Here is a 72,089-nt window from a genome sequence, read left to right as displayed (position 1 = left end):
AACCCTCCTCTTCAAAAGTCTCGCTGCTCGGCTCCGCTGGTCTCCCCCTCTTCCGAGAAGCCTCGGCAGCCGTCACCACGACGGCTTCAGGCGAGTTCGCAGGACCGGGAGAAGCCTGAGCACCGGTACGCGCTCCCGAGGAAATTACCTCCTGAGAAACAGCCTGAGATTCCACGGTCGGATTCGAAACAGGAGTAGCCGGAGACGACGACCCCTCCTCCCGGACCAACGCTGCCTTCAACCTCGCCAAAGAAGTCAACCCACCGGCCATCTCAACTGAAAAGAAGCCAGAGAAAAATCAAGCTAAAAAAAAAAAAAGAAAGAAGAAGAAGAAGAAGAAGAAGGAGGAGGAGGACAAAGCACACACCAATATACGTCCGACAAGCCTCGGGATCCCCCATAACATCTCGAGGATTCAACGGATGCTCGCCGAACAAATGCCACAAAACGCTGGCAATGTCCTTATCCTCCCGAGATAAATCCTCATAAGTAACCTTAGTCAGAACCGACGGGCCAGCACCAAAGTTCCAATACGTCAGAAACCGGCGCTCGCCCTCCAGCGTCAGCCAAAACGGACGATGCCCCTGAATGGGACGCACCTTAAAATACTCCATCTTAAAACCATGAAAAGAATCCTCAAACAACCCAAAAATCCGACGATGAGGTTGAGCACGGAAAGACATATATCCTTTCTTATGCTTCCCCTCCTTAGTCAGAAGAGTGCACAAAAAAAGGAAAAGGAAAACAGGAACAGAAGCCGGAAGATCGAGATACCGGCACACCAGTTCAAATGACCGCACGGCAGCCCAACTGTTCGGGTGAAGCTGAGATGGCGCTACTGAACACCGACTCAGCAGATCTTGAACAAACGGCGAAAAAGGGAACCGCACGCCGAGCCGAGTGAACATAGACTCGTAAACCCACATCCAGTCCGGCACGGTGGGCGAATGAAGGTTCAGGTAACAGACGCGCTCGTCGGCATCAGGAAGGACGAGCTCATACCGCCCCTCCTCATCACCACCACCACAGATCGCTCCCCGATCACGGAGCCGCTGAAGATCGCCCTCCGTCATCCGCGACGGAACACCCCACACATCGCTGGTTACCCAACCGTAGCGATTGGGAACGCCCCTGAAGGGGGCTACTGGGGCTCCCACACCCTCATTTCTCCGCCGTTGCATACCTAAAACAGGGAGGAGCACCACCATCAGCCTACTAGCTCTACACAGAAGCAAGACAGAAACCTAACACCACTACCAAACCAACGCGGTGGCTCACCACCACTATTAAGCAAACACGGCGGTGCTCAGCCCCTCCAAAACTCAAAAAACTACCCCCCAAAGACACCAAACACAGTAACAAACAGTAAAAGAGTAAACAGGCAGAACAACGCATGGCAAAGACAGAACAAGTATTTACAAAGTAAAAAGAAGGAAAGCAAAGCATGCCAACCTGGTAATGCAGAAGGAAGCTTGAGGAAAGCTAGGAAAACAGAAGAAGCAAAGCAGCACCAAAAAAGCAAAAACCACAGAGAGAAAAGGAGCTTCTTTTCAGACGAAGAGTTTTTCTTTCAGAAGAGAAAATGGAGAAGAAAATAAAAACGAACGAGGGAACTGAAACAAAAGCAAAAACGGTTTCAAAAGGGAGCAAAAGGACACAAATAACCCTAGGCACAATAAAGACTCGTAGGGGTAAAGGAGGGAAACGTCCCCTCGCATTAAATGACCCCCTCGAAAAAAGAAGTTAGTAGAACCTTGAAAAACGCAATGGGCGCAGCGAAACCGGAAGAGTCACGTCAAAACCAATACGGTCAGACGAACCTTTCAGCAAAACTGGAGCCGAGACACCGATATCCCTCCGAAGAACCAAACGAACACCCGAGAAGAACTAAGGACCTAGCCCACGGTCAAGCATCATACCTTCCAGCGACAGACCGACCTCGCTCGCCCTTCCGCTGCGGGGGCAACTGTTACGGATCCGGCCCACCGTCCCGGATCCAAACCCGAACCCGGTTCCCCGGGTTCAACCCATTCCACCCTTTTAAAAGGCCCCGAACCGGCCCTCTAAGAGCTCCTAACCAACTTTCGAATTCAAACGTCTCCTTTATCTTATCCCAACAAGATAAGATAACTAATATCACCTATAAATAGAAGGACCTACGTCCCTCCAGGTATTCACTCATTCCTCACACTTTCTACCTGTTAGATCCATTCTGACTTGAGCGTCGGAGTGTCTTTGCAGGTGCCTCCCCCCCGCTCTACTCGAATAGTCCGACGTCCGCCTCGACTCGCAGGTTCCCGATCCTCCTCTCAACTCGTACTAGAGTCATCTTGTACAGTTTATTTATCATAATTAAATTTAATCATTCATTTAATTTAAAGTATAAACCCAATTATTTTAAGTTATATATATATCATATGGAGAAAGAGAAAATTAGAACTTATTTAATTTGTATTTTTATTTTATTTCATTTTAATACTTCTCAAAATCTTTTATTTTTATCACATCTTCCTCTCCATAAGTGATCAACAAATTAATTTTTTTTAAATTAATATGTATTTTGAGAGTAAATGTTAATATTATTAAATATTTTTATAAAAAAACACAAGAAGTTAACATTTTATTGTATTTATTAAAAAAAAAGTATGAGGAGTCAATGTATGTTTTATACAATGTATACAATAGGATTAAATTGAAATTAGAATTAAACTAGAGGTAATTACTAATTTTGGATAGTTTCCAATTTAAAATTGGAATCAAATCATGATTCACGTCAGTTATGGAATCAAATTAGGATTATCTCCCTCTCTCCTCGAAGCAAATGCCGGTGCTGCTACGGTTATCAACTGCCGTCGTTTTATAAAGCAAATGACTATCACGGTTTTAAAATGTTTTTTACATGGTCATTTGGTTGATAGCTAGTCTTTTTATAAAGTAATTACGTTGTTATTTATACACGTTCATATTGGATGTTCGTTTTTGTATGATTTTGGATGTTCACTTTCTCACTTTTCGTGGATGTTTATTCTTCGAGTAATTCAACAAGACCCAGGCAGCAGACTGGCACTAGGATGACACGAGCGTGGGGGGTTCGAGGTTGCAACTCACGTCGGCGACGCTGACAGTTGCAAGTTACGGATGTTCAGCCGCGTGAGGAGTGATGGAGGTTCTTCCGGCAAGGGCGTGGCGTGAGGAGGTGGAGCGCGACAGTTCCGGTCGACAAGAACAGAAGCTATACGTCGCGCAGAAACAGAGCGGTGGAATGCAAGTTGCTGCGCACACGGTGAGGCAACGGTAAAAGGGGGATTTTTCTGCGATACAAACAATGGAATTTTTTGGAGATAGGGTAACAGTGGGTGATTGTGAAAGAATTTTGGGTAAATTGGGGGTAGATATCACAAAACTGAACAGGCAACTAAAAATTAGGGATAATGATATTTAATTTACATTATTAATACATATTGAATCAAATAAACAGCGCATTATACATATTGTATAGTACTTCATTGTCTCTCTAGTGGGACTCATTTATTAAATTAAAACTAAAATTTTTTTACTAAAAATACGTGCAATCACATTAGCTAAATTTTCTTGTTTTGGACAATAGAATAAGAAAGTTTGGGCCATAACGTGGGAAAAAGCAAAGTGAGTGATGGATTTCGTAAGCCATGCGACTTTTTGAAAGGTTTTTGTGAGTGTGACCTAATAATCAAACGTAAGGTTGTTGAAACTTAGGCTCAACTAAATTATGAGTATCTAGTACTTGTACTTTCAGCACTGTACTTCGAAATCTACCAAAACTAAAACACTGTACTTCTCCACCAAAGTAAAAGAGTGTATGTACTTGAAATTACAGTGGTATATGTAACTCCCTCCACACACAAAAAATAAAATAAAATAAAATTCTAAATATATTAGGATAAAGTATTTTTTTAGTTACTAAAATTTTCTAAAAATTTTAAAATTATTCTTAAATTTTATTTTATTTTAATTTTTTTTAAATTTTTTTTGTATCAAATTTATCATTTAAAGCCAATTTTTCAAAAAATTTAACATTAATTCAATAATAATTTCGTAACAACAACCTTTAATACAAACAACATAACTGATTCCTAATTATCAAACATTGTTAAATTAGTCCTAAATTTTTTAAAAATTTAACAATCAAAAATACATTTAATGTAAATTAAAAACTTTTAAAATAAAAGAAAACTTAAAAGTATTTTTAAAATGTTGGACAAATTTTAAAGACAAAAAAATATACTATCTATATATACACACACTATAATCAGAGGTTTTAGGGAGTACTATTACTAAAAGTCTTCATTTCATTTTTTATTATTAAATAAATTTATTATTTTAACTTCACTTGTAGTAACATTTCAAAACACAAAATTCTCCAATATATATATAGGTCTTGCAATGTTATTTATTTTAATGAATTAAAACTTTTTTTTTTGGTGTAATTTTCATGGATCAAACTATTTCGTGTTTCCTCACATTTTATGGCCTGGGGCTGATTTAGACAACTTGGTCCAAAGTGGCTTTTCTGAAGAAAAAAAAAAGAGAAAAAGATGGGTTTGCCACAAAATTTGGACGGGCCATTCACAAATAATGTATGAATAATGAATAGGTCTGTAAAGCCCATATACACAATGCCAATCAGCCCCAAAAAGAATGCCAACTCCTAAAGAAAAAGGTTACATTTGATTTATATTTATATTTTTATTTTTATTTTCTGTTTTTATTTTTAAAAGTTTGTGATAAAAAATAAAAATAAAATGTGAAAATAAAAAACAAAATTCTATTATTGTTTTTAATTTTTTCCCCACAAAACTTTGAAAAAAATTAAAAATAAAAATGCAAACCAATCCGACTTTAAAGATTTCATTATGATGTATTCATGTTGTTCATTATATAAATATAATATTTTCATGACAAAAAATAAATAAAATAAAGTATTTGATCATACAATCAAATTCTTTCATATATAAATGATATTTATAATAACAAGCGTAAGACATGAATATTATGTGATCATTTGTAAGTTATAACTAGACCACCTTCAATACATCATCAATTCTTTAAAAAGAAAATGAGCACACACACAAACAACAATTTACACATAAAAAAATATTATGTATATATAAAAAATTAATTATTATATATTTGTATATAAATATATATAATATTAAATTTATTTTTAATATATATTTTATACGAATAGTTGATTTGCTGAGTGATTTTGTTATATATGTCTTAAAATTGTTTACACATACATAATGAGTTTAAATGTTCTAGATAGATGGGAGTAAGGGAAAAACTAAAGAAATATGGATGCACATGCAAAAACGAAAAGATGGAGTTATCATGGCATGTCGTTAATTCCTACTTTTGTCACGTGTAGTGGTCTTATAGAGCACTAACCTCACAATTGTAGCAGCCATGTACACTATTTATTATAGCTAAGCAACAATATGCGTCCATTTGGATCATGAAAAAGTTGATGTATCTAATTGGTTGCATTATTAAAGGTAAACCACTTTCCTAACCCATTATAGTGCTCTTGTCAATTGATCATCACAATCATGTACATTGTAGGCTGTAAAGAGTGTCACACGAATGGGATCATACACTAACATTCATTAGCCTAAATAAATTACAAATTCATCTTCTTTTTCTTTTTTCTTTTTTCCAAATGTTTGATGTGGGGATTCAGTAAAAGCTGTTCCGTCCCATCATAATTAACACATGTTGATGTTGAAGTATGCATCTCTAAAAAATCAAGGGAAAATTTGCACTCTCTTTTGTTAATTACATACATAATAATAGATCATTAGCTTTGCAGTGATTCAAAACATGGTAATGAATAAATAATAAAATTAATTAGGGTATGGATGTCGGTGTTCGAATCACGTCTGGTATATGCAGCACATTGGCTAGTAATAAACATTTTAATGAAATTCAGATCCGCAACGGATTAATTATTAATTTGTCGAAGCGAAAAAAAATAATATTTATGATTTTAAGTTTTTTATATTTCTTAGTTTTGCTCCAAAATCAAAATTTACAAACATGTCCTTAAGGATATTTACTAAAATTAATTAAAATAAAATGGTAGATTGAACCCTTATTATTAAACAAAAATTTAGAACTTTTAGTAAGTTAAACTCTTTTAAACACTTATCAAATATTACGGATCTGAGTTCTATTTAAGAATTTACCGCTGGCCAATGAGTTGCTGCATGCACAAGGTGGAATTCGAACTCTCAACATTTATTTAAGCGGACGAGTGAGCTGACTACTCGATCAACTCAAGTTGGTTATCAAGTATTATGCTATAAATTGACTTTTACCTACGAGACTATACTAACCCACAGCCAGTAAAAATAAATTAACAGCTTTCTTTTTATTTTCTCAGTGATCTTAAAATTCAAGAATTTCTGGAATTCCATCCCCCAAAATTGCAAAGGACATTCCAATAACAAGTGGACTAATAAATGGGTTCACTAACAAGAAAAAAAATAATAATAAAAGGACAAAAGTGGGAATAGAAAAAAAGTTTATCCCTGAATGGCTAAACCCTTTATTTTTCCAGGTGTATTTGTGTGCTCCTAATGATGATTAATACAATATGGTCCCATAATTAATCATTCCCAATGTCAAATCCAACTGTAACTAATCTACGTCATTAGTGTACTCATTTTTTCTTTGTGCACTACCCATGTCGCTGTCTTGTCATCGTAATTGCACGTGTGCTCTTTTATTGGCTTCCATTATTATTGCTTTGCTTACTTTTTTTTTTTTTAAGATGAGCATGGATTTCAAGAGTAGAAGGAGATTCAACTTATTTTTAGATTGTTTTCTTATTTATTTGCGAAATGCGACAGATAATTTTTTACATATCAATTATTAAAAATGAAGTTCCCACAGTAATTATTCAGAAAATTATAATTTAATTTTTATTTTTGATAACATCACTCTTTACATAATCTTTTTTATATTATATATTTATATAAATTTATAAAAAATAAATAAAATTATTAAAATAAAAATGATATTATCGTCTCTCTAATTATTCAGTTACTTATTAAAAGTCTTGCATTATTTGAAGATAAAATGAAAATACTTTTCATAAGTAATAAGAAATTATTATTATCTCTTAAACTAAATTTAAAAATCTCTTAGGCTTTTGCCTTTTCCTTTGGCTTCTGCTTGTTTTCTTTTGAAACAAAAATATTAAATTTTAAAATTGAGTTAGGATTATACAATTTTTATAACAATTATATTGCAATGAATTAAAAAAGTGCACGAGGAGACAATACAATTTTCCATTTTTTAATGCATTTAATGAAATTATAAAAGACATTATTATTGTATTTTGAAAAACAAAACAATTTAAAACTATTCATTTTTTCTAATAATAAATATAGTTTTATATTTGTCCAAACTTGTATTCTTATCTCTATTAAAAAAAAAACTAAATTATTTATCCTTAGTCCAATAATTTGATGGTAAGGCATAAAATTTCTTAGATAAAAGTAAATTAAGAATTCAGGATATAGTACTAAAAATAGGGAGAACTAAAAATAGTACTATATTTTGAGTTTTGACCAGGAAAAATATGTTTGACAAAATCTAAGAGAATGAACAAGCCTGTATATCTTTTGCATTATTTTGTGTGCCACATGCTAAGCCTTCTTTTATTACCGAATTTTTTAATCCATTCAAATCAATATACCAAAAAGAAAATTAGTTTCACGCTTCTTTTACGCCACAACATTCCCTGTAATAAAGATAGAATTTTGCACTTCTTTTTTCATTTGAAAATTACTTGCAAAGAGAGAAAAATTGAAACAAAATCAAACAAAATGAATGGTAACCAATAACATAAAAGCAAGATTATGAGCAAGGAATAATCTTCTTTTGTAATATAAACAAAGATTCGTTCCACTCCAATTTCCAACAATATATGTTTTTTTTTCATTTTCACACATTTTTATACTTAATAAAATAGAATATATATATATTGATTGTGGGATTAAACTTATATTTATTTGAAAAAAGAAATTTTATTTTGTGAAAAATTATATTATTTTTCGTAAAATATATTTATGTAACTAAATAAATGAAAATAAACAAAAAATTAAAGTAGAGATTGAAGTTGAACTGACCATTTAGTTATTTATTTATTGAGTAGAGATGCCGAAGAGCTAGAAGGTTGAATTCAAACTGGATAGTTGGTGAAATGGTTGGGAAAAAAAATAGAGAAAGAAAATGAGAAGTACATAGATATACATATATAACAAAAAATAGTGATTGATTTAGAATTTGTGATGGCAGAAGAAGAGAGAGGAAGAAGCAAATGTATGTGGTGGGTGCAGTTCTTATATTGCACGTGAACCCCCACTCCTCTTCGAGACACACAAATTCAACTTAGTCATAGTCGGGTCCCATCCACCAACCCTTTAATTTGCAACAATAAAAATAAGGATTTGTGACTTTGTGTCATCTCAATGAAAAATATAATAATAATATAAATAAAACTTACTTATTAAATAATAAATTTAGCTAACATGTATGTTAAAGTTATTAATAAAAAATTATTATAAAAATATGTAAAATTTAGTTTTTAATATAATTATTATATATTTACTAAAATAAAAAATTTAAATTTTTATATTAATAACAATTTTAATTTGTATTCTAAAAATACATATTAGCTAAACTTAATAATACAAATAAAAAGTTTTATATTTGATGAAAAATGATTTTGTAGGAAAAAAAATTATGAAATTTTCAATAATAATAAATACAGATAACTTTTGTTTTAGATTCAAATTTAAAATATATTTTTTTTAGATGATGATCAAATTTTAATATAATATTCAATTATTAAATTTTATAATTTTTTAAAAAATTTAAAAAATGAGACAATATTTAATAATAAAATATATAATACCCTCCCTGCATATTATATATTTAAATATTAAACATACATCTAACTTCAAAAAACTGAAAAAATCACATCTTTTATAATATTTTAATACATAAATAAATTTTACTTTAAATAGAAAAATATATCTTAATAAATATATAAGAGTAAAAATTATTTTTAATATAAAGATAAAAATAATATTTTAGTTAAATATTAATATTTAAAGTATATTATAATTTTACAAATGTATATAAAATATGTTTAGTACACATCTTATATATTGACCAGAATATTAAGGCGTATTTAACATACATCTTATATATTATTAAAATATTAACACATATCTAATATGTATTTTATATATTAATTATCTATCTACAAAATCTACTCTCTTATAACTATATCAATTAATTCCATTTTCGGCAGAAATATCATTTTTTCATATAAAAAAATTAGGCACATAAGAGTTACTTTATAATTTTATAAAATAAAAGGTTGGGTAAATTTAACAAAAGAAAAATAAAAATGATATTAAAGAAAGAAGAAAGGAATGAGAAGCACACGTGGAGGAACTGACAAAGCCATTCGTGCGGGCAAGTTGGGACAGCGCGTTAAGGGTTTGGGAAAGTGTGATTGCACGCACGTGTGCTTCAGACCTCGTGTTTCGTATCTCCCCACTGACACCATCATTATATTCAACTCTTCAGGGGTAAATTTGTCAACTCAACACTTTCACATCTACTGCACTCTTTTTTTCACTTTTTATGTTATTTTGTTATGATTATTTGTTACTTTTAATTTTAGAAAAATTTATGTTTTAGTAGGTTGTTTTCTTATTTAAAGTAAAACATAAAATTTAAATTTTATTTATTTTATTTTTTAATATTTTTTAAATTTAATGCCAATATTTATTTATTATTTTTTACTTTTAAATTAATTATTAATTTTAAAATATAAATATCAATAAATTATTGAAAATAATAAAAATTGTAATACTCTTTTTTTCAAATTCATTTGGTGGTAGCTGCAAAATGACGCTTGTTATTTTTTATGTGGGAGAGAGAGAAGTGTATAACAAGAAGCTGTGAATAGAAGTGTGTTTTATATTGGTATGGGATATACAAATCGGATGCACCGATTTGTTTGTTTTATTTTTTTTTTTCAAACAAACAATCACAAATCGGACGGTTCGATTTGTGAATTTGAAAAAAAAAATTTTAATGTTGAAATCGGACCGTCCGATTTATATTTTAAAAAATAAAAAAAAAAATAAAAAATACAAAACGGACCCTCCAATTTGTAATTTATTTTTTTTTCCAAACAAATCGGACCCTCCGATTTGTAATTTAATTTTCTCTTTAAACAAATCGGACCGTCCGATTTGAATAAAACACCATATCAAAAAAAAATACCCAATCTTCCAATAATAATGTATTACACATATATTTAAACAATATAAAAAAAAATTAACCGCAAAATGAAAGTAAAAAATATACATTTTTTTTTATTTTTTTCATACTGATTACAAATTTGAGAAAAGCATAGTAAAAATTGAAACTAAACAAAATGATTTCTAGTTAAAATTATACAAATACCTTAGATTAGAATTAATTACATACCATGTTCTAAATATAATTCAAATTAGATTTATATTTTTTTTCTCTCTATTTAATTGGAGAGCTGTGTTTGTCTTGAAAAAGGAGTGGTAAAAGACAAAATAAAACATACAACCTAAAGATACTATAAAAGTATAAATTATAAAACATTCATGTTTCAAAAAGTACTTGCAATACCAGAAAAAAATTTACCACTATATATCCAACTAGTATCATGGAGATAACTTGCTGGGTGGTAGTTCTGTTAGTTTAAGGATAACTACATTATTAAATCAATTGAGATTTAAAATTATACAATTATAATAATTAATAAGATTTATTTATATATGTAATTTTTTAATATAAATTGTTATAAGTTGTAATATTTTATTTTTTAATATATGTAGTCTGTCTTAGGTCATTACGATTTACGTACAACATTATATAAAAATATAAAATCATTATAAATTGTAACGGTTTATGAAAAAAAATGACGAAACAAAAATCACTACAACATATAGTAATAATTTATGAGAAAGAAAAATAAAAATATAATCCGCAATGAGTGATAATAGTTTATGTTCTAAGTGTTATCCTATAAAAATAAATTCTTTTTTTAGCTATTTAATTTATCATTGTAATTTATTTGATTTGTATTATTATTTTTAAATTTTTTTTTGCTTTAAGATCTTATAAAAAATATGAAAACGATAACTGCAAGTCTGCAATGATTAATATAATTAAATAGCATGTTTATTATCTACCATTTCTAATTCATCATTGCGCATATAGCATACCTACCACTCATTTAAAATTATACATATAGAAAATCAATGGTCAATTAAATTTTTATTTTTGATAATGTCACCTTTTACATGATTTTTTTTTTAAAAATGAGTGACATTATCAAATAAAATAAAAATGATGTTATTATCTCTTATATATGAATAAACTATTTTTTTGTTTTACAATAATAATAAAAATATGCCAATACAACGATAAGAAAATACATTAAGACTTCATAAGATAAATAAATTGAAACAAGCACATAATCATAAAAGAATTACATATAAACTTTGTGGGAGAAAATAAAGTAAAACAAGTACACAAAAATTATAAAAGGAATAGTTATACTATTATTTTTTTTAAGGATAATATTGAAAGCATAAAATACCACTCTATTGCGGTTTATGCTTTTATTTTTCTTCTTCGTAAATAACTATGATTTGTAGTAGTTTCTACTTTATTGAATTACATCGATTTATAATTTGCATGATGTTTTATAAATTATGATGATCTAAGACGGATTACATATAAAAAGTTAAAACGTTACGACTCGTAGCAGTTTATATAAAAAAAAAATTGCACACGTATATAAACAAATTTCAATTGTTATAATTGTGTAATTTTAAATGTCAATTGATTTAATAATGTAATTTGTCCTTAGTTTAATTTTAAAAAATTTATATATACTTTAAATTAGCTTTCAAAAGTCTTCTTAAATAATTTAAAAAAAATTATTTATCTGCTTCCAATAAAAAAGTTTATTATTATTATTATTATTATTGACATAATTGATCATAGTAATTACTCACATTTATCAATAAGAAAAAGTTTGAGGTCTTCTGTATTAAACTACTCTTCCACCTTAACTCATGACAATAATAAAAAAGTTTTGTGACCCACAAATTTAGCCTAATAGAATACATAAATTCAATTACAATTTTAGTCTTTATTATCTTATCTTATCTTATCTTTATCTTAGTTTGCTTTTATCTTATCCTTATTTACTTTTATCTTTTTCATGGAACAATGTTCTATATATATTTAGTTTTACCCTCTTAGTTTACTATCAATAATCAATAAAAGTTCGCATTATTTTCTTTTCTTATTCTTTCATAATTTTATCATGGTATCAGAACCACGGTATCTTCCTTGAGGAGGATATATAAGTTAGAAATCACCATGCTTCTTTTTCAACCTCCTCCCACAATAAATAATCATAGATTTAGTTACATGCATCCAAGTGAAAATCCTACCACAGTTTTGGTTATCCCGATTCTTTACCAGCAATTCCGTCTGCGCCTCCTTTCTTCCGACAGTTCTGTCTGCATTCTGTTTTAGCAGTTTCATCTGCACTCTTATCGCGCTCTACGAGCCCTCTTTCTTATCGCGCTCTAAGCGCCCTCTTTTACTGTGCTCTACGCGCATATTTTTTCTTTTTTCTTTTTTTTTTTAAACTATGGCATATATTCACAAGTTGACATTTAACTGCCCTGTTACTGCACCTGTATCAAAATCTATTTAATTGACTAAAGTGCTCAAATAATGATTTAAGAAATAAAAAATTTTCATGGAGCATGAACCACATTAAGAACATGCTGCATTTGTAAATTCGCAGTCAACCATAAAATTCTTTCACATTATTCTCCTTGCTTATACAAAGAACTGTGATCCTTCATTTCCTACTTGGGATGATAAAGATCATCTTGAATTCCCCATAATAATAAGAGAAAATTATTATTATTATAAAAATTAAAATTATTAATCATACAATGAAATTAAATTCAACCATGGCAAAAAAAATTTCAGAATCTAAATATATTAGATATTAAATAAAATTCAGAGTCTTGTTCATCCTCTAATTATGTAAACCTAATTAAGTCATTTATAATGTGTCTAATTCTAACTTTTTTGGCTTGGTCATGTTTCCTTAATTGTAGATAAGGACGCAAATTTTTTGCACCAATTTTACATGGATGAAGAGTATCTGAATAAAGAACAAAACGAACAAATGTAGAGTCACACCCATGGTCACAAATTTTCGAGAGCACTATATATTTTTCACTAGTTAAACCATATGCATAGACCTTTTTGTTCGTAGCAAAAATAAGATCACCATTTAAAACGGTAAAGCCTCTGATCTCAGGGTTCTGTTCCACTAAACTAATTCCTTTCACTCTCACCTCCATGATCCTTCTCTACGAACTCGATTCAAAGTTTGTTAGAATCCAAACCGTAAACACACGCTTTCTCAATCTTATTAAGCAAATAGTTTGATGGCCAGCAACTACCCCCACTTGAAAATTTTCATATCGCAACTGTCATCATGGGAGCCCCTTCTTGCTTCTATAGGAACCCTTAACAACTTGGTTTCAACACGTTCATCTTCATCGCAATTCGTGATTTTATATGACATGATATAAGGCCTAAAATGAGTGCTATCTTTAGCAAGATAACTATAGCAATCCAAGATGAAGTGAATGGCGCCATTGCAAATCACAGGCATGTCAAATTTCAAATCCCTTGATCCAGCAAAGAAACGGTTCTTCCTTAAACTCCAAGCACCTTGTTTCTGACTATAAAACTTGCAATCAAAATGTGAACTCCAATCTTCATTGTCAAAAAGAATAAACCTGTAATCATCAGAGTCGCATTCCAGTGTCATGGAGACACTATGAAGATTCCCTCGCTGCTGCAAGTGGTTGGGGAGAAAAATGTGTAAAAGGTAACAAGTTGCTGGATTGATGATAAATAATTCTGTTCCGTGAAGACAGAGGAATAAACCGTTGCTTGAGGTTAGAATCTTGAGCCGCGAGCTTGCGATGGATTGTAGCGTGTTTTCAGGGATGCCGGAGGAAAGTTCCTCTCCCGGCAAAGGATGCAACTCGACGCAGTTGTTATGATTCAGAATGTCATCTCTTTGAATGAAGAAGCATGAAGGACGATCTTTCTTCAATGAGTTTTATGCTTGTTTTGCTACAAAGTATGGAGTTTCTGGAAGCTCTGAAAAGAGTTTTGAAGAATATTTGAGTTTGTGGATTGTTTTTGCAGGTAACCAAGACAATATCTCTATTAACTCATCGTTAGACGTTGTAGCCATTGCGATCAAGATCAACGATGACTTACTTGTTTGAAAGCCAAGAATGAAAATTTTATCATGGTATCAGAGCCATGGTATCCTCCTTGAGGAGGATATATAAGTTAGAAATCACCATGCTTCTTTTTCAACCTTCTCCCACAATAAATAATCATAGATTTAGTTACATGCATCCAAGTAAAAATCCTACCACAGTTTTGGTTATCCCGGTTCTTTACCAGCAATTCCGTCTGCGCCTCCTTTCTTCCGGCAGTTCTATCTTCATTCTGTTTCATCAGGTTAATCTGTATTCTATTTTAGCAGTTCGATCTGCACTCTTATCCTGCTCTATGCGCCCTCTTTCTTATCGCGCTCTACGCGCTCTCTTTTATTGCGCTCTACCCGCGTATTTTTTCTTTTTTTTTTCCTTTTGTAAACTATGGCATATATTCACAATTTGACATTTAACTGCACTGTTACTGCACATGTATCAAAATCTATTTAATTGACTAAAATGCTCAAACAATGATTCAAGAAATAAAAGATTTTTCTGAAGCCTAAACCACATCAAGAACATGCTGCATTTGCAAATTCGTAGTCAACCTTAAAATTCTTTCACATTATTCTCCTTGCTTATACAAAGAACTATGCTTCTTCATTTTTTTCTTGGGATGATAAAGACCATCTTGAGTTTCCCATAATAATAAGAGAAAATTATTATTATTATAAAAATTAAAATTGTTAAACATACAATGGAACTAAATTCAACCACAGCAAAAAAAATTTCAGAATCTAAATATATTTGATATTAAATAAAATCTAGAGTCTTGATCATCCTCTATTTATGTAAACCTAATTAAGTCACTTATAATGTGTCTAATTCTAACTATTTCGGCTTGGTCATGTTTCCTTAATTGTAGATAAGGACACAAATTTTTTTAGCACCAATTTCACATGGACAAAGAGTATCTGAATAAGGAACAAAGCGAACAAATGTAGAGTCACACCCATGGTCACAAATTTTCGAGAGCACCATATATTTCTCACTAGTTGAACTATATGCATAGACCTTTTTGTTCGTAGCAAAAACAAGATCACCATTCAAAATGGTAAAGCCTCTGATCTCAGGGTTCTATTCCACTAAACCCATTCCTTTCACTCTCACCTTCATGATCCTTCTCCACGAACTCGATTCATAGTTTGTTAGAATCTAAACCGTAAACACACACTTTCTCAATCTCAATAAGCAAATAGTTTGATGGCCAGCAACTACCCCCCACTTGAAAATATTCATATCGCAACTGTCATCATGGGAGCCCCTTCTTGCTTCTATAGGAACCCTTAACAACTTGGTTTTAACACGTTCATCTTCATCGCCATTTTTGATTTTATAAAACATGATATAAAGCCAAAAATGAGTGCTATCTTTAGCAAGATAACTGTAGCAATCCAAGATGAAGTGAATGTCGCCATTGCAAATCACAGGTATGTCAAATTTGAAATCCCTAGATCCAACAAAGAATCGGTTCTTCCTTAAACTCCAAGCACCTTGTTTATGACTATAAATATGGCAATCAAAATGTGAACTCCAATCTTCATTGTCAAAAAGAATCAACCTGTAATCATCAGAGTCGCATTCTAGTATCATAGAGACACTATGAAGATACCCTCGCTGCTGCAAGTGGTTGGGGAGGGAAATGTGTAAAAAGTAACAAGTTACTGGATTGATGATAAATAATTCTGTTCCGTGAAGACAGAGGAGTAAACCGTTGCTTGAGCTTAGAATCTTGAGCCGCGAGCTTGTGATGGATCGTAGCGTGTTTTCAAGGACGCCGGAGAAAAGTTTCTCTCCCGGCAAAGGATGCAACTCGACGCAGTCGTTGTGATTCGCAATGTCATATTTTTGAATGAAGTAGCATGAAGGACGATCTTTCTTCAATGAGTTTTCCGCTTGTTTTGCTACAAAGTATGGAGTTTCTGGAAGTGAAGGAAAGAGTTTTGAAGAAAATTTGAGTTTGTGGATTGCTTTTTCAGGTAACCAAGACAATATCTCTATTAACTCATCGTTAGATGTTGTAGCCATTGTGATCAAGATCAATGATGACTTACTTGTTTAAAAGCCAAGAATGAAAATTTTATCATGGTATCCTCTTTGAGGAGGATATATAAGTTAGAAATTACCATGCTTCTTTTTCAACCTTTTCCCACAATAAATCATTATAGATTTAGTTACATGCATCCAAGTGAAAATCCTACCACAGTTTTGGTTACCCCGGTTCTTTACCAGCAATTCCGTCTGCGGCTCCTTTCTTCTGGCAGTTATGTCTGCATTCTGTTTCATCAATTTAATCTGCATTCTGTTTTAGCAGTTTCATCTGCACTCTTACCCTACTCTATGCGCCCACTTTCTTATCGCGCTCTTCACTCCCTCTTTTATTGCGCTCTACGCGCATATTTTTTCTTTTTTTTCTTTTTGTAAACTATGGCATATATTCACAATTTGACATTTAACTACACTGTTACTGCACCTGTATCAAAATCTATTTAATTGACTAAAATTCTCAAACAATGATTCAAGAGATAAAAGATTTTCATGGAGCCTGAACTACATTAAGAACATGCTGTATTTGCAAATTCGCAGTCAACCTTAAAATTCTTGCACATTATTCTCCTTGCTTATACAAAGAACTGTGCTCCTTCATTTCCTACTTGGGATGATAAAGATCATTTTGAGTTTTCCATAATAATAAGAGAAAATTATTATTATTATAAAAATTAAAATTGTTAATCATACAATGGAACTAAATTCAACCACGGCAAAAAAAAATTCAGAATCTAAATATATTTGATATTAAATAAAATTCAGAGTCTTGTTCATCCTCTAATTATGTAAACCTAATTAAGTCATTTATAATGTGTCTAATTCTAACTTTTTCGGCGTGGTAATGTTTCCTTAATTGTACATAAGGACGCAAATTTTTAGCACCAATTCCACATGGACGAAGAGTATCTGAATAAGGAACAAAACGAAAAAATGTAGAGTCACACCCATGGTCATAAATTTCTGAGAGCACCATTTATTTCTAACTAGTTAAACCATATGCAAAGACCTTTTTGTTCGTAGAAAAAATAAGATCACCATTCAAAACAGTAAAGCCTCTGATATCAGGGTCTGTTCCACTAAACCCATTCCTTTCACTCTCACATTCATGATCCTTCTCCACAAACACGATTCATAGTTTGTTAGAATCCAAACTGTAAACACACACTTTCTCAATCTCACTAAGCAAATAGTTTGATGGCCAGCAACTGCTCCCCACTTGAAAATATTCATATCGCAACTGTCATCATGGGATCCCCTTCTTGCTTCTTTAGGAACCTTAACAACTTGGTTTCAACAAGTTCATCTTCATCGCCTTTCGTGATTTTATAAGACATGATATAAGGCCTAAAATGAGTGCTATCTTTAGCAAGATAACTGTAGCAATCCGAGATGAAGTGAATGGCGCCATTGCAAATCACAAGCATGTCAAATTTCAAATCCCTAGATAAAGCAAAGAAACAGTTCTTCCTTAAGCTCCAAGTACCTTGCTTATGACTATAAACATGACAATCAAAATGTGAACTCCAATCTTCATTGTCAAAAAGAATCAACCTGTAATCATCAGAGTCGCATTCCAGTGTCATGGATACACTATGAAGATTCCCTCGCTGCTGCAAGTGGTTGGGGAGGGGAATGTGTAAAAGGTAACAAGTTGCTGGATTTATGATAAATAATTCTGTTCCATGAAGACAGAGGAGTAAACCGTTGCTTGAGCTTAGAATCTTGAGCTGCGAGCTTGCGATGAATCATAGCATGTTTTCAGGGACGCTAGAAGAAAGTTCCTTTCCTGGCAAAGGATGCAACTCGACGCAGTCGTTATGATTCAGAATGTCATCTTTTTGAATGAAGAAGCACGAAGGACGATCTTTCTTCAACGAGTTTTCTGCTTGTTTTACTACAGTATGGAGTTTCTAGAAGTTCTGAAAAGAGTTTTGAAGAAGATTTGAGTTTGTGAATTGCTTTTGCAGGTAACCAAGACAATATCTCTATTAACTCATCGTTAGACATTGTAGCCAATGTGGTCAAGATCAACGATGACTTACTTGAATGAAAGCCAAGAATTAAAATTTTATCATGGTATCAGAGCCATGGTATCCTCCTTGAGGAGGATATATAAGTTAGAAATCACCATGCTTCTTTTTCAACCTCCTCCCACAATAAATAATCATAGATTTAGTTATATGCATCCAAGTGAAAAATCCTACCACAGTTTTGGTTATCCCAGTTCTTTACCAGCAATTTCATTTGCGCCTCCTTTCATTCGGCAGTTGCGTCTACATTCTGTGTCATTAGTTTAATCTGCATTCTGTTTTAACAGTTCCATTTGCACTCTTATCCTGCTCTACGCGCCCTCTTTCTTATTGCGCTCTATGCGCCCTCTTTCTCATCGCGCTCTACGCGGGTATTTTTTTCTTTTTTTTTCTTTTTGTAAACTATGGCATATATTCACAAGTTGACATTTAACTGCTCTGTTACTGCACCTGTATCAAAATCTATTTAATTGACTAAAATGCTCAAATAATGATTCAAGAAATAAAAGATTTTCATGGAGCCTGAACCACATCAAAAACATGCTGCATTTGCAAATTCGCAGTCAACCTTGAAATTCTTCCACATTATTCTCCTTGCTTATACAAAGAACTGTGCTCCTTCATTTCCTACTTGGGATGATAAAGATCATCCTGAGTTCCCCATAATAATAAGAGAAAATTATTATTATTATAAAATTAAAACTGTTAATCATATAATGGGACTAAATTCAACCACGGCAAAAAAAAAAATCCAGAATCTAAATATATTTGATATTAAATAAAATTCAGAGTCTTGTTCATCCTCTAATTATGTAAACCTAATTAAGTCATTTATAATGTGTCTAATTCTAACTTTTTTGACTTGGTCATGTTTTATTAATTGTAGATAAGGACGCAAATTTTTAGCACCAATTCCACATAGACGAAGAGTATCTAAACTAAGAACAAAATGAACAAATGTAGAGTCACACCCATGGTCACAAATTTCCGAGAGCACCATATATTTTTCACTAGTTAAACCATATGCGTAGATCTTTTTGTTCGTAGCAAAAACAAGATCACCATTCAAAACAGAAAAGCCTCTGATCTCAGGGTTCTGTTCTACTAAACCCATTCCTTTCACTCTCACCTTCATGATCCTTCTCCATGAACATGATTCATAGTTTGTTAGAATCCAAACCGTAAACACACACTTTCTCATTCTCACTAAGCAAATAGTTTGATGGCCAGCAACTGCTCCCCACTTGAAAATATTCATATCGCAACTGTCATCATGGGAGCCCCTTCTTGCTTCTTTAGGAACCCTTAACAACTTGGTTTCAATACGTTCATCTTCATCGCCATTCGTGATTTTATAAGACATGATATAAGACCTAAAATGAGTGCTATCTTTAGCAAGATAACTGTAGCAATCCGAGATGAAGTGAATGACCCCATTGCAAATCACAAGCATGTCAAATTTCAAATCCCTAGATCCAGCAAAGAAACAGTTCTTCCTTTAGGTCCAAGTACCTTGTTTATGACTATAAACATGACAATCAAAATGTGAACTCCAATCTTCATTGTCAAAAAAAATCAACCTGTAATCATCAGAGTCGCATTCAAGTGTCATGGAGACATTATGAAGATTCCCTCGCTGCTGCAAGTGGTTGGGGAGGGAAATGTGTAAAAGGTAACAAGTTGCTGGATTGATGATAAATAATTCTGTTCCATGAAGACAGAGGAGTAAACCGTTGCTTGAGCTTAGAATCTTGAGCCGCGAGCTTGCGACGGATCATAGCGTGTTTTCAGGGACGCCGGAGGAAAGTTCCTCTCCCGGCAAAGGATGCAACTCGACGCAGTCGTTGTGATTCAGAATGTCATTTCTTTGAATGAAGAAGCATGAAGGACAATATTTTTTCAATGAGTTTTCTACTTGTTTTACTTCAAAGTATGGAGTTTCTGGAAGCTCTGAAAAGAGTTTTGAAGAAATTTGAGTTTGTGGATTGCTTTTGCAGGTAACCAAGACAATATCTCTATTAACTCATCGTTAGACATTGTAGCCAATGTGGTCAAGATCAACGATGACTTACTTGTTTGAAAGCCAAGAATGAAAATTTTATCATGGTATCAGAGCCATGGTATCTTCCTTGAGGAGGATATATAAGTTAGAAGTCAACATGCTTCTTTTTCAACCTCCTCCCACTATAAATAATCATAGATTTAGTTATATGCATCCAAGTGAAAATCCTACCACAGTTTTGGTTATCCCAGTTCTTTACCAGCAATTCCGTCTGCGCCTCCTTTCTTCCGGCAGTTCTGTCTGTATTCTGTTTCAGCAGTTTAATCTGCATTCTGTTTTAACAGTTCCATCTGCACTCTTATCGTGCTCTATGCGCCCTCTTTCATATTGCGCTTTACGCGCCCTCTTTTATTACGCTCTACGCGCGTATTTTTTTTTGAAACTATGGCAAATATTCACAAGTTGACAATTAACTGCACTGTTACTGCACCTGTATCAAAATCTATTTAATTGACTAAAATGCTCAAACAATGATTCAAGAAATAAAAAATTTTCATGGAGCCTGAATCACATGAAGAACATGCTGCATTTGCAAATTTGCAGTCAACCTTAAAATTCTTCTACATTATTCTCCTTGCTTTTATAAAGAATTGTGCTCCTTCATTTCCTACGTGGGATGATAAAGATCATCTTGAGTTCCCCATAATAATAAGAGAAAATTATTATTATTATAAAAATTAAAATTATTAATCATACAATGGAACTAAATTAAACCATGGCAAAAAATACTTCAGAATCTAAATATATTTGATATTAAATAAAATTCAGAGTCTTGTTCATCCTCTAATTATGTAAACCTAATTAAGTCATTTATAATGTGTCTAATTCTAACTTTTTCGGCTTGGTCATGTTTCCTTAATTGTAGATAAGGTCGCAAATTTTATCACCAATTTCACATGGACGAAGAGTATCTGAATAAGGAACAAAATGAACAAATGTAGAGTCACACCTATGGTCACAAATTTTTGAGAGCACCATATATTTCTCACTAGTTAAACCATATGCGTAGACCTTTTTGTCCGTAGCAAAAATAAGATCACCATTCAAAACAATAAAGCCTCTGATATCAGGGTTCTATTTCACTAAACCCATTCTTTTTACTCTCACCTTCATGATCCTTCTCCACGAACACGATTCATAGTTTGTTAGAATCCAAACCGTAAACACACACTTTCTCAATCTCACTAAGCAAATAGTTTGATGGCCAGCAACTGCTCCCCACTTGAAAATATTCATATCGCAACTGTCATCATGGGACCCCCTTCTTGCTTCTTTAGGAACCCTTAACAACTTGGTTTCAACACGTTCATCTACATCGCCATTCGTGATTTTATAAGACATGATATAAGGCCTACAATGAGTGCTATCTTTAGCAAGATAACTTTAGCAATCCGAGATGAAGTGAATGACGCCATTGCAAATCATAGGCATGTCAAATTTCAAATCCCTAGATCTAGCAAAGAAACGGTTCTTCCTTAAGCCCCAAGCACCTTGTTTGTGACTATAAACATGACAATCAAAATGTGAACTCCAATCTTCATTGTCAAAAAGAATCAACCTGTAATCATCAGAGTCGCATTCCAGTGTCATGGAGACACTATGAAGATTTCCTCGCAGCTGCAAGTGGTTGGGGAGGAGAATGTGTAAAAGGTAACAAGTTGTTGGATTGATGATAAATAATTCTGTTCCATGAAGACAGAGGAGTAAACCGTTGCTTGAGCTTAGAATCTTGAGCCGCGAGCTTGCGATAAATCATAGCATATTTTCTGGGACGCCGGAGGAAATTTCCTCTCCCGGCAAAGGATGCAACTTGACGCAGTCGTTGTGATTCAGAATGTCATCTCTTTGAATGAAGAAGCATGAAGGATGATCTTTCTCCAATGAGTTTTCTGCTTGTTTTGCTACAAAGGATGGAGTTTCCGGAAGCTCTGAAAAGAGTTTTGAAGAAGATTTGAGTTTGTGGATTGCTTTTGCAGGTAACCAAGACAATATCTCTGTTAACTCATTGTTAGACATTGTAGCCAATGTGATCAAGATCAACGATGACTTACTTGTTTAAAAGCCAAGAATGAAAATTTTATCATGGTATCAGAGCCATGGTATCCTCCTTGAGGAGGATATATAAGTTGGAAATCACCATGCTTCTTTTTCAACCTCCTCCCACAATAAATAATCATAGATTTAGTTATATGCATCCAAGTGAAAATCCTACCACAGTTTTGGTTATCCCGGTTCTTTAAGAGCAATTCCGTCTGCGCCATCTTTCTTCCGGCAGCTCTGTCTACATTCTGTTTTATCAGTTTAATCTGCATTCTATTTTAGCAGTTCCATCTGCACTCTTTTCCTGCTCTATGCGCCCCCTTTCTTATCGCGCTCTACGCGGGTATTTTTTCTTTTTTTTTCTTTTTTGTAAACTATGGCATATATTCACAAGTTGACATTTAACTGCACTGTTACTGCACCTATATCAAAATCTATTTAATTGACTAAAATGCTAAAACAATTATTCAAGAAATAAAAGATTTTCATGGAGCCTGAACCACATCAAGAACATGCTGCATTTGCAAATTCGCAGTCAACCTTAAAATTCTTTCACATTATTCTCCTTGCTTATACAAAGAACTGTGCTCCTTCATTTCCTACTTGGGATGATAAAGATCATCCTGAGTTCCCCATAATAATAAGAGAAAATTATTATTATTATAAAATTAAAATTTTTAATCATATAATGGGATTAAATTCAACCACGGCAAAAAAAATCCAGAATCTAAATATATTTGATATTAAATAAAATTCAGAGTCTTGTTCATCCTCTAATTATGTAAACCTAATTAAGTCATTTATAATGTGTCTAATTCTAACTTTTTCGGCTTGGTCATGTTTTCTTAATTGTAGATAAGGACGCAAATTTTTAGCACCAATTCCACATAGATGAAGAGTATCTAAATAAGGAACAAAACGAACAAATGTAGAGTCACACCCATGGTCACAAATTTTCGAGAGCACCATATATTTTTCACTAGTTAAACCATATGCGTAGCCCTTTTTGTTCGTAGCAAAAACAAGATCACCATTCAAAATAGAAAAGCCTCTGATATCAGGGTTCTATTCCACTAAACCCATTCCTTTCACTCTCACCTTCTTGATCCTTCTCCACGAACATGATTCATAGTTTGTTAGAATCCAAACCATAAACATACAATTTCTCAATCTCACTAAGCAAATAGTTTGATGGCCAGCAACTACTCCCCACTTGAAAATATTCATATTGCAACTGTCATCATGGGAGCCCCTTCTTGCTTCTTTAGGAATCCTTAACAACTTGGTTTCAATATGTTCATCGTCATTCGTGATTTTTTAAGATATGATATAAGACCTAAAATGAGTGATATCTTTAGCAAGATAACTGTAGCAATCCAAGATGAAATGAATGGCGCCATTGCAAATCACAGGCATGTCAAATTTCAAAACCCTAGATCCAGCAAAGAAACAGTTCTTCCTTAAGCTCCAAGTACCTTGTTTATGACTATAAACATGACAATCAAAATGTGAACTCCAATCCTCATTGTCAAAAAGAATCAACCTGTAATCATCAGAGTCGCATTCCAGTGTCATGGAGACACTATGAAGATTCCCTCGCTGCTGCAAGTGGTTGGGGAGGGAAATGTGTAAAAGGTAACAAGTTGCTGGATTGATGATAAATAATTCCATTCCATGAAGACAGAGGAGTAAACCGTTACTTGAGCTTAGAATCTTGAGCCGCGAGCTTGCGATGGATCGTAGCGTGTTTTTAGGGACGCCGGAGAAAAGTTCCTCTCCCGGTAAAGGATGCAACTCGACGCAGTCGTTGTGATTCAGAATGTCATCTCTTTGAATGAAGAAGCATGAAGGACGAACTTTCTTCAACGAGTTTTTTACTTGTTTTACTACAAAGTATGGAGTTTCTGGAAGCTCTGAAAAGAGTTTTGAAGAAGATTTGAGTTTGTGGATTGCTTTTGCAGGTAACCAAGACAATATCTCTATTAACTCATCGTTAGACATTGTAGCCAATATGATCAAGATCAACAATGACTTACTTGTTTGAAAGCCAAGAATGAAAATTTTATCATGGTATCAGAGCCATGGTATCCTCCTTGAGGAGGATATATAAGTTAGAAATTAACATGCTTCTTTTTCAACCTCCTCCCACTATAAATAATCATAGATTAGTTATATGCATCCAAGTGAAAATCCTACCACAGTTTTGGTTATCCCGGTTCTTTACCAGCAATTTCGTCTGCGCCTCCTTTCTTCCGGCAGTTCTGTCTGTATTCTATTTTAGCAGTTTAATCTGCATTCTGTTTTAACAGTTCCATCTGCACTCTTATCGTGCTCTATGCGCCATCTTTCTTATCGCGCTTTACGCGCCCTCTTTTATTGTGCTCTACGCGCGTATTTTTTTTGGAAACTATGTCATATATTAACAAGTTGACATTTAACTGCAGTGTTACTACACCTGTATCAAAATCTATTTAATTGACTAAAATGCTCAAATAATGATTCAAGAAATAAAAAATTTTCATGGAGCCTGAATCACATCAAGAACATGCTGCATTTGAAAATTCGCAGTCAACCTTAAAATTTTTCTACATTATTCTCCTTTCTTTTATAAAGAACTGTGCTCCTTCATTTCCTACTTGGGATGATAAAGATCATCTTGAGTTTCCCATAATAATAAGAGAAAATTATTATTATTATAAAAATTAAAATTGTTAATCATACAATGGAACTAAATTCAACCATGGTAAAAAATATTTCAGAATTTAAATATATTTGATATTAAATAAAATTCAGAGTCTTGTTCATCCTCTAATTATGTAAACCTAATTAAGTCATTTATAATGTGTCTAATTCTAACTTTTTCGGCTGTGTCATGTTCCTTAATTGTAGATAAGGACGCAAATTTTAGCTCCAATTCCACATGGACGAAGAAGATCTGAATAAGGAACAAATTCAAAACAGTAAAGCCTCTGATATCAGGGTTCTATTCCACTAAACCCATTCCTTTCACTCTCACCTTCATGATCCTTCTCCACGAACACGATTCATAGTTTGTTAAAATCCAAACCGTAAACACACACTTTCTCAATCTCACTAAGCAAATAGTTTGATGGCCAGCTACTGCTCCCCGCTTGAAAATATTCATATCGCAACTGTCATCATGGGAGCCCCTTCTTGCTTCTTTAGGAACCCTTAACAACTTGGTTTCAACACGTTCATCTTCATCGCCATTTGTGATTTTATAAGACATGATATAAGGCCTACAATGAGTGCTATCTTTAGCAAGAAAACTGTAGCAATCCGAGATGAAGTGAATGGCGCCATTGCAAATCACAGGCATGTCAAATTTTAAATCCCTAGATCCAGCAAAGAAACGGTTCTTCCTTAAGCTCCAAGCACCTTGTTTATGACTATAAACATGACAATCAAAATGTGAACTCCAATCTTCATTGTCAAAAAGAATCAACCTGTAATCATCAGAGTCGCATTCCAGTGTCATGGAGACACTATGAAGATTCCCTCGCTACTGCAAGTGGTTGGGGAGGGGAATGTGTAAAAGGTAACAAGTTGCTGGATTGATGATAAATAATTCTGTTCCATGAAAACAGAGGAGTAAACCGTTACTTGAGCTTAGAATCTTGAGCCGCGAGCTTCCGATGAATCGTAGCATATTTTCTGGGACGCCGGAGGAAAGTTCCTCTCCCGGCAAAGGATGCAACTCGACACAGTTGTTGTGATTCAGAATGTCATCTTTTTGAATGAAGAAGCATGAAGGACGATCTTTCTTCAATGAGTTTTCTGCTTGTTTTGCTACAAAGTATGGAGTTTCTAGAAGCTCTGAAAAGAGTTTTGAAGAAGATTTGAGTTTGTGAATTGCTTTTGCAGGTAACCAAGACAATATCTCTATTAACTCATCGTTAGACATTGTAGCCAATGTGATCAAGATCAACGATGACTTACTTGTTTGAAAGCCATGAATGAAAATTTTATTATGGTATCAGAGCCGTGGTATCCTCCTTGAGGAGGATATATAAGTTAGAAATCACCATGTTTCTTTTTCAACCTCTGGTGCAGAATTTATAACCCACAAACTAACCGGCAAGTGCATCAGGTCGTACCAAGTAATACCTCAGCTGAGTGAGGGTCGATCCCACGAGGATTGATGGATCAAGCAATAATGATTGAGTGATTGGCTTAGTTAGACTAACAGAAAATGGTGTTTGAAGGTTCAAAAGCATTAATCGTAAATTTAGAATATTAATATAGCAAGCAGTAAATTGATGTGAATAATATATGGGAAAACAGTTAACGCTTCAGAGTTATCTATTTTCTGGATTGACTTTTCTTACTAACTATCTTATTCATGTAAGATTTATTTCATGGCAAACTATATGTGACTAGACCCTAATTCTTTAGACCTTTCTAATCTCCTCTAATTCTCATCAACCACCAATTACTTGGTCAATTAATTCCAATTAGAGGGTAAAATTCAATTCTAGTTTATATGCCACAGAAATCTTAATTATCCGAACATAAGAGGATTATATGTCACATATCCCGTTAAATCCAGATAATTATAATTTAGGAGAAATTGTTTTCAACTTGTTGTTCAAGTAAAGAGCTTTTCTAAGTTATACAAGAACTCAATTAGAAAAAGGGTCATACTTCCGTTCCATCCAAATTCATAAGATAAAGAACGAAAACAATTCTTAAATTATTAATCAATATATGAATTAAAATAGAAAAACAATAGAATCAATCCGTACAAATAGACAGAGCTCCTAACCTTAACAGTGGAGGTTTAGTTGCTCATGGTTCAAAGAGAAAAACTAAAATTCTGGTAAACTGTAAATTTGGAATGAGGTAGGGAGAAAAGATTCCTGAAGGGCTTATTCTTTTTCTTTTTTATATCTAATCCTAATTAATGTAAAATATATTTACTAAACTAAATAATATCTTTTTCTAATTAAAAAATAAAAAAATTTAAATCAGAATTAATAAGAGATTGCGTGCTTGCTTCTTGGAGAGTTGGGGACCACTTAATTTCTTAATAATCCACGCCTAACTTGAGAAGGCGCAGCCTTGGCCGAATTGATGGAGAAGAAGTATGGACTTTTATACATCGTTGGAAAGCTCTGGAAGTTAGCTTTCCAACGCCACTAAAATCACGTCAATTGGACCTCTGTACCTTGAGTTATTCAGGTTTAAGTGCAGAGAGGTCAGGATTGACAGCATCATTCGCCTTCTCATTTTATGCGAAAACTCCATCAAATCCATCCGAATGCCACCTAAAATAAACAGAATTGCACACGACTCAAAGTAGCATCCATAGTGGCTAATAGATAATTAATTCTTGATTAAACTCAACAAATTAAAAGCAAATTCACTAGGAAAAGGTAGGAAAGATGCTCACGCATCAACCTCCTCCCACAATAAATAATCATAGATTTAGTTACATGCATCCAAGTGAAAATCCTACCACAGTTTTGGTTATCCCGATTATTTACCAGGAATTCCGTATGCGCCTCCTTTCTTCCGGCTGTTCCGTCTGCATTCTTTTTCAGCAGTTTAATCTGCATTCTGTTTCAACAGTTCCATCTGCACTCTTATCACGCTCTATGCGTCCTTTTTCTTATCGCGCTCTACGCGCCCTCTTTTATTGCGCTCTACGCGCGTATTTTTTCATTTTTCTTTTGAAGATCGCTGCTCAAGCACAGTATCTTCTTTTATATTTTTGCCGCTGGTAGCTCAAGCTCCGCCGCACGCATTTTTTGAAGATCGCTACTCAAGCGCATCATATCCTTTTATCTTTTTGCCGCCGGCAGCTCAAGTTCCGCCGCACGCATCTTTCTCCGCGTCACCACGTTAGACGTGTTTTCATCAACAATTTTATCGGAACTTATCCAAGCTGTGGATTTTTGACATCTTCCATCCACCAGCTTGCGAGGGCGTATTAAACTACTCTTCCACCTTAGTCCATGACAATAATAAAAAAGTCTCGTGACTCACAAATTCAGCCCAACAGAATACATAAATTCAATTACAATTTTAGTCTTTATTATCTTATCTTATCTTATTTTTATCTTATCTTTAATTACTCTTATCTTATCCTTATTTACTTTTATCTTTCATAGAATATATATATATATATATATATATATATATATATATATATATATATATATATATAATTTGTTCTATATATATTTAATTTTACTCTTATAGTTTATAATACACTTCAGTACAATTTAATCAATTAATAATTAATAAAAATTCGTATTTTTTTTATATTTTTTTACAATTTTATCATTCTGTAATATGAGTATTATGAATTTATGATTAATACCGTGCGCCTATTAGGTCAATGATGGGTCTCTTTTTTATTTTCGGTATAATTTTTATTTAATAAATTTAGCCATCTTTTAATTCAAAACTAGTGGCAAAAATTTAACTTGAATCGGAACTCTGGTAGGGGCCTTCGGGTGAAAAAACCTTTCGATGAGTGAAAGATTTCCTTCATAATTTAATTTTAAAGTAAAGTATCGTTTTTATCCCAACGTTTAGAGTAAGTTTTATTTATGTTCCTAATATTTAAATCGTCTTTAATTCAAAACTAGTGGCAAAATTTAACTTGAATCGGAACTCTGGTAGGGGCCTTCGGGTGAAAAAAACCTTTCGATGAGTGAAAGATTCCTTCATAATTTAATTTTAAAGTAAAGTATCGTTTTTATCCCAACGTTTAGAGTAAGTTTTATTTATGTTCCTAATATTTAAATCGTCTTATTTGTATCTCTAACGTTTATAAAAGTGATTCAATGTTATCCTAATATCAATTATACTAACAAATCAGATTATATTTTTTAATTATTTTTATTTGGATGTATTCATTCTCAATTAGGTCTCACTTGGATGTGTTTGATTTTAATATTATATCCACTATTTTTGTTTAGATTCAATTATGTCCCTAGAAAAATGAATTATGTAAATATTGTAAGAATTAGTTTCAACTTTTGATGAGCTATTTTTCAGAGTGGATCATCGATTCTATCCCAGACATTTGTATTCTAACTTCAAGAAGAGATTTTTAAAACTCAAACTAAGGCGTTCATGATGTGTAATTGATGGCAGGATAACCTTAAATCACTTTTATCAATATTAGAAATACAAATAAAACGATTTAAATGTTAAGAACACAAATAAAATTTACCCCAAACATTAAGAATAAAAACGATATTTTACTTTTAATTTTATATACGTGTTTGCGATTGAAACTATGAAATACTATTAAATATTTAAATTCGAGCGTCCAATGCTTTTGATATGCAACTAAAAATCTCTATTAACTTTAATTTATTACTTTTATCTTACACTCCGTTTTGTACGAGAATATGATATGATAAAGTATTAAAAATAAAACACAAAAAATAAAAATAAAAATTAGTATTGTATTTTATTTAGTAATAAATTAAAAAAAGTTTAATTTATTTTTATTTAAAAATTTAAAAAAATATAATAATAAAAAATAGAATAAAATATTATTTTAATTTTCAATTTTTGAGTTAAATTTTAATTTAATTTCTAATGTTTAAACGTTTTATTTGCGTCCCAACACATTTTAATGTCATATTTTAATCTTGAGAAAGTTTTAAATGGGTTTAAATTTGTCCTACTGTTAAATTTGACATGAACAATTTACAAATTGAATTGTCAATAACATTTGATTTCACAATATAAATAAAATTGATCCACTAACCATCACTAATATAAAAGTTTTTTTTTTAATTTTAAAGCATTGATAGTTGATTATTAGGATTTGGAGTTTTATAATACAAAAAGAAAATTAAAAAAAAAGTGTTACAAGAAGGTTTTGATTATATTTTTTTAATATATGAAAAAAGATATGACTTAACTAGGGGAGTGGATCCTCTCCAGTGAATAAAAAACTGGATGGTGTGCAGTGTTTAATCTAACCATTCACCACACTCTCTCTCTTATTTATTTCTGGTCCCACTATTAAAATCAAAGGTGAGAAATTGCACTGTATTTTGTCAAGTGTTGAAAAAACTGGAGAGGATCTATTTCCACTTAACTAGTAACGTTATTAATGTCTACATCATTCATTTCGTTAATTATTAATGTCAAATTTAATGATAGGATAACATTAAACTTGTTTAGCCAATGAATAATAGTTTAAATGGTATAGTCTCCCCATTCTCAATTAAGAGGTTGCGGGTTCGAGTCTCCTATTTTTAGTAAAAAAAATAAAAAATAAAAAAAATATTAAACTTGTTTAAAATTTTTTAAGACAAAAATAAGACGTTTGAAATATTAAAGACTACATTAAAATTTAATTCAAATGTTAGGGACAAAAGAATATTTTATTCTAAAAAAATATAATTATAAAAAATTAATAAAAATAATAAAAAATAAAAAGTGATATCTTTTATTAATGTTTTTATATTTTTTTAAAATAAATATAAAATATATTAATTTAATAATTTTAGATATAATATCTCTATGTATATGCATCTCCTAAACATAATTTTATGTCTTTATTTTTATTCAAGTGTCCCACATCAATACACAAACGAAATCTTACAAAACGTAGTTTCTCTCCATAAGGTACTCTTCTTTATTAATATAGGATTCTTTCTTACTATTTGCTAAAGAAAAAGATTATGTTGCTTTAGTTCTGAGCTCGACAAAAAAAAAACAGAGGATGTGCATTTTTTCATAACAACACTCTTCACACACACACGCACACAATCCAAATCATTTTAAAAATCGTTTTCAAACTTTTTTTTTATCAAATTCATCCCCAACTTAAAAAGTAATTTTAAAATCATCCTTCTTTATCTCAACTTTATTTTTTGAACAAAAATTACCTTTTAACAAACATAAAATTAAAAAACCCACTCATCACCTTAAATTAACACACTCCAGTAATTTCAATCTTTTTCATTATTCTCACCATCTTTTTTAGATTCTCCAATCTTTTTTATCACTCCCATCATATCGTCCCTAACATTAGCAAAATTTCTTCTTCATTCTCATTACCTTCAATAACAATAATAACAACAACAACAACTCCCTGACACTGCTGCAATTTTTTTTAAAGGTGTTATAATTATTATTTTTATCAGGATTAATTTGTCCAAAAATTATATTTATAACATTAAGGATAATTTTAAAAATAAAATTATGATAGAGTTGATTTTGATTTTCACCTAAAATCTTAGTGACAAAAATGTACTTAATCCAATTTAAAACTAATACATTACAATTTTTAGTTCCTTAAATTATGATAATTTAACTTAAATCCTTTAAAATAATTAATTTGAATTAGTCTAGTGTTTATCTCATTAATCCGCTTAAATAGGTGTTAGAGATTTAAATCTCACTTTATACATACAGTAATTTATTAGTTAGCGACAAACTCTTAAATGAAGCTTAAATATGTGAAATAATCTTTGGCTGAACACCAAAAAAAAAAAAAACTTAAATCCTTTAAAATAGTAATTTAGATGTCATCATATTTTTCTTCTAGAATTAAATAAAAGAAAACGAGGAATTGAATTTATATAGTACACTAATTAATAACAAGATATTCGTTCGAAATTATCTTCTTAACGACATTCATTTAAAAATGGAAGGCAATAATAATAAGTAGTGGTATATATGATGATATCCAGTGATGAAATCAATAATTGGAGTAATTGGAATTGCTTATAAAGGGTGAAGGGAAGAGATATAGAAGGGTAGTTAAAATAAAACAAAAGAATACGTCAAAACAAGTTGAATTTGATAGAGAATGTTGTTTCGTCCCATATATTCAGAGGTAAATATGATGCAAGATTTTAGATAAGATTTCGTGGTCCTTCTCAGCTTTAAATTAAAGAAAGGGGGAGACATAAGCATCGCAAAAACGCAAAGTGTAATAACACTCACTTTGCCCACTCCCATGTGTTGTGCTCATTGGGGGACCTCTCACTTTGTTTTCTTCCCAACCAAACAAGTGAAACAACTTCATTAATTTTTCAAAATCTTCATGTCCTTCTCGTTACTTTCTTTTTCTTTCTTCTTCCTACTTTTCCTTCTAATAATGTTTTTCCAGAGGCAAAAATTTACCAAGAGGGAAAAAGATATACAAAACTACTTACTATGTCGGCAATTGCACATAGAAAATATATTATAATCCTAAAATGCATGCATTGCAATTTCCATATGGTAAAGTTGTGTTCCATTTTCTTCGGAGCATTGTTTACAATTAATTCTTGGAAGGTTAATTATACGGAAAAATGAAGCATATAATTTTTTAGAATGAAAATTCAAATGCAATCAACTTCACGTGAAGTTGATAACTGATAATCGTTAGACTAAAATTTTAGTCAAATCATTTAACAATTCTCAATTATCAACTTCACGTGAAGTTGACTGCACATGAGTTTTCACCAACTTTTTAGCGATGAAATTCTAATTTCTTCTATATTGTTTATGAAAAATTCATGAAAAATGTTATATATATGCACTATTTTTGGGAATATTCATTGATATAATTTTTATTTTTTTGTATTAAAAATGATTGATAAAAAGTAAAAGAAATAAAAAATGTATTCTTTATACCATAAAAAACATGCAAAAGAGTATATATAAAAAAAATAGCGTAAGCATATTTGTCAAAATTTACTGTTGGTAGATAAAATATTTACCGCGGTAAGCCAATTTAATGTAGGTTTTATTTATGGAGATGTGGTATGAGTTAGAGAGGTTGAAATGATTACGCAACAACTTTAGAAAGCATATAGTAGATGCATGGTGTAAACATTTTATAGCCACACATTTAAATATTAAACTTGTGCGTAGAAAAATAAAATTGAAACATTGTTGAAAATATATAAGACTTGAAGTATTTTAGCAAATGATTTATTTAGTATTTGGACAAACATGCACATTAAACATATACCCAGCCTAATTATTTTTCATCACAAACAAAAAAGAATCACTAGTACTTGGTACACTAGTGCACGGATCGTACCACATTTGATAAAGAAATTGAGAAAACAAAGTTTCATGTTTATTTACTTTTGTGTTTATTGTTTTTATGTTGTTGTATTTTTGCATTATTATTTATTTTGTATTTATGGTGTGGATTTCATGTATCACTAACTTTGTGGTGGTGGTGCTTGTGAGCTATATGATGGGGCCTTGGAATATGAAAAGTATGATATGAATATTTCACTTAAATCCACATATGATATGCAAATTGCTCCATAATGTTTATATGTAGTGTCACAATCTCACGTGGACAAGATGCCTTTTATTATTAATATTATTATTGCACACCGCACACAATATATATACCTTGATTCAGACTTGCATTTGTTCCTTCTTTTTTCTTTTTCCTTACTAAAGTTTCATTCAGCCTAAGAGATTAGGCAAGGAAAAAGAAAGAATTAGATATAGGAGAAAATAAAAAAATATTAATAAAGTCTCTTAGCATTATCTAATAGATTGTTCATGTTTGACTCAGCCCATATCTCACTTGATAGTTTTATCAAGTCACTTTTTTAGATCTTTATCTTATAGCGACGATGAAATCCTCATTGAGATTGGATTCAGATCGAGTATAAGTCACGTTTAAACCTAGACATAATAGAGCATATCAGTCGCCAATGACCACCATCACCCTCTTCCTCTCACCTTTTAATCCGAACCTCAACTGCGGTGATTGCAACTCAATAGTATTTGAATTCGGAGTATAAAAGAGTTAAAAAATATGATATTTAAATTTGGAGATTGAATTTAGATATATTGGAGAAAAGAAAATTTTTCATTTAAGGAAAAACAATATTTGTTGCTAAAAAAAATAGTCCATTCTAAATGTTAGAAATTATTAAAGACAATTTTGGCAAGAATAATTTTTTTGGGGATAAGTATTTTGGGGTTTAAGTACGATTTTGGTTCCTAAAGTATAGGTCGAAAATTTTTTTCGTCCCCAACTTTTTTTTGTATGCAGAATCATCCCTAAGGTTTAACTTGGTTTTAAAATCGCCTTTCGGAACAAAATACCTTTCTCCTTCTTTACCAAAATACTCAGTTTTTATGCTTCTTTTTCTTCTTCTCCATTACAACATCTGTTCTTCTTTAACTAAAAATTTAACAAAATTTTAACAGTAACAACAAAATTTCAACTAACAAATATCAAAAAGTCAAAAACAGAATTTTAACTAAAAAAATATCAAAATTAGAAAAATAAAATCAAAATAAAAAACAGAAAAAACAGAAGCAGAAAAATAATAAAATCAATCAGAATAGAATCAGAGTCAACAACACCAATGTGATTAACAAAATCAACAAATCTAACAATGTAATTAATAAAAAAAAATAGAAGCAGAATAGGTGGAGTTGCAGTGATAGTGTTGGCCGCTGCTGGTGGAGGTGGAACAAGGATTGTTTTCTGTGTCTGGTTCAACAAGAGAGAAGCTGATGAAGATGCTGACATCGCTGGCAGTTTGTTGGAGAAAAGAGGTCGATTTTGGTGGTCTCTGTTCAGTAAGAGAACTAAGGACGGACAGAGGTGAACGGCTAGGTTGGGAAGGAATGAAGGAGGGAGACATCACGGAGGCCTGGGTGTCAACGGCAGCGCTAGGGATCGGGGGGTTGTTTTGGGTTTGCGGAGAGGGGGATAGAGAGCTCGCCGCGACAAAGCTAGCGTGAAGAGGAGAAGAAGAAGGAGGACAAGGAGACGTGTGATGGCGCTGTGATGGGAAAAGGAAAAGAAGAATGGTGTCGATTCTCTTCCCTCTTCCCCCTCCTTCTTCTTCCCTCTCCCCTCGTCTGTTTCTTTCTCTTTTTTATTTTATAATTTTTTTTGTTAAGGATAATTTGGTAATAAAATTTAAAATTTAGGTAAATATGACGATTTTAAAATTAAGTTATACCTTAGAGACGATTTTGTATGGAAAAAAAATGTTAGGAACGGAAAAAATGTTCGACTTATACTTTAGAGACCAAAATCATACTTAACTCCCTTTTTTGGTAAGTATTATCGTCCAGTTATGTTTAGTGTATTTAATTTTTCTTTTTTGTTATATATGTAGATTCGAAGACAAATATTTTTTTAAGAGGAAGAGAATGATATGTACTCAAGAGGGCGTTTTTGACATTTTAAAGCTAAAGGATATAATGATAATATTTTTTTTGTTCAATAATTTGAATACTAGAAGAATATACTATACTGATTTTAGTCATCAAGGAAATCAAGATTTCGTCTCAAAAATAATGATGCTAAAATGGTGACACTTATAAGGCCTATTAGGCTAAGTGAGAACTTAAGAAGTTCAAGAGTGTTCTTCAAGTTTAATGGGAGTCACAGATTTAGCATTAATTTTTGAAATGATGTAGTCTATATTTTATTTTGATTTTTTATTAAGATTTGTTAAAGATTTGAATTGGTTTTGATTTGTTTAGTAGTATTTTTAGATATTTTAAATTTAAATTAAATTTAATCTAATCTAATAAGATCAAATCTGATTTAAACTAGTTATCATATCTTTTAAGATCTTTAAACGTAAATCGTATCTGATTTAAATAGATATGGCCAATTTTAGAGTCATATCTAAAAAGATTTTACTCACTTTTAAGCTAATTTATTTAGAGATCTATTTAAATATTTTTTTGAGACAATTTACACAACTTTTGATGAATACTAAATTTTTAGTTGTTTTATGCACTTTTCTATGTGATCAAGTGAAGTGAGTGATTTTTTTTACGTGTTAATGAAAAAATTTAAAGGATCCAACCTAAAATAATTCTTAGTATTAATTCTTTTAATTTTCAACCACTTGATCTAAGTTGTTAATGATAGATTTTTTGAAGATCTAATAAAAAAAATCCTTTCGATCAAGTAAGTTACTAACAACTAATTTTATAGAGATCTAATAAAAAACTCATTTTTCTATGAGTTCTATTTTCGCTATTAATTTCGCATCTTTTGTTTTTTCGTTGTATCTTTTTTTATTCCTTTTCATCCTCGTTCTTAATTTTTTTACCATTGCTTAGCAAGAATTTTCTATTAGTATCTAAAGAAATCAGATAAGTATGTCCAATGTGAGTAATTTTTGTACTTGTACGATTACTTAAAAGGATGTGATCTCTATGGTAATGAGCAAATTCGATTGATTTGGGATAATATAGCGTAAAACTCCTGTACCTAAATACCAAGAGTTTTTTGAAAGATTTGAGGAAGTATCCATATATACTCTTGGATTATAGAAAGAAGAGAGTGGTGGTGGAGGCAAAACTCACGTTCAATTTGGAGATATGGTGCTAAATTGAAAAGCTTGAAATATGAGAATGCAGTGTGGCTAAGTTTAGCACACACTTAACACTAAATTATTGATAAATAAGAACCTTGAAATCGAAAAAATCTTCCACCATCTCTTCCTACATCTCTGTCTCTTCGTCCAGAAAAATCTCTACTAGTCATAAGATAATAATCACGTAATTTTCGTTCTTTATATTTTTTAGATTCTGTCCCAATCGTCTTCTCTGCTTTAATGTTGAATTGTAAAGACACTTTTACTTTTAGAAGATATTCCAATTCATTTGCTCCAATCTAATGCAATGCTAGTTGTTTTCATATGAGAAAATTATTCTTGTTGAGTTTATCAAAATTGGATGTAAAAAGAAAATATTTGTGAGTGAAAACATTGTTAGGTAATGATATCATTTTTGCCGTGAATCATTATCAATTTCTGAATTGTTGGGCCAACTGTCGAGAGCTCTCGATTATCGGAGAGATTTTGGGGGAGGAATCAATGAGTCTCTCATTTTATAAACTCCTCACTCTTTTTAGCTCTTTTTTTATGTGGGACTAATTTTAACATTCCTCACACTTGCACTCCTCCACATCAAGTATCAACTCCTCTCTAGCTCCTCCACCACCACGAGTATTTGTCCATCACGCCGTCCGTATCACCTTTGTCGGGAAGACTTTCGATACTTCACCTTGAATATCCCTTAAAACTACCAGACCGATTAATCATCGGCTCTGGTACCACTTGTTGGACGAACCGTGGAGAGCTCTCAACCACCGGGAAGACTTTGGAGAGGAATCAAGCGAGAGAACATAAAATGACAAGATATCACATCTATCTCAAAATCTTAAGGTGTCAAATTAATGAGTTTCTCATCTTATAAACTCCTCATTCTTCTTTATTTTCTTTGATGTGTGACTAATTTCAACACTCCTCACACTTACAACACTAACATAAATGCCATGTAAAAATCAATTCTATAAGTTCTAAAGAAGAAATAGTGAAGAATGATTTTGATTATTGGAATGATAATAGTTATTGAAATTATATATTCTAAACGAAAGAGTCAATACTATATATAGTAATGAAAAGTTTTTAAATGTATTTAAAATATCATTGTTTCAGTAATCTTAACAGTTAATTTTAATTAATATATATTATATATATTTTTTATAATTGAGATTAATGGTTGATACACTTAAAATTCTTTTGTAATAGCTTATTTAACAGATTGGGTAAAGTACTAAATTGGTCTATCCTACATAAAGAATAAGGTCTTACATGATAAAGTTAAATAATTAACAGAATGTTTTATATGAGAACAGTACAAGAACAAGATCGATAATCTGGAGAATAAATACAAGCTCTAAAGATACAAAATCAACCGTGGATGCATTAATATATTTATTTATCATTTTCCTTAGTTTTATAGAAAATATTTCATTTAAATTTTAAGAAGAATGATAAATAAATGTATTGATATATTCACAGTTGATTTTGTGCCTCTAGAGTTTATATTTGTTTTTCAAATTATCGATCTTGTTCTTATACTGTTGTCATGTAGGACATTTCGTTAACTAGTTAACTTTGACCTCACGGTGGGACTACATTGAAGCTAAATAAAACTTTTTTAAATTTAAATAGGACATTTTAAATCTTAATGACCAAAATAAGATTACGCCCAGATATAGAAGACCAATTTAATACTTTACCCTAACAATTCTATATAAAGAAACTTAACTACCTAGAAAAATTAGGTGGTTGTAATGGAATCTATTTGAATAACAAATTCTGATTCTTTACTATCCCTTCTCAACTTGGCAGATTACAAAATCAATTTTAACCTAAATTAGCTCAACCTAATTTAATTTATAATTTTTTTCAGTTTATCAATTTTTTATGTATTATCACTGTATAGTTTTCAACAATTGCATACTACTAATTTTGCTTTAACATTGTATTTCTTTTTCTTTTTGTAAATTATGAATTGTGAAATGAATAAAATAATAATAATAATTTTATCTTCATTAGATTTTATGTAACATGTTTAATATATATGTTAATTATAATAGAGAAAATAATACATTCTGTAAGACATAATTAAAACTTTCTTTAAGAATATGACAGTAAAACTAGTAATTAAAAGAGCGTGAAATATAAGACTGCTAGTAATATTCATTTGAGTCTTGTTATTATTTGTTAAGGTATTTAATGAAAAAAAAAAACTCCATTGAAAAGCAAACAAATTTAAAGATTTCTACTTACTAGCAAATTTAAAGTCTAATAAACCAACTTGGGTTGATTGAGTAGTCAACTCACTCGTCCGCTTAAGTAAGTGTCGGGGTTCGAATTCCGCCTTGTGCATGCAGCAACCTATTGGCCAGTGACAGACCCTTAAATGGAGCTCAAATCTGTGACGGATTAGTCTTTGGTCTGTCGAATTGAGGAATATACCGTGGACAACAAAACAAAAATTTAAAACCTAATAATTTTTAAGATTTAACTAATTTGTGTTTTAAGAGTATATGTTAAAAATATATATAATAATAATATTTTCTAAATTTTAATATATTTGATATATTAAAAATTAAAAAATTTATCTTTTTAATAATTTTTTATAAGAATTTTTGTATAATATTTTAAAATATGCAATTAAATACATATTGATAATATCTTTATGAATTTAATTATCATATTCTAAAGACATATAATAAGACTATTACTAGTTGGAATTCTTAAATATTTTTTCTTAATAAATATAAAATAAATACATTAAAAATTTAGGTTTTTTGTATATATATATATATATATATATATATATATATATATATATATATATATAATTTATAACCTTAACATATATGTTCTAAGAGGACAAGTTAGTTTTAAACTCATAAAATTATTATTTATTAGTACAATAAATGTTGGTAATGAATTAGAAGTTGAATACTGGAAGGATGTAGTGTAATTAAGAGTGATGAAGGCAACATTCTGAAATCTGAAGGCAATGAGACTCAGATTCCCATATGCCGGCAGCATCGATGTGAGAGAGAAACATCATCGTTACTCACACAATACATAACATAATGCCATTTTGTGCAAATCCCGTAAATCATGGGTTTTTTAATCTGTCTCTAAACCACAAACTAACCTACATACCTCTACATGTATAGCCATTTAATTTTGCAACTTGCATATTGCAATGCAACCATACTAACATTGCAACATAGGCATGTTAACCTTATGAAATTACTTGTTCCAAGATATAAACCGATAAAAAAAATATAAATAATTATATTTTTTATACAATATTTTTTTTAGATTTGTATACTTTTTTTTATAACTTTTTTGGTCTTATACTAGAATTTTCTTTTTATTTTTTGGAGCTTAATAAAGATCAAATTTTAAATCTTTTAGTTACAAAATTCTAATATTATATTATAAAATATTTTTTTTCAAAAAATTTAGATTAATAAAAAAATTACATATATAATTATATTTTTAATACTTATTACTATTTTATTATATGACAATAGCAATAATGTTATTTCATTTAATAAAGTAGTCGACCATAAAAATTGATTTTAGTATAAATACATATAATATTTTTTTGTATTTAATATATATAGTATATTTGAATAAATTTATAATATAAAATAAATTATTATGGATTTTTCTTTATTTGAAAGCGCATTATATACCGCTAGGAATTTACCAATAAATACATAAATGATGATTCGATTCTTTCTTACTGTATCTAATGCAAGCAATGCAAAAGGTTCTTACATTATATTGTGGATGGAATGAGTGAAAAGTAGCTATATATATGTGGGTTACATGTATATTAGTAATCATAATTTACATGGGTATATATGTTATGTCTAGTGGTGGGTAGAGGGCTTCATGTCCCTTCATGGGGACCATGTGGGTTGAAGGTAACATGTTATTGAAATTGTTCACTTCATTTTATATATACTCTCTTTCACGTGGGTCAGTGTTATGTTAAATTAAATCAATAAATTAAATTACGATGAAAACTCGTATACAGTTATCTTTATTTAAAATTATTATTTAAATTTATTATTTAATAATTATTAAATAAATTTATAAATTTAATTAAATTATTATTTAATAATTTTTAATTATCAATTTATATAAATATAACTGTATATGAGTATTTTTCTTAAATTAAATTTGTGCTTGGGGATATATATATATCTTCTAAGAAGCTTCCTTTGTGGTGCTCACTGGTCCAAATTAATGTAACTACTCATCAATTTCTTTTAGTCGTCTAATTAATTATAAAAAAATTTCAAATGTTTTAATTATAAATACTAGTTTATAAAAAGCATGCATGGTTGGCAACTAAAAGGGAATGTTTTTGCGATTTTCTAGTTAGGGTTATACCGGAGCAATTATGATTTATGAAGGCAAAACATTGCTTTTTCAATTGTTTTGTTTGCTAGAGAAACACTTGGGATTATTGGGACAATTAATTATCACATATCATTAGTGGAATGTCATGAACATGCTAATGTTTAATTAAACATCCAACATGATTTTTTTCTTACAAAAAGGATAAATAAAAGTTTGAATATAAAACTAATTAAGTGTGACACACATCATCCTTTAAGAGTAGTAAAGTTATAGTATTATAAAAACAAATAAGGACACAAACATAGATATTAAATAAATATTTGCTTAACTAAACACAGGCTAAATCTAAATGGTGCACACTGCACACTACACTACATGCAATTCATGGTGCCACGTACGTATCCCATCCTCTGACAAACAAGGGAAGGAAAGATAAACCATAAACAACCTTGCTTTAGTAAATTGGGATGAGCCTTTTCAACAAGAAAATTGGTAGTAAAATATACAAATCATGCTTTCAGAAAATTAAATGGGTAAAAGATAATGCACAAAAAAGGAGTAAAATAGAGTAATGTTAGGGAGTTATTTTTTTAATTAATAGTAGTTAATTTTTTAAATTATTTTATTTATTTTAAATTTTAGATTTTAAATATACATCTTAAACTTTAAATTCTAAAAAAAATATATTTTTTTAAAATTAAAATAAAAAAATATTAACTAACTAAAAATTATTTTTTTATTATACTTTCTCATAATATTATTATTGTGAGTTTAATTAGAGAATTAATTTTTCCAAGGACTATCAAACAAATCTTGTAAAATTATATTTTTATTTCAAATTCTAAATTTTAAAATTTAAACTCTCTCAAAAAAGAGTTTTTACAATTAAAAAATATTAACATTTACTAATTAAAAATTAATTTTTTATATTTATTATATTATTATTATTATTATTTAAGTTATTAATTAACTCTGACAAGAAAAAGAGAATAAAAAAAGAATTAAAATATATATATGTAGTAGAATAATGAAGAGGTCACAGATTGTACTAAAATAAGTAAATATAGGTGAGTGGTTGTAGTTGAATTTTTTGCCATTCTTGTCATGTCATACTGTGGGCCAAAAGAGTACACATGCATATCACTTGAAAGAATCAATATGCAGAGAAAAAGGTAATAAGAGAGTAGAAGAAAAGTCAGTATGTGGCTACATACTTTATTTTTTCCTTCTTCTCCCATTCTCTTCTTTCGGTAGTAGAAGTAAGTCTAGCGGGTGCATAGCATCTCATAAACAAAAGAGAGCAACATGCCTATACCACTAAGGATCACATGTGTGGTTTTGCACTTTGCACCTTAGCTTCCATTATATTCTACTCTTCTTATTTTGACTATTATGTGGATCAAAGATATAACATGCTAGATATGTTATTTGCTATATTAACCAAGAGCTAGGCATAGTAGACTTCACATTTTGCTTGGTTTTTTAACCATTTAGTCATACATTCAAACTCTTAACGGGTATATGGAAAGATTTCTTTTTTTTCTTTTTCTTATAGATACTTTTTGGAAAATTTTTATTACAAAAAGCAAGATTTAGTCATTATTGTTGATAGTAAATATTCTGAGAAATATTTTAAAAATAATGAGAATATTACCACTTGTTTTTTTTATATAAAAACACTTAAGACTTAACATATAATTATATAAAAGATACTATGTAAGCAACAAAAACAACTACTATATATTTGTGTAAATATATGTTATGTATCTTATTTAAAGTGTATTTTATATTCAACTTATATTTTATATGAACACTTAATTTTTTGGATAAATGTTTCATAAGTTGAATTAAACTTTTTAATTATTTTTGTTTCATTCAAGTAGGAATTAATAGAACTCAGTCTTCTCTGGTAGTAAGGCTGAATATTTTTATTTTCTTTCAATACATCCATTATGTCATTGACTTTAAATGTTATCATGTTTCATAACTGGTTTTTTTATTTAAATAAATATATGAAAAATTATTATTTATCAAAATACGGAGGGAAAGAAGGAAAAATCAAAATGCGCATGGCTGTGAAAAGATCAAATTGGAATTATCCTTCAACTCAGGCTTGGCGCATGCAAAATGGAGGCTGACATGGCAGACGATTAGGTGGTGCATCTGAGACGAAGCCATCTTTTCAATCTAGTGACGGCGCCAGTGAAATGGGCCAATTCCTATTCGGTGAATACAAAGTGGACCACCTCACGTTTGGCACCTGCAAAGTGGACAAACTCACTTGCGGTGCCCACGAATTGGGTCAAGTCAGGGGCGGCGGCCACGAATTGGGTGACTTCGTGTCTGCCGCATGCGAAATGGTGATGCAACAATCAAAGCTGCAAGTTTCCATGTTTCCAATTTCCATACCAGCATGCAGTGGTTGATGAGGGTGGCAACGGTTGGAGGTTTATGGCTGGGTTTCAATATAAAAGGAGGCAGGTAACCAATTCATTAATGCAGCTCACAAAGTAAAACTGATGAAGTAAGAGAGAAAGAAAGGAAAAAAAAATGAGTATGGACTTGTGCCTGTCGACCCTTGTTGACAAATAATACATTAAGACGATAGTAGGTAGACTTCACAATTGCACAAACCGAAAGGTTACAAGTTCCTTTGAGAACTAAGTTAATACACTAAAAAAGATCTGTTGTCATGTGACCATATCGACGACCCTCGTTACAGTGCTGTAGCCATTTTAGTGGCTCTAACCCACGGATTCAGGCCATCATTGTCAAAGACGTGGCCAAATCCTCACTGCTGATTAACTCAAGGTAGTATTGTGCCTGCTCTTGCGTCTTCAAGTATGCCGCATTGACCAGGTGCTTTTTGGCTTCCTTACTCTTGAAACTTGTTGCGAAGTTAGAGACACTATGTCTCACACAGTAAATATTATTCCCATCCACACCCAATTTGCTCCGAAGTTGTCTTTATTGCTGCATGCCTATCAAAAATAAGCAGAATCCCTGGTTGAGAAGCTACATGCCTCTTTAAGTTGGTAAAGAAAAAGTACCATAAATCTGTATTCTTTTTATCGACAATCACAAAAGCGATGGGCAGAATGTTGTTATTCCCGTCCTATGCTATTCCCATCAACAGGGTGCTCGTGTACTTACCACACAAGTGCGTTCTGTCAACTGAGACCAATGGTCTACAATGCTTGAATGCTTCAACACACGATGAAAACAACCAGAATACCTGATGAAACATAGTGCTGTCATGGTCCAACGTGTTGCCAACGTAGTACAGTCGTGTTTGTAGGTCAACAATTGTACCTAAGATGAGTATGCTTATTTAATAAAATAGAGAAACGATTCCAAACACCAGCAACAAGAAAAATTAATTATTTTGATGTGTTCTTTATACCTAGAATGAAAGTTTGTAGAGCGTTAAAATATCTCCGCAGTTGATTGTATGAGTCATCCCAGCCTCCATAAATTTTGGCAATTGCCTTTTGTTTCATGTGCCAAACCTTCTTGTAAGAAACCTTGTACCCGTAAGCTGACTCTATTGATCCCTGCAACACCTTTATGTAAATAATCGCGTCTGCATGAACCATAGAAAATATATGATGACATATGATATTGCTATCAAATTGAGTATGATCTTGCGACATCGAAGTTACTAAACAATTGTGAGGCTCTTGGTATTTTCAGATTTTCTAAAATCTTGAAGATCTGGTCTTTGCAATCCTTACCATCCAATGACATTGGTCACCAAACTGCTTGCATCGACATACATATCGAGATTGATCTGACTCTATGACCTTGTATTCCGTACTTCTACGAATGTTGTAATTCTTAACAGCAAGCATTGCTATTTCTCTATTGAGAAACATCAACCCAATCTCAAGCTCCATTTCACCAGACACAGCATCGTTGCTTGGTCTGTCCTCAGCTGTAGTTGATTTCATTGCTCCAAGATTTAGAGACAGATAATGGCTTAAAGTGACACTAAAAACACCACCTGGTGTCGTGACACCTATCGATTGGACAGGAAGTGGGAGAATCCTTTTGCTATAAAGCCGTTGGATTTCAAGAATAACTTCTACATCCTCACCGCTATCATCATCAATCTCATCTTCATCAGACGAATCTGCTAATCCATCAGCAATACCTTCTGGTAATGTAACACACGTGGAAGGAGAGGGGTGTGCATGATAATTTTCTGTATTTTGTTTCAACGTGACAAAGGCATTAAAAGTGGGACTACGAGCCCTACCAATTTGATGGAAGCTTCAGCCAATCCAAAATTTCGAATTTCTTCCACATTATTCGAACTAGAGAAGCTACCACTAACATCTTAAAAATTTACTCGAAGTTTCATGGAATAGATGCTTGCAATACTATGATGATAAGAATATATTATTGAAATATGCTAGTCAGATTTAATCTATATTTTCTGATAAGCTAACGAATTGGCTAATACAACTGGCATTCTATAAGCCAACTTAGTGATTTCCTTTTTTTCTAATCATACCAGTGTTTATCAGAATCAAAATTTTCAATTATTGCAACGATATTTGCTGCGAAATTATTATCCAAAGTGGATCATCACAAATAAATATAATACTCTCAGATGTATGAGAGATTTCTCCATTCGAATATATGATGATATAAATGTTTTCAGAGGTTATAGAGAGAGCAAAACTAGCTATGACCAAAATCTTAAAAGAGAAGTTTAAGGGTGTGGAAGAGAGAGTCGAAGAAGAGTGAGATGAATAATTCAAAAGTGGCTCATAAGCACCCGTGTTTACATAGTGAATATTTCTGATCCCATTTTGCATGCAGCGAAGGTGAAATGGAGTTCCATTTCGTGGTTGCCACAGGTGAGGTGGTTCTAACACAAAACTCCCATTTCGTATGAGCCAAACTTAAATGGAAGGGTTATTCCAATTCACAGGCGATGTAATTGAGATGACCATGCACATTTTGATCTTTCTTTCCTTCCATGCGTATTTTATTAAATAATGGTTTTCATATATTTATTTAAATAAAAAATTCTTTTCTAACTTATTAAAACATATATCATGTTAATCTTTATATGAATTTATCATAAAATTATTTATTTTAAAATTTAAAATATTTAAAATAAAAAATATATAAATAATTATATTTTTAATTTATGCTTTCATGTATGTAAGAGTTTTTTTTTTAAGAAGTTTAAAGTGTAAATTATATATAATTTTGTATTTTTTCACATGTTAATAAAATTTTAGATTTTTTAAATTATAAACATTTTGATACTATATTATAAAATTATTTATTATAAGAACATAAATTATTAATTATATATATAACAAATGATTAATGATGATTATATGTAACTACATAAAATGATGCCTTTCTTATTGTTTTTGTAATAATAAATAAAAACGATGTTGCATCAATAAAATATAAGTTTTTATTTTATCTTACTATGTCTTTCTTATATTTTAAAGTTTTGAATTAAATTAATATAATTAAGTATATAAAAATATTTCATATAAAAATAATAATTAAAAATTATTAAATAATTTAATATATTTAATTAAATTATTTATTATATATATTAATATCTTAACTACCATCTTTTAAAAAAATATATTCTGAGTAACCATTTTAAATCAATTTATTTTAAATAATCAAGAATTAAATTAAGAGCTTGACTAACATGTATTTTAAAGAGATAAGTTAAGATTATTTGTAATAAAAATTTTAAATATCTTACTTTAATAAATATACAAAAAAATATTTAAGTTTTATATTTTTTATAAAATTATTTTAGTTAATAATTTGATTATATATTTTAAAAATAAATTTTAGTTAAACCCTTGAATTAAAAGCAAGTGGAAAATTTTACCAAGCAAGCAGAGCATTTACTCTTTTTTACTAGTTACTAATGAGAAAAACACACAATAAAAATTGATGGAAGGAAGGGTAAAAATGATGTCAGATACCAAAAATATCCCACATTTAATCGTTTCTCCCCACATCCTCCCCCCCTCCCCCTCCATTAATGCCCCTTTTCTTGAAACCATCACCCCCTTCCCTCTCTAATATTAAATACACATATTACTATCACATAAACTCCACAACCACAACACTATTACTCACTCACACCATAGTACTACTAATTCTTCTTCTTCTTTTTTATTTTATTTTATTTTTAACACTATATATATACACACACGCACACAAAACTGTAATAAGATGTATATATACCACTCTATTGACTATCAAGTCTCTTATCTTATTTCCACTTATTAATTCCACTCTCCTTTTCATATTCATTCAAACCAATCATACATGGCTGCTTCTATTATCTTCCTCTTTTTTGCTATCATAACACTCGCCGCCGGGATCCTCCTCCGCCGCAAACACCGCCACCGCAACCACCGCCTACCCCCGGGGAGCCTAGGTCTCCCCTTTGTCGGCGAAACCATACAGCTAATCTCCGCCTACAAGAGCGACAATCCCGAACCGTTCATAGACCAGCGAGTGAACCGGTACGGTCCGATCTTCACAACGCACGTGTTCGGCGAACCGACGGTTTTTTCGGCTGATCCGGAAACGAACCGGTTTTTTCTTCTGAACGAAGGGAAGCTTTTCGATTGCAGCTACCCCGGCTCGATATCGAATCTCTTGGGGAAACACTCGTTGCTGTTGATGAAAGGTGCACTTCATAAGAGAATGCATTCACTCACTGCTAGCTTCGCTAACTCTTCCATTATCAAGGATCATCTTCTTCTTGATATTGACCGACTTATACGTCTCAACTTGGATTCCTGGTCCGACCGGGTTCTTCTCATGGAGGAGGCCAAAAAGGTAATTTCAGCTATTCAATCCCCTTCTAGGCCATCATATTACGTGTGCATTAAAAATTAATAACTATATTAATTATCTGTATAAAATAATATTATATTTGATTGGATGATTAAGTTTTTATGCGCAAATAGTAATTTTTTTATGCTGTTTTTTACTATAATGTTAATTAAAATATCGTTTTTTTTTTTCATTCACTAAATCATACCATGTTACGAAACAATATTAGGATCCACCTTTTATACAACTTATAGTCTCATCTATACTATCACAACCTTACTCCTTTCGACATGCATAAGTTATTAAGATACTCATTTTTTTACTATAAAGTTTCTAGCTCTATTCTATTATTGCAAGGATTTTGCAAACTTATATTTTAAAGATATAAATTGATTAAGAATGCTATAAAAAATATTTTATAAAAATTATTAAAAAAATAAATATTTATATTTTTAATATATTAAATATATAAAAAATATTATAAGAATTTATTATTATATTTTTAAAATACATTTTTAAGACATAGGTTAGTTAAATTAGCTAAATCCTTATGATAAAGTGATTGAAAAAATAAGTTAATCAAATATTTATTTTTAATTTTATTTGTCCTAAATATTTTTTTTTTCACTAGAGATTCTTTTGTTAATATATAATATTTGACTTCTAAAAGTAAAAAACATTGCATTGACATATAGAAGCTATGATTGAGTAAAGTGTTACTCAAAGTAATAATGGTGTATATAAGCTTTTTTTTTTCTTTTCTTTCTTTTTCTTTATACCGTGACCAATCTATTTTTGCTTTAATTTTTTTATACTAAAATACATTTTTCTCACTTGAGTCAACTTTCCCAAAAATCATATCAGTGTGTCAAATAGGCCATGGATAGCTCGAGTCTACCTCACTTGCCATCATCATATTGGGGAAGAAGTGGTGGACCAGCCTCTTTAATTTGCACCTCACAATTACCATTTTGTTTTTATTTTTTTTAATTCTAAGTTCACTGTCTAAAAACTTAAAAAATCTGTTTATTTTTATATCCTTAGAAAAATATTTAAACTAAACTTAAAAAAAAAACCTATTTTGTTCTTTAATAAGTTTATTACATGAAGTTGGGACGATGTAAAAATGTGACTGTAATTTACGTGATGGAAGTGAAAATGAGAGGTTTGGTGAATAAAGATTCGATGCTTTGTGTAATGTGTCGAATTCCTAGCTTACAAGTCCCCACGTTTACCAAAAGTTTTTACGGCTGCATAAGAATAATAATCATTCCCTATATACAATAAAATAAAATTATAGGCATATAGGTTTAGCATGCCCATGTACGAATTTGTTGTTATATGTTTGACATGTTATCATACTTAATTAATTACCATCATCAAATACTAGTACAGGACTACTTTTATTTTATTTTATTTTATTTTTACCTTATGGTTAATTAATTAGTTAATTAATTATTGGGTGCAGATAACATTTGAGTTGACAGTGAAGCAGCTTATGAGCTTTGATCCCGGAGAATGGACTGAAAATCTAAGGAAAGAGTATGTTCTTGTGATTGAAGGATTCTTCACTCTCCCTTTTCCTCTCTTCTCTACTACTTACCGCAGAGCCATCAAGGTACATGCATTTTCATTATTGTTATTATTGTTCAATTCATCATTTTTATTCTTCTAACAAACGCTAGTTATTTATTATAAGATATCATACTCACATAATAATTAATATTCACAGTTTGATAAGATATAGATTCAGTTTTATATTACATCTTAAGAAATGTTACTTATGAATATATTTTATTATGAAAATTAGATTTTATTTTTATTTTTATTTTTATTTTAGAATTTTGTAAAAAAAAAGGAAAGTAGAAGGTAAAAACAGAAATATAATTTTATTGATTGTGTTGTTTTTCTTTTTCTTTTTTTTACAAAATTTTAAAATCAAACACTAGTAATAATAATAAAAAATGAAAATACAAATCAAATATATTTTAAGATATACAATTTTTAAAATTTAGAATTCAACTACCTTCTTTTGTTTTGTTATGCTATGGGTTGTGGTTAACATTGAATTATTAAATTAATTATTGATTATTAATTAATTAATTGCTGTAAATTGCCAACGAATTATAGTTCAAATAACATAGTCTATCTTTCTCACCTAGAGTTTCGGGTTGGAATCTCACTCTTAACTTTGAAAAAAAATTAATTGATGTATATTATTGTATGTATAGGCAAGAAGGAAGGTGGCGGAGGCACTAACGTTGATAGTGAGGGAGAGGAGAAAAGAAAGTGAAACAGAGGAGGGAAAAAAGAATGATATGCTGGGGGCACTGTTAGGCTCCGGCAACCGCTTTTCCGACGAGCAAATAGTGGATTTCATGGTGGCATTGCTTGTCGCCGGCTACGAAACCACCTCCACGATAATGACTCTGGCCGTCAAGTTCCTCACGGAGACTCCTCTAGCCTTAGCACAACTCAAGGTACACATCAACATAAAGTCTTAAGATGTTTGCATATCTTCTTTCTTATATTTTTGTTGTGATTAATATTAACATACACTTCAAGTAATATTCCAAATACTTGATGGTTAGTTTTGTTGTTTTATGCATGGTAAAAGCGTGTTCACCCAAGTTAATTAATGCGGTTGAAAACTTGAAAGTCATGCATTGGTTTGAACAGAGCAACTTTGAAAGAAGACAACAGGGTAGGTTGTCAAGTTTTGGACAAATCACTCTATTTCAAAGAAAAACCTATTCATAATAATTTCTCATTAAGTAACAGGATTTTGCTAATGTTTTAGATAGACTTCATATTATAGGAAGAATTTTAAATGTTTTTAGAATAACAATATTTCAATATTTTTAATCGTTGATCTTAATTATAAAAAAATATGTAATATATATTAATTAAAATTAATGGTTAAAATCATTAGTACACCGATATTTCAAGAACATTAAAAAATTTTTAATATTATACGACATAAATTCATAATAATGGACACGGTTTAAATAAATTTAGAAATTTAAATCACGTATTGTGTATGCAGTAGTAATCCATTGGTAAACAACAAACTTTTAATAGAGTTTCAATCTGTAACGAATTAATTCTTAACCTTCAATGTAACATGGCAAAAAGCAAAAAAATCTAACTAAATCTATGAAATTTGAGCAATATGTTTGCAAAAGTATCAATCATGAAGCCATCAAGGCATGGCCAAAGTAACACATTACAAAGTCAAATGATGTCAGTTCCTGATTCAGAGTTTGGTGCTTTGACATTTTGACCCGTCTATGCATGTGTGACACAAGAGCATGATAGACCTTTGATGTGATCAATAATGTTAGAATTTTATTTTTACAGGAGGAACATGATCAAATTCGGTCAAAGAAGAGTAACTCAGAGGCAGCATTGGAGTGGTCAGATTATAAGTCAATGGCATTTACCCAATGCGTAAGAAGACACTTCAAATTAATAATCTGTCAAATTTTACTTACGTTAGTTATTTTATTAGCTCATAAACTCTTTTTTGTGTAATATATATGTAGGTTGTGAACGAGACTTTGCGTGTGGGAAACATAATTGGTGGGATATTTAGGAGAGCAATGACAGACATTAACATCAAAGGTATTATTAGTAACGGAAATATTTGGTAACAAACAAAAAAATAGACAAAAACAGAATTTTTTTATTTATTATTTATTAATTCTAACAACAATTAATGAACATTAAATAAGATAAATTCTAGCATTTTTTTTTGTCTCACTAGCATTATGGTTAATCAAATAGCATATTGTTGTGGATAATAGGCATATCAAAGTTAGTTAATCAATGCTTCAAATATTTTAATAGGTTACACTATTCCTAAGGGATGGAAGGTCTTTGCATCATTTCGTGCTGTGCATCTAAACCCAGATCATTTCAAAGATGCTCGCACCTTCAATCCATGGAGATGGCAGGTACCTAATAGGCTAATACTCTCCCTACCTTACATGTATTCACTCTTCTCTAAAACACGGACGTGTCGGATCCCCATCCTTTAGAGAAGAGTGAGTTGGTTTGATGTTCGTATTTTTAACATTAAAGAAACTAATTAATTCAAACAATGCAGAGTAACACGGAAGTAACATGCCCTACAAATGTATATACTCCGTTTGGCGGAGGGCCACGGCGGTGCCCTGGCTACGAGCTAGCCAGAGTGCTGCTATCCGTCTTCCTTCATCGCATGGTAACCCAATACAGGTATGTACCTAAAACACATTGCATAATCATGATTTGTAGCATGTTTATTGTGTGATTAAGGAACATGTTTTTCTTATTGGATGCAATGGCTAATGTTGTTTAAACAATGTAAAACAGTTGGTACCCTGCAGAGGAAGATAAGTTGGTGTTTTTTCCAACAACTAGGACACAGAAGAGGTACCCTATCATAGTGAAGCGTAGAGAGGATTACAATAAACTATGTAAATCACAATGATGATGAGAGAACAACATAGAAGAATCTCAAAAGGAGGATTTGAAGCAGATAATGTAGATGATGAGTTTGGTCAGTTTTATTAATGTCCATTATAATTAATAAGATAAGATTATTATATCCCCTATAGTTTAGATGTTCATATATGATGGTAATTTCTTTTTTCTTTTTTTTTTTCGGTTATAGGGATGTCATATTTTAGGGTTAAGTGTAATGGGAGAAAGGATGTAAGGTAAAGAGATCAAATTAAATGCATCATCCTTTTATAAATATATATGATATTAATTAGTTCTTCCAAATTCTTTCAAAGATGCTCATATTCACAAATAACATCTCTCTTAATTCTTAAATCAATCCTCAAAAGAAAATATCATGAATATAATTGGCCTCCATTTCTATGAACATGTTTGGTTTTCCGTAAAAAATTTATCAAAATCATGGATTCAAGAAGAAACATTAATCTTGTAACTTAGTTTTGGAGTTTCACTAAGGTAATCCAAATGCCAAAGATGTCATCTGATTAGGAAAGCAAGCAATACAACTATGAACTATGCAAAGCATTTTGAAAGGGACTATAAATAAAATCAAGCCCAATATTATTAGTCTTGAGCCTTCCTGTTTGAGTTAGGCTTTGATCCATGTTCTTCTATATAAGGTACATCTTTGGCCCATGTTTTGTTTCCATTTCTCTAATGAAAATCAAACAATCTGAACTCTGATAAATGGCTAAGGCTGTAGTATTCCAATGACAAAGTTGTTTGTCTCTAGTACACCAAAGAAAAAAAAAATTTGGTTTTGTCTCTAAAAGTGCCACACCAGGCTCCACTTTCTGCTATGATGATTAAAGAGCCATACATTGTGTGTGAATGGGTGTATATATGACCAAAAAAAAATCGGATAAATCTTACTAATAATAAACCTACTTAGATTAATCTAATAGTTAAATCAGTAATCTATTTAAGTGATGAGTATCCTGAGTTAAATACTTCATCATGTATGTAATAACTCATTGATCATAACAACCCCTTAAATAGAGGTCTAATTTATGATGGGTTAGTATTTGATATGTTGGGTTAAGAAGATTCAATAACCATTCTTTCTTTTTTGTTTGAAGTATTTATAAAATACTATGTTCCATTACTTTATTATTATTTTGTTTGTTGTTCATCAGTCCCAAAATGTTTTTTTTTATTCAAATAGTTAGAATATATATATATATATATATATATTCTTACATAATATACATATTGTTTAAATATTTCTGGTGTAAAAACAAAAAACTAAATAATTTGTGAGACTATAATAGACTTTCAATAGATCATATGAAATAACAACTACAAATTTTTCATACTACTCTATCGATACAAAATCAAATAACTTTTGAAAAAAAATTAATATCAAACTCAAAGTGCCATGGTATTATTACATAATAGTTCCTTGGCAGGCATAATGTTTTTTTTTTTTTTAAAGCACTCGTTGACACCAAGTGTGAGGGAATGTTCTATTCCATTGGAGCAGCTAGTCCCATGCATACTCTCCATATAGTGAGATACTATAAATTTAATAGTATCATAAATTGCTATTTCGAGTATTTATCCACTCAAAAATTTATAAACAGATATAAATTTTTGTTTTTGTCCTCTATATTAAGATATATTATAAGGTCAATAAGTTGATTCGATATTTTATTATCAGTCTCTTGACTTAAGAAAAGAAATGTCTCTATAAAGTCGATTGATTAAGATAAGATTTTATTTTTTAAGAGTCGTACATGCATCTTTTGATGCTTATGGTTCACAAAAGATCACAAAAATAAATTAATGTATAAATTTCAATCCATTTTTATTACTTTATAACCTTTTTTTTTTTTTAAATGAACATTTTAGAACAAAGAAAAAAGATTTTTGAGCTTTTCTTTTATCCATATATAGATTATATTTAACTTTTTGAACTAACTTTTTATTGATGTATTATTTTCATAAAGATCGAATCTAAATAAAATTAAATCACAATGTAAATTTTTTGTTTTTGACTTCTTCAATTCTTTTCTTTTAGGTTCTGTTTTATTTTGAGTAAAAATCTATCTTAATTTTATTTGTGCATATAAGACAAATACTCCAATACCATATTTTTTTGTTTTTGTTATGAATTCCCTGATCCTGAATTTTTTTTCACATATATGACATAGTAGAAGTAATAATCTTGATAGATTACCCAATTAAAATTTTTTAAAGAGAAACATAAATAATTTAAAATTAAAAATATTAATTTAAATACTCCTAAAAAAATCAAATTCCTGCATTTAAGTGCCCAACAAAAAATAAAATTTAAACTCAAACCAAAGGAATTTGATATGGGAAAGTATGAGGAGCCAATGAAATATTTATACAATGTGTACAATAGAAGTTTATGGAGTATTAGAGATATAATTATTAGTGTTACATTTTTTTATCGATTAAAGCTTTTGGGATGAGTGGTATCATGACATGGTATTAAAGATGTTTATTATCCCTTGTACTCGGATGGTTATTCTAAATAGTATAGGGGATGTTCATTTCATAACTCAATAGCCATTGTACACATTGTACAAATAGTCCATTATCTCTCTAGCGGGATCCATTTGATATATATACATATATAATTTTATCTCATCATCTACATACACTTATCATAAGGCAAATCCTTGCCATCATGATGACATCATCCGTAACTGAAAATTTATATTACATGAACTCTATCTTTCTTATTTTTTTCTTTTTTTTTGAGAAAAAAAATGTTAAAAGCATCCCATCATTCAAGCACCTTGAAGGCTTGAACAGAAGCGGGGTATTACTATAAAAATTAATTGAATTAGCATGGAAAACCATGAAAAGGGTGCCCCTATTCTATTCTATACATGTATATACATCAATCCTCCTATGTGATCTCTATTCAGTGCTCCGTGTCAAGGTCACTATTGGATTTTTCTGGATGATAATTCCCTGTACAAGGAGAATAACAAAGGCATTTAGTGGTTATTGTTTAAAAAATTTAAATTTTATTTTACGGCAGACAAATACAGCTGAAAATGGTAAATTACCTTGGTAGGAAATGAGGTACCATGTTAGCGCAAAATCTACGTTAGATTTGGAAATAACTATTAGTAAGTAACGTTAGCAAAGGTTCATTTGACTCTCTCTTCTACAAGAATCTTCTTTGGATACCGAGAATACCCATTTTTACAAGCTGAAATCTGCAAAGATATATCATAAACACAATTTGGTTAACAGAACAGAAAATTTTGAGAGCCAGTAATTTTAATAATTTTGGTCAATATTAATCAGTGCAAATATTAATTTTTTTAATAAATAAATTTTATTAATTTATGTATATAAATTCTGATAAATATAAATATAATTTATGTTAACTTATGTATATAAACACTAGTAATTAAATATATATGTAAATTATATATTTTATATGAGCAAATTCTTGTAAATATATGTACAAATTATTACTAATTAAATATTTATTTAAAATAATAATATATACTAGCTATGTAGTATTACTGACTTGGTTAATTACCTTTTTTTTTTCTTTTTCTTAATTTGTTAAAACTAAATGAAAATTCGGCATCATTATGGTACAAATGCCTATGTCACATCTCTAAACAGAGAATTTAGAGGCTTGTGTCGGATGGAATTTTTGGACCTCTAAATTTGGCGGACTTTGAAGTCTGTATTGAGTGCATAAAGGGGGAAAACAACAAATAAAAGGAAATTAGGTGCCGAGAGAGCTAAAGATGTCTTAGAACTGATACATACTGATATATGTGGCCCATTCCCTACTGTCTCTTGGAATGGACAACGGTACTTTATTACGTTCATAAATGATTACTCTCGTTATGGGTATCTATATTTAATTCTTGAAAAGTCCCAAGTCTTGGATGTTTTCAAGTCTTTCAAAGCTGAAGTTGAACTTCAATTTGGAAAAAAAATTAAAGCTGTCAAATCTGATCGTGGTGGTGAATACTACGGAAGATATAACGGTTCAGGTGAGCAACGTCCTGGGCCTTTTGCTCTTTTCCTAGAGGAGTGCGGTATTGTTCCGCAATACACCATGTCAGACAAATCTAGCATGAATAGTGTTGTAGAGCGAAGGAACCAAACTCTTAAGGACATGGTGAGAAGTATGATTAGTCATTCTTTCTTGCCTGAATCACTCTGGGGAGAAGCCTTAAAGACCGCAGTGTACATCCTTATTAGGGTGCCAAACAAAGCAGTTAACAAAACCCCAAATAAAATTTGGACTGGGAAAAGACCCAGTATAAAGCATTTGTATATTTGGGGATGTCCAACTGAGGCGCAGCCTTATAGGTCGCATGAAAGAAAATTGGACTCAAGGACAATTAATTGCTACTTTGTTGGTTACGCTGAGCGTTCACGGGGGTACAAGTTTTACAATCTTGCATTAAGGTCTATTTTCGAAACGGGAAATGCGAGATTTCTTGAGGATGTTGAGTTTGGGGGGAAGGAAATATTAGGAATGTTGCTTTTGATGAGGATTTTGTAACTGACAATGATCAGGTCTTTGTACCTATTATTGTTCAAGACAGAGTTATAGTACAAGAGCACAATGAGAATCCTACTGTAGATCCAGTTACAGTACAAGAGAACAATGAGAATATCGTTGTTGCTCAAGATACTGCTGCAGCACAGAAAAATAATGAGAATCCTCCTCAATCCCAATCCATACAGCAAGCTCAACAACCTCAAGAAGTGTCATTAAGGAGATCCAATAGAGAAAAGAGAAAATCCATCTATGATCTCAAACAAGCTTCCCGTTAATGGTATCACGAGTTTCATCAAGTTATTACCTCATATGGTTTTGAGGTAAATATTATAGATAAATGTGTATATCGCAAGTTCAGTGGGAGTAAATGCATCTTTTTGGTCTTACATGTTGATGACGTTCTACTTGCCAGTAACGATATAGGCTTGTTACATGAAACTAAGAAATTTCTATCGAACAAATTCGAAATGAAAGAATTTGGTGATGTCTCTTTTGTATTAGGAATCGAGATACTAAGAGATCGCTCTCAAGGTATTCTTGGATGATCACAAAAGAACTATATCAAAAAGATTTTAAGTAGACATGGCATGGAAAGATGTAGACCAATGGACACACCCGTAACTAAAGGAGACAAGTTCAGTCTCAAGCAATGCCCTAAAAATGATCTTGAGAGGACAGCAATGCATGATAAACCTTATGCATCAGCACTAGGGAGCTTAATGTATGCTCAAGTCTGCACAAGTCCCGATATATCATTTATAATGAGAGTGTTGGGTAAATACTTGAGCAATCCAGGCATAGATCATTGGATAGCTATTAAACGCGTAATGCGTTATCTAAAGAGAACAAAGGATTACATGCTTGCTTATCGGAGATCAGACAATTTTGGAGATCATTAGGTACTCTGATTCCGATTTCATGACATATGGCTGCGAAACTTTGTCATTGAGCTTCATATAGTAGATGACATTGAAAGGGCATTAAAGATATTTTGTGATAATAAGTCAGCAGTATTATACTCCAACAATAATAAAAGCTTGACAAAATCGAAGCATACAGACATCAAGTTCTTAGTTGTCAAGGAGAAAGTTTAAGAAAAACAGATTTTCATAGGACATACAGGAATAGAGTATATGCTAGCAGACTCAATAACCAAGGGATTGACCCCCCAAAATCTTTCATGAGCACACTGCTCGGATGAGTGTCAACATTTGTGATGAGTTAGTTTAGTGGGAGTTTATTTTATGCTATATGTCCTATGACAGATATTGAGTTATTTTTCTGTAGAATTAAGTTGATGGTTTATTTCATGTTATATGAAATGTTCATTTTGCAATATTTGTATTGTGTTTGATCTCAATAAAGTTGGACCAACTGGAAATAGACATGCATGAGATCACTTGGCATGTAATTTCCATATTACTCATCCAAATTTGATCTATGTCGTTAAGTATATTAGGATGGTGATTGGCGTGGTTTAGTCACGGCATTTAATGTGATAAAAGCTGCGGTAGTTCTATATCTAATGTATGCGACAGACTAGATTGTTAAAGTAATGAGAGAAATAGCATTCAGATACGCGCATAAAGTTTATAAGATGTGATTATGTCAAGAAATAATATATGTATAGCCCAAGTGGGAGATTGTTAGAAAATTATTTTGATTTCCTAATTTATTTGTGGGCAATACATATATTAATTATAATCACAAATTATGCTATTTCAAATTAAATGACTTATATAATGATGATCTCATTTATTGTTATAAATGCTAATTGAATAAGTCATTATTACTTTTGATTTGGAATTAAATGAGAATAAAATCGGATATTATTTTTGTTCCTTAGATAATTATCTTTTTGGATTTTAGATATATTATCTTTTAGGCTTTAGATACTATTTTATTTGGGTTTAAGGGTTTAATGGGTGTCATGTTCAAATATAAATAGACCTTCAGGGTTTCGGTCCCCAATATACCAAAAAGCCGCCTTTGTTACTCTTTCTCCATCAAAAGAGTTGCAGTTCAGCCACCTAGGAATACAGAAGGCTTTGGTTGAGGAAGATCGAAAGAACTACAAGCTCCAAATTATTTTATCAATTTCTGACTCTTATGAATTCAAGTACGCTTTCGCATTGTGTTATATTTTTGGTGATTCAATATGAATGATCTGGGTTATTGAGATTAATTTATTCCAACAAAATATTCCTAAAAAAATCAAATTTCTGCATTTAAGTGCCCAACAAAAAATAAAATTTAAACTCAGACCAAAGGAATTTGATATATATACATATATAATTTTATCTCTTCATCTACATGCACTTATCATAAGGCAAATCCTTGCCATCATGATGACATCATCCGTAACCGAAATTTTATATTACATGAACACTATCTTTTTTTTTTCTTTTCTTTTTTTGAGAAAAAAATGTTAAAAGCATCCCATCATTCAAGCACCTTGAAGGCTTGAACAGAAGCGGGGTATTACTATAAAAATTAATTGAATTAGCATGGAAAACCATGAAAAGGGTGCCCCTATTCTATTCTATACATGTATATACATCCATCCTCCTATGTGATCTCTATTCAGTGCTCCGTGTCAAGGTCACTATTGGATTTTTCTGGATGATAATTCCCTGTACAAGGAGAATAACAAAGCCATTTAGTGGTTATTATTTAAAAATTTTAAATTTTATTTTACGGCAGACAAATACAGCTGAAAATGGTAAATTACCTTGGAAGGAAATGGGGTACCATGTTAGCGCAAAATCTACGTTAGATTTGGAAATAACTATTACTAAGTAACGTTGGCAAAGGTTCATTTGACTCTCTCTTCTACAAGAATCTTCTTTGGATACCGAGAATACCCATTTTTACAAGCTGAAATCTGCAAACATATATCATAAACACAATTTGGTTAACAGAACAGAAAATTTTGAGAGCCAGTAATTTTAATAATTTTGGTCAATATTAATCAGTATAAATATTAATTTTTTTAATAGATAAAATTTATTAATTTATGTATATAAATTCTGATAAATATAAATATAATTTATGTTAACTTATGTATATAAACACTAGTAATTAAATATATATGTAAATTATATATTTTATATGAGCAAATTTTTGTAAATATATGTACAAATTATTACTAATTAAATACTTATCTAAAATAATAATATTTACTAGATATGTGGTATTACTGACTCGGTTAATTATCTTTTTCTTTTTTTTTCTTCTTAATTTGTTTAACCAAAGAAAATTTTAAAGATTTTAAACAAGTAATTTTCAAATATTGATACACTAAAAATATTAAAAAATTTCAAAATTTGTTTGTTATAACTATTTTAAAATACACTAGACATATTATTTTTAAAATATTAGCACACACATTTAGGTACCCATATATCTGTCTTTAAGAATACCTATTCAAAATCTAAAATGTTAAACTTTTATAAAAGATAAATAATCTTTTAATGTTTCTAATATATTGCATGCTGAAAATATTTTCACTTTTAATCTCGGTACGAAGTATATAGCTAAGGTATTTATAATTTAATATTCTTACTTGACCACTAAAAAAAAAATTCAATATCATTCTTTCTGCATTAAATAATTAATTATTAATCATGTAAGTATGGGCTGAGGTGCGAAATGATTTGATGATTGCCTCGGATTTAGCGAGAGAAACCTAAGATTTAAGAATTATTGCTGATGGGCAGTTATGATATTCTGGTTATTGCTATGATGATGAGTTTCATGCTAAGAAAGAATTTGGATTCAACATCAAAAGAAGTGGAACATGATTTGCAAATATATTGGCACATGATCATAGATGCCTAAAATATTCATAAATTAACTATGGTCGGTTCTAGCCATAATTTTAGGGCGGTGCTATGCACGTTCCATAATTTTGTAACATGGAAATATATCATGATTCACATGTGAGTTTGAGTGAGACTAGGTTTTACATTCCATGATTCAGTTATCATTTATTTAAGAACATGCATGTTTCTAGACACACCAAAAAAATAAAATAAAATGTTTAATAAATTATAGAAAAATTGATTAAAAAAGGGCAAGGTTTGACCATCTGGAAGATTAAAATTAAATTGGTAAATGGTTTGACCAGGAGTCTAACATTTCCACTATGCCTACCCTTTGTAATTTCTCACCAGCACTATGTAGCTGAATTGAAAAGTTATTAATAGAGATATTTTGTTATTTGTTAAAGCTAAGTATAATATTGAATTTGAATTTTAGGGTTGAAGAATTCAAAGAAAACTTAATGGTGCACCACCACAAGCAAGCAAAAATTAAAAACATCGTTTTTTATTGGAATATACTCAACCACACCTATGGCACTAAGATCATACAAGGAAGTTTCATTGGTGTTTTATTGTACCTAAGTGGGACCCCATAACCCATTTCCTCTTAAATTTAGTTTAAAAACGTGTGTATATTTCCATTTTCAATGGATAATGATATTTTCATGACTAATAAAAGAAGAGTTCAATTTTATATAAAACAAATTACAAAATCATTGTCACTATATATATATATATATATATTTCAGATTAATGGTACTTTTGTTGGTGTGATACTATATGATTAAATCCTTTAAATAGATATCAATTTGTTTTAAAACAACTAATTTCTTAGGGAGTTGCACTTAAACAACTAATGAGTTAAAAAATAGAAAAATACAAACACTTAATTGACTCATCTCTTTTCAAAATAACTTTTTTTTTAAGTAAATTGATGTTGATGCCAAATGGAATAGAAATTGAGAATGAAAGACTTACAGCTTCAATGTCAATTTTGTAGACCAATAGCTTCCTTCTCTCTCTGCAACTTGTTCTGTATGCAACAACAACATGCCCCACAGCAAAAACATAAGAACACACAAATAAAGCTATTTCGGAGCTTCTAACATGATAATACTCTTTTGTTGCTGCTGTTGTTCCACTCCCAAATATGTAAACAGCTTTCAATGACACAAACATCAAAGAAAACACCGAACACACCGTTGTTACACCCAAATATGGACCATTTGAAAGCCTTGGCCCATCACATAAGCTATAAACACCTGAAAAAAAACAGGGGACAAAAACAGAGGAAAACAGAGCATAACATTAAGAAACAGAGGAAAACAAAGTATATATTTTTCTTTGCTTTTTGTTTAAAAAACTATGGTATTTATGCATCATAATTACTTACAGAAGATAACGAGAGATCGAGCGATGGATAAGAGGGGGATATCGACGAGGGAGTATCGAAAGTCGTAATTTTGAAGATGAGAAAACAGAGCTGTTTTGATAGATGATGGCGGCGACAACAATGACGAAGAGGAAAAAACAGAGAGAAGAGCAGAGGGAAGCAGAGCATCGGCAATAACAAGAATGGTGGGAGCAGAGATGAGAAGCAATGACATAATCATTGTGATTAAAAAGAAAAGTGTCTTCACAACCCTCAATACCCTCTTTGATTTCTCTTCTTTTGAAAAACCCATCTCTTATGCTTCTTTCCAAGATTCTTCCAAAACTATGGGTTTCTTAGAGAAAATCAAGGAGCATATATATATGTGTGTGTGTGAATTGAATTGAGATACAAAAACAAAAGGTTTAAAATATATTTTAGGGAGAAAAGAATAAAGAGGAGGAAATGTGTTATTTTTTTGACCAATACTTGTCTACTATGTTGAGTGAAGACAAATAGATTAGAAGTTGGAACTTTATAACGCCCAACAAAGACTTCTAGATTTTTTTTTAATTTATTTTTTCAAGTCTTTCTTCATGTCTCTCTCTCTAATACAACGCATAAGATTAGTATTTATGATTACTACAAATTTTACTATTTTAGGTACTATCTAGAAGAATCAGAATTAGTTATAAATGATTAAAACTGTTGGAAATTTTTGGATTCTCAACGCGGTGAAAAGATAAATTTATCTGGTTGTTAATTAGGTCAAACGTTACGGTAAACTCGCATTCAATAAAAAACTATACTTGTTATTAATTTATTATAAACATATATAGTGAACTTAAGTTGTTAAATTTAAACAATAATATTGATTAAATAAAGCCATTACACTTATTAGAGATTTCACATTTTTGTTTATCAAGTAATTTTGTTATTCAATATTACTTTATAATCACTTATTTAGTTTTTTTTTTTCTCAATTTTCTTTCATTTCTTTAAACATGAGGTCATAATAAATTAGTGTCAATAAAAAATCACTCTTCTTAGTATATAAAAATATAATACTATTTTAGAAACAATAAAAAATCAACTTAAATAGTTTAAAATTATCTTATTTAATATTTATCAATTATTGTTAAAATAATTGAGTAATTTTAGATATAATAAATATATAATTACGAACAAATAATAATAGGTAAAAAAATCCTTTGATTAAATTCACTAATAACATAATTAAATCTTGGACTTATCGTCACAAATCTATATCTATATAATTATATATCTATATGAAAATTCACTTGAACTTTATTTATTTATTTATTATTATTATTTTTAAGTATGAGATTGTTACAAATTAAGCATGCGATTTCGTCATTGCCTATGACATTAACCTAATTAAGAAGAGACTAATCTGAGTTGAAGGGTAAAGTGCAGCATGTGATAAGGTTATATGTAGAAACTAGAAAGTATCATATAATATAGTTACGGAGTTAAGTGATTGAGGTTCAAGAAAAGCGATGTTAATTACTCATTTACTCATATGTTTTATCATCAGAAATTTCTTAAGTCAAACATGCCTAATAATATTATGGTCAACTCTGGCAGCCGGGACATTTTTTGATTTGGTAAAGTCACAATTGTATTATGGATAGTTAGATACTGCGAGGGACACGCTGCCCCTAATTAATGTCTAATCACTAATAAGATTTTTTTTTACCGATGAAAATTCGTTATTTTCGTATAAAGTTGATATTTAAAAATTATTAAATAATTTAATAAATTTAATTATATTATTATTTAATAATTTTTAATTATAAATTTTATATAAATACAACTGTACGTAAATATTTATCTTTTGTATTAGATATAAGTTTATCATTTTTATTATATTTTAGAATTTATCTATCTTATATTTTAACATTATGTTTGATTCAAAAGAATCTGACAGAGAAAAAAATAAAAATAAAATAAAAATAAAAAAAGTTTTTCTTTAATTGAATGAGAAGAGAAATTGGATGAAAGAGAAAAAAAAATGATGTGAAATCTATGTCAAAAATTTTTCCTAAACCATGCAAAAAAAATTGATAAAAAATTAGCAAATTATAAACTTATTCTATGTATAATATAAAAAACGCAATACAATGCACCAAAAAATTTAATTTTTTTTATTTTTTTTTACATTCAAATAATACTTAAGACATATGTTAAATTATAAATTGAAATTTTTATTATTAAAAATACAAAAAATATCTTATTAATTTGGGCATTTTTCTTTTGAGAAAAGCTATGCATACAAGTCATTAGGGCTTGTATGCTTTACAAGTTAATTAACGAATAAACCCGATGTAAGGTCTACGTTCTTCTTCTTCTTCCTCTTCCTCTTCTTCTTCTTTTCTTTTGTTTCTTACCTTCTCTTTCTCATTCTTCTTCTTCTTGCTGCACGTTCTTCTTTCTCTTCCTCTTCTTCTTCTCTTTTCTTTCGTTTCTTGCTTTCTCTTTCTCGTTCTTCTTCTTCTTGCACGTTCTTCTTCCTCTTCCTCTTTTTCTTTTCTTTCGTTTTTTGCCTTCTCTTTCTCCTTCTTCTTCTTCTTTCTTCCTCTTTCTGTTCTTCTTCTTCATTTACGTGCTTTTCTCTCTGTTTTCTTTCTTCGTTATTCTCGATTTTCATTTTTTTTACATCAAGCTCTGAAATCGTTTTTGAAGAAGAAGAAGCAGCAGAAGATGAGGAGGAGAAAGAGAAAGAGTTTTGAAATATGCATAAGGTGTACTTCAAAGAATTTTGGGTGTATTTTTTAAATCTTTTGGGTGTATTTTTGTAATCCTTTGGGTGTATTTCTGTAATTTTTTTGGTGTATTTCTGTAACCGTTTGGGTGAATTCCTGTAACCGTTTGGGTGTATTTCTGTAATCGTTGGGGGTGTATTTCTGTAATCGTTTGGGTGTATTTCTGAAGTTCCATTATCTTTAAATTTGGCAAGAAAATTATTTTCATGGAGGAAGAAGAAGAAGAGTCGTTCATAATGCATGGTGAGTAGCGCGCTTTAGAAACAGGAAGTTGTTGAATAATGTGCGTTTTATTTACTCTTGAATGTGGAAGTGTGTAATGCGTTAATTAAGTGTAATGCGTGTGTTTTATTGGACTTGTAAGACTTGTAAGCCAAAAAGACTTGTATGTATAACAAGCCTCTTCATTTTTATTTTTGATGAAAATGAAAATAAAGTATGAAAACATGATTGATTGAACATTAAATTGGAATATTAAATAGTATGAGATTTGAGTTTTATTTTTTTTGGGTATAGTCATTTTATTTCAAGCTACTTTTTATTTTTAATATTTTTTATATTTTTTTACAATTTTGTGATGATATATTTTCCATTTTATGAGAATATGATAATTTTTCTACTAGTATATTATTTATTTTTTGGTTGTTATATGTTTTGGTGTTTTTCATTTAATTCGAAGAAAAGAATATGAATAAAATTGACAAGGGTATAAAGACCAATATAAAAATTTATTTATACTCTTATTCAATATAATCTTTTTTTTTATACTTCCATCTCTAAAGTTAAATTTACGCTTACTCTCATTTTGTATATTTTATTTATTTTATATTTGTAACTTATATTTATTTTCTAACATTAATATAAATTATTTGTATTTAAAAATATTAATTTTAGATATATTTTATTGTAAAATAATCCTTTATATTGTGTTTTTAAATGCCATAATCGTATCTTATTTAACAAAATAAATAAAATAATTTATGCGGGCATGGCGGTTCGGGAGTTTGCCGTTCAGTCGTCGTTTAGAGGAGTTCGCCAATCGAGAGAATTCGTTAAGTGCGATTCCATCGATTATAAATGCTTTATTGTTTATATAAAGATATGTTTAGTTAGTTTGTTTGTAAAATATATTTCTAATTATTTTAGATTTTAAAATTATATTTTTATTTAATATAACAAATTATTTTATTTATTTTGTTAAATAAGATAACATTTAAAAAATGTGAAATAAATATTTTAAAATTAATATTTTTAAATATAAAAGTAAATTATATTAATATTAAAAAATAAATATAAAACTAAAGTATATAAAATGAGAGTACGGATGAATTTGACTTTAAAAATGAGAGTACATAAAAAAGAGAATTATATAAAATAAAAGTATAAATATTGTACCCCTTGTCAATTCTCGTTTAGGGTGCAAATGCACCCGGAGTGGCCACAATCCTCGGAATGGCATTCATCGATCAATGCAACCACGGCCACCTGCCCTTCCAAACTGAGGAGATGCTGCATTGTTCTTATGAAGGGGATTCAATGGTACTGTGTAAATTCCTGTGATTTTGATTTTTGAAACATTTCTTTTCAGACATTTGGGTACGTATTGTTAGTGTTGTAATACAATTAGTTTTTATTATTTATTTTTTTTGGTGACTAAACAAAAAGAAACAAAAAAAAAGGATTATCCTAAATCAACAAGCATAAGATGCTGAAACTCATCACAAGGTTCCGACCAAATAACATGAGTTGAATTGGTCTTGACCGCATATCTCGCCAACCAATCTGCCACAGCGTTAGCATCACGGGTAATTCATTCAAAATCCACAACCCAAGGTCTTGATAGAAGCTCCTGTATGTTCTGAAGAATATCAACCACATCACAATTTATCCCATTTGCCGGATTTTTTAAAATGTGTAAAATGTCAAGAGAATCTGTTTCGCACACAATATCTCTCAAGCCATAATCCTAAGCTAAAATCAAACCCCTCCAAACAGCAAAAAGCTCACATCTGACGATAGGCCTCGGAGGATAGCTACTAGAACAACCCGAAATCCAATGCCCATTAAAATCTCTAATAACACAACCAATTCCTGCTAGGTTCCAATCAGAAAACAGACTCGCATCACAATTAACTTTAAAAGTGTCACCTGTTGGAGGTTTCCACCTCTTTCGATCCTTGAAAGTTATACACTTGGTACTGGCATACTTTCTTAAATCATTAGCAGTAATCCGAGCCATAGCAACAACCTTATAGTTTGACCACTAATCTGCATTATTAAAAATATCATTGCAACGATGCCTCCACACCCACCAAAGACCCGCCCCTACAATTGCCTCATTGCCCGGCATGACCTTGCGAATCCAAAATTCCAAGGGAGTACCTTCAAATGAATCAATAAGCAAAGGATCCAACATTTGCCAAATGCATCTTGATTTCTCACAATCCCTAAGACAATGCTCCATTGTTTCCAGATCTGCATTGCATCTCGAACATCTGTCCGAATCAGTTAAATGACGCTTGAATCGGAAGGCATTTGTCGGAAGCGCATTTTGTAGACCCAACCACATCATCATCTTTATCTCTGGCAAATTAAGGCGCCAAATCTACCCACAGTTGCTATTTTCGATCGAATTCACTTTCTTTGTCAGGAGCCAACGATAACTTTCTCGAGAGCTATAGGCTTTTAGTGATGCGGGCCACCAAATCCATCCGGGCTCCGATTCTGACATTAAAGGAGGCCCAAGACTGTGAAGAAACTGTTTGACCTCATGAGAAATTGGCGTTACAAGCTTATCCCCTCCCAAGTACCATTGCTCCACAAATCAGCAAGAGAAAATTTGTTTCAGATATGTGAACATAAGACGTAAGTCACAAGTTTGCCAAGAGGACTCCACTCATCATACCAAATCGATTGTTGCATATTTCCCACATTCCATCGAAATCCTTCTTTTAAGATATCATAAGCCTTTAGAATATTCCTCCAAGTAGTTGAGGCATTGTGACAATGACTGCTGCCCAAGTCCTTGGAGTTTGGAGGTATTTGTGAGTTAGAACCTGCACCCACAACTTGTTTTTATTATTCAGACAATCCCAAACCAACTTGCCAAGTAGAGCCATGTTCGCACAGAGAGTATCTCTAACACCCAAGCCACCTGCCTTCTTAGAAGTATAGCAATGTCCCACTTGACCAACGGCAACCCTCTCCCATTCGCTTGACCTTTCCATAAGAACTGACGCATCAAAGAATCAATCTTGTCGCACGCATACTTCGGAAGAAGGGAAACTTGCATATTGTAAACCGGAATAGAAGCCATCACCGCATTCACAAGACAAAGTCTGCCTGCCTTGTAAGCAAGCACCCTTTCCAACTAGCAAGTTTTCTCTGTATCTTGTCAATGACCTCCTGCGCCATCTTCCTAGAACCCCTATCATGACCAATATTAACTCCCAAATATCTTCCCGATCTTGACAAAATCGGATACTAGAGATCCTGAAAGCACCTCTTTTCTTCTCGCTGAAACATTCTTGGAACATTGAGCCTTATATTTATGGATATTCACCTTCAGTCCTGACGCTTGAGTAAACATATCCAGTGTCTTCATAACCTCTGTCACCTGAGTTTTTGTTGCTTTACAGAATAGTAAGAGATCATCAGCAAACATCAAGTGAGAGATTTTTGGGCCATGTCTAGAAACAGATACGGGGATCCAGGATCCTTGAGAGACTTTATGCGATATAAGACAAGAAAGATTCTCCATACAGAGCACAAAAAGGTAAGGGGACATGGGATCCCCCTGTCTCAGCCCCCTCATGGGTTTAAAGCTTTGAAACCTATTACCATTCCACAGAATAGACAAAGAGGACGAAGTCACACAAGTCATGATAAGATTAATAGTAGTCACAGGAAAACCAAATTTGATCAAGGAAGTTTCAAGGAATCTCCCGTCTACTCTGTCATAGGCTTTTTCAAGATCAATCTTAAATGCCATAGAACCCTTCTTCGACTTGGTTTTCCTCATGAAATGCATTATTTCTTGCGCAATTATTATATTCTCCGTTGTTCCTCTCCCTGGAATAAAACCACACTGAAGCGGTCCAATGATCTCAGAAAGGAAAGGACGAAACCTATTAACAAGAACTTTTGTAATAATTTTGTAAATCACATTACATAAACTAATAGGACGAAAATCTTTCAGGTAAGACGGAGCTTCAACTTTGGGGATCAGAACAATGAATGTGTCAAACACAGCCGCACTGATGTTCTCACCTGCAAAGGCTTTCTTCACTAAGCCCCACACATCACTGCTAAGAGATTCCCAAAATTCTTTATAAAAGAGAGCTTGAAATCCATCTGGACCCGGAGCCTTGAAAGAATTCATGCCAAACACATCTCTTTTCACCTCTTCGAGAGCTACTGGTTCAACAAGCTTTTGACAGGCCTCTCTACTAAGAGAAGGACAAGGGAATTCCCCCATGGCATCCAAATTAACTGCCTCCCTTGTAGAGAAAAGTTTTTGAAAGAAAGAGTTTGTTTCCGATTCCAAAACCGTCGCCTTAGAAGACCAAGTGCCATCTTCAAGAAACAATCCATGAATCTTGTTCCTTTTTCGCCTGATTATCGTTTGAAGATGAAAAAATTTAGTATTTCGGTCTCCACATCTAATCCACTTTTCTCTAGATTTTTGGTACCACATTAGCTCTTCTTGGAGGAGGATAGAGTTCAGCTCCTCATGCAAACCTTGCTCTTTAATCCGCTGCTCCGGGTCTTCCCATCTTTCCAGAGACACTTGAATATCATTTAGTTGTCTTTCAAGCTCCCTCTTTTTAACAAACACATTTCCAAAAATCTCTTTATTGAAATTAAGCGCATCCTTTTGGACTTCAAGCAAACTCTTAATAACATCTGGGGCTCATTTACTCCAAGCTGTATGAATAACATCCCGAAAGAGGGGGTGGGTTAACCAAGTAGCCTGGAATCGAAAAAGACGGTTACCTTTCTTAGCAGTCCCCTCCTTCTTGCATCTAATGAGCAAGGGGCAATGATCAGAATGAAGACGCGCTAACACCTCATTACACCTCATTATATGCCTCCGGGAATAAAAGGCGCCACTCTTGATTGATCACCGCTCTATCCAATTTTTTTGCTACCTGCAGCCCACCTTTCACTTTTCGAAACCAAGTAAAATTTCTCCCAATAGCCCCCATATTAAACAAATTACATTCAGCCAAGGTTTCAACAAACTTCTCCGATCTTGCATTATAAAAGGAACCTCCTCTCACCTCGTTCTGCATCAGAATATCATTAAAATCACCTAGCACAATCCAAGGGCCTTGAATCATATTAGAGACCCTGATCAAATCATTCCACAACCTCATACGCCGATGAACATGAGGATTAGCATATACAACACTACAAAAACTAGAAAAAACACCCATCTGAATCTCAATGCTAATACACTGATCAACTGCATCTAAAACTCTCACTGATATTGAAGGATTAGAACATAAAATCCAAATTCCTCCACTATGACCACTTGCCTCTACAACACCAACATCCCGATAACCAAGCTTGCTCCAGAAATATTTTAAACGCTCAAAGGGTACATGAGTTTCCAGAATAATAAAAAAAAGTTGGATAATATTTGCTAACTAACTCTTTGCAGTGAACTCGAGCCAATTTGTTAGAAGCTCCTCTAATATTCCAGGAAAGAAAATTGATATCTATATTATGCATAAAACTAAATTATCAAAAAAGGCACCAACCTCAGGCGAGGACCTTTATGAAGAAGTAGACGGGCCGCCAGGATTTTTTTGAGAGTCCTGCTTCTCCATTCCCAACACTTGTTCTGGAGCACTCCCCATCGCATTAGTTTTTATTATTTAAAATGTATTTTAATATATTTATCTTATATTTACTAAATAAAAAAATTTAAAATATTTGACAAATAATAAATTTAAATATATTTTTAAAACACATACTAACTAAATTTTATATTTTATGTATATACTCTTAATAAAATTAATTAAGCCTTATGAATAAGCAAAAATATGAAAATATGGATTTTCTTAACCAAATACAATAAAAAATATAATAAATAATTAGATTGAAGTAAAATATAAGATATTACGTACAAATCATGAAACCATATATATCCAAAATAATAAAAAAAAAAAGAACAAATTTATAACAAATATTGGTTTAAGAATTCCAACCATAAAATGCTATTAAAGTGATTAGTTAAAAAAATACACGTATTGAAAACATAGCTTTAAAAATAAATGTGATTAATTTGGTTGAAAATTGTTGCTCATGTAATTTGTTGACAGGAAGAGGATTAATTAATATAGTTTGGCGGCCTGGACTCTCTCTTTTAATATAGGCTAGCATCACTTGTCTGACTTGAGGAAGATGGTGTTAATACAATATATCTTGATTTTGAGTTTGACGTGTAATAAAAAAAAAAAACAAAACTTCTAATAAGTTTTGTATTAACTGTCATTGCATATTCAATTGCAAATTCTATAGAACTGGATGTTATTTTAGTATCTATGGAAGTTAATAGGAAGAGAACTCTAGAATACTTTAGAATTTAAATATTAATTGATATCAAGGCAGAGTCTCTCAAGTCTCATAAAAAAACGTAATAGTTACTCTCAAATCTTAAATTTATTTTTATAAATTATATATAAATTTTAATTTAGTCTCTTTTAAAATATTAATTTTATACTCATTTATATTATAAAATTAAATTTTGACTACTCCTTAAAATTTAACTTAGTTTTGCTCCTTATTAACATGGTATATTTATAAATGAAGTTTTTAATGAGTATAATTGCAATAATTACAGTGATTGTATACTTTTAGCAACACTTCAAAATTTTTATTCAAATTAAAATTATATTTTTGTTATATTTTAGTA

The 72,089-nt window shown here is 31.1% G+C and overlaps 3 protein-coding genes across 3 annotated transcripts; 1 reads left to right on the top strand and 2 right to left on the bottom strand.

The window, feature by feature from the left end:
* Positions 1 to 23,945: 23,945 nt before the first annotated feature.
* Positions 23,946 to 24,629, bottom strand: LOC130939420 (uncharacterized). Its single transcript, XM_057867526.1, has one exon. The coding sequence runs from the start codon at positions 24,627 to 24,629 to the stop codon at positions 23,946 to 23,948; it is 684 nt and encodes a 227-aa protein (XP_057723509.1).
* A 22,740-nt stretch (positions 24,630 to 47,369) lies between these two features.
* Positions 47,370 to 52,890, top strand: LOC130941592 (3beta,22alpha-dihydroxysteroid 3-dehydrogenase-like). The gene is made up of 8 exons (XM_057870152.1): positions 47,370 to 48,166; positions 49,632 to 49,781; positions 50,395 to 50,643; positions 51,524 to 51,613; positions 51,709 to 51,787; positions 52,013 to 52,119; positions 52,272 to 52,402; positions 52,520 to 52,890. Exons 1-8 carry the CDS (start codon positions 47,648 to 47,650, stop codon positions 52,635 to 52,637), a joined length of 1,443 nt encoding a protein of 480 aa, XP_057726135.1. The 5' UTR covers positions 47,370 to 47,647; the 3' UTR covers positions 52,638 to 52,890.
* Positions 52,891 to 59,437: 6,547 nt separating this feature from the next.
* LOC130940288 (uncharacterized) lies at positions 59,438 to 62,877 on the bottom strand. Its single transcript, XM_057868392.1, has 4 exons — positions 62,403 to 62,877; positions 61,988 to 62,271; positions 59,917 to 60,069; positions 59,438 to 59,818 (listed from the first exon to the last, which is right to left on the bottom strand). Exons 1-3 carry the CDS (start codon positions 62,692 to 62,694, stop codon positions 60,001 to 60,003), a joined length of 645 nt encoding a protein of 214 aa, XP_057724375.1. The 5' UTR covers positions 62,695 to 62,877; the 3' UTR covers positions 59,438 to 59,818; positions 59,917 to 60,000.
* Positions 62,878 to 72,089: the final 9,212 nt, after the last annotated feature.

Source organism: Arachis stenosperma, chromosome 7 (genome assembly GCF_014773155.1).
Source record: "Arachis stenosperma cultivar V10309 chromosome 7, arast.V10309.gnm1.PFL2, whole genome shotgun sequence".
NCBI classification, from domain to species: domain Eukaryota; kingdom Viridiplantae; phylum Streptophyta; class Magnoliopsida; order Fabales; family Fabaceae; genus Arachis; species Arachis stenosperma.
Note: the sequence above shows the minus strand (reverse complement) of the source record. Positions and strands in the feature narration are given on the sequence as shown.

Bases quoted from the DNA above. Each gene is read 5' to 3' on its own strand.
- LOC130939420 (XM_057867526.1), bottom strand. From the start codon at position 24,629: ATGTCTAACGATGAGTTAATAGAGATATTGTCTTGGTTACCTGCAAAA.
- LOC130940288 (XM_057868392.1), bottom strand. From the start codon at position 62,694: ATGGGTTTTTCAAAAGAAGAGAAATCAAAGAGGGTATTGAGGGTTGTG. The intron at 62,272-62,402 runs GTAAGTAATTAT...GTTTTTTTTCAG, and splicing joins TCGATCTCTCGTTATCTTCT to GTGTTTATAGCTTATGTGAT. The intron at 60,070-61,987 runs GTAAGTCTTTCA...ATATGTTTGCAG, and splicing joins ACAAAATTGACATTGAAGCT to ATTTCAGCTTGTAAAAATGG.
- LOC130941592 (XM_057870152.1), top strand. From the start codon at position 47,648: ATGGCTGCTTCTATTATCTTCCTCTTTTTTGCTATCATAACACTCGCC. The intron at 51,614-51,708 runs GTAAGAAGACAC...ATATATATGTAG, and splicing joins CAATGGCATTTACCCAATGC to GTTGTGAACGAGACTTTGCG. The intron at 51,788-52,012 runs GTATTATTAGTA...ATATTTTAATAG, and splicing joins GACAGACATTAACATCAAAG to GTTACACTATTCCTAAGGGA.